At 45.2% G+C, this 71,114-nt stretch overlaps 8 protein-coding genes across 8 annotated transcripts in view; 2 read left to right on the forward strand and 6 right to left on the reverse strand.

The window, feature by feature from the left end:
* The window catches only part of mlpha (melanophilin a), a 6,381-nt gene extending 3,100 nt beyond the window's left edge, over nt 1–3,281 (forward strand). The window contains exons 7-15 of the mRNA XM_084574734.1: nt 161–260; nt 426–619; nt 702–782; nt 868–1,092; nt 1,462–1,632; nt 2,065–2,226; nt 2,334–2,390; nt 2,476–2,521; nt 2,881–3,281. Coding sequence (XP_084430860.1) covers nt 161–260; nt 426–619; nt 702–782; nt 868–1,092; nt 1,462–1,632; nt 2,065–2,226; nt 2,334–2,390; nt 2,476–2,521; nt 2,881–2,921 — 1,077 coding nt within the window. The 3' untranslated portion in view covers nt 2,922–3,281. The remainder of the gene's footprint in view (nt 1–160; nt 261–425; nt 620–701; nt 783–867; nt 1,093–1,461; nt 1,633–2,064; nt 2,227–2,333; nt 2,391–2,475; nt 2,522–2,880) is intronic.
* Nucleotides 3,282–5,636: 2,355 nt separating this feature from the next.
* lrrfip1b (leucine rich repeat (in FLII) interacting protein 1b) lies at nt 5,637–22,614 on the reverse strand. The gene is made up of 19 exons (XM_084574735.1): nt 21,788–22,614; nt 18,981–19,067; nt 17,699–17,716; nt 17,038–17,088; nt 16,465–16,509; nt 15,544–15,594; nt 15,395–15,472; nt 15,282–15,317; nt 15,044–15,169; nt 14,305–14,475; nt 14,132–14,224; nt 13,371–13,463; nt 11,725–11,817; nt 11,485–11,602; nt 7,938–7,987; nt 7,373–7,487; nt 6,967–7,046; nt 6,771–6,875; nt 5,637–6,659 (listed from the first exon to the last, which is right to left on the reverse strand). Exons 1-19 carry the CDS (start codon nt 21,875–21,877, stop codon nt 6,549–6,551), a joined length of 1,611 nt encoding a protein of 536 aa, XP_084430861.1. The 5' UTR covers nt 21,878–22,614; the 3' UTR covers nt 5,637–6,548.
* Nucleotides 22,615–23,709: 1,095 nt separating this feature from the next.
* Nucleotides 23,710–28,711, reverse strand: LOC311509487 (opsin-3-like). Its single transcript, XM_084574729.1, has 4 exons — nt 28,321–28,711; nt 26,958–27,283; nt 26,586–26,819; nt 23,710–24,229 (listed from the first exon to the last, which is right to left on the reverse strand). Exons 1-4 carry the CDS (start codon nt 28,685–28,687, stop codon nt 24,041–24,043), a joined length of 1,116 nt encoding a protein of 371 aa, XP_084430855.1. The 5' UTR covers nt 28,688–28,711; the 3' UTR covers nt 23,710–24,040.
* Nucleotides 28,712–30,478: 1,767 nt separating this feature from the next.
* Nucleotides 30,479–32,534, reverse strand: dph3 (diphthamide biosynthesis 3). The gene is made up of 3 exons (XM_084574732.1): nt 32,375–32,534; nt 31,941–32,015; nt 30,479–31,846 (listed from the first exon to the last, which is right to left on the reverse strand). The coding sequence occupies exons 1-3, from the start codon at nt 32,480–32,482 to the stop codon at nt 31,772–31,774; spliced, it is 258 nt and encodes an 85-aa protein (XP_084430858.1). The 5' UTR covers nt 32,483–32,534; the 3' UTR covers nt 30,479–31,771.
* An 806-nt stretch (nt 32,535–33,340) lies between these two features.
* On the forward strand, nt 33,341–34,065 carry LOC311509489 (putative claudin-24; the record flags this gene model as incomplete). Its single annotated transcript, XM_084574731.1, has 1 exon — nt 33,341–34,065. The coding sequence occupies one exon, from the start codon at nt 33,341–33,343 to the stop codon at nt 34,007–34,009; it is 669 nt and encodes a 222-aa protein (XP_084430857.1). The 3' UTR covers nt 34,010–34,065.
* A 1,749-nt stretch (nt 34,066–35,814) lies between these two features.
* Nucleotides 35,815–37,643, reverse strand: LOC311509591 (frizzled-7-like; the record flags this gene model as incomplete). Its single annotated transcript, XM_084574823.1, has 1 exon — nt 35,815–37,643. One exon carries the CDS (start codon nt 37,641–37,643, stop codon nt 36,057–36,059), a length of 1,587 nt encoding a protein of 528 aa, XP_084430949.1. The 3' UTR covers nt 35,815–36,056.
* A 1,164-nt stretch (nt 37,644–38,807) lies between these two features.
* cdk15 (cyclin-dependent kinase 15) lies at nt 38,808–46,738 on the reverse strand (the record flags this gene model as incomplete). Its single annotated transcript, XM_084574728.1, has 13 exons — nt 38,808–40,048; nt 40,751–40,893; nt 41,046–41,094; nt 41,831–41,894; nt 41,966–42,059; nt 42,141–42,261; nt 42,352–42,475; nt 43,719–43,817; nt 43,986–44,080; nt 44,166–44,245; nt 46,018–46,112; nt 46,188–46,334; nt 46,574–46,738. 13 exons carry the CDS (start codon nt 46,736–46,738, stop codon nt 39,936–39,938), a joined length of 1,389 nt encoding a protein of 462 aa, XP_084430854.1. The 3' UTR covers nt 38,808–39,935.
* Nucleotides 46,739–64,598: 17,860 nt separating this feature from the next.
* On the reverse strand, nt 64,599–70,422 carry LOC311509649 (uncharacterized protein). The gene is made up of 4 exons (XM_084574890.1): nt 70,291–70,422; nt 66,167–66,207; nt 65,555–65,878; nt 64,599–65,423 (listed from the first exon to the last, which is right to left on the reverse strand). The coding sequence occupies exons 1-4, from the start codon at nt 70,305–70,307 to the stop codon at nt 65,290–65,292; spliced, it is 516 nt and encodes a 171-aa protein (XP_084431016.1). The 5' UTR covers nt 70,308–70,422; the 3' UTR covers nt 64,599–65,289.
* Nucleotides 70,423–71,114: the final 692 nt, after the last annotated feature.

Below are 71,114 nucleotides of genomic sequence, written 5' to 3' on the forward strand. Positions count from 1 at the left end.
GTAAACTCCGCGTGACGCGTTCACTGACTCCCAGTCAACTCCGCGTGACGCGTTCAGTGACTCCCAGTAAACTCCGCGTGACGCGTTCAGTGACTCCCAGTAAACTCCGCGTGACGCGTTCAATGACTCCCAGTAAACTCTGTGTATTTTTGTTGTGCAGCAGATGCAGGACGATCGTTACAGGAATGACGTAGATTACGATTATTACAACCATCGGATGAACCGCAGGAAGAGTCTGGACCGCTACGCCATGAGACCTGGTTAGTGTGCCTCTATCTGTCCATCTCTACCCGTCTCTTCTTGCCTGTCCTCGTCTCTACTTGTCCATCTCTACCCGTCTCTTCTTGCCTGTCCTCGTCTCTACTTGTCCGTCTCTTCCCGTCTCTTCTTGCCTGTCCTCGTCTCTACTTGTCTGTCTCTACCAGATGACGGTGGAGAGAACCGGATGGTGCGGACTCGTTCTCTGTCCAAGATCAGCTCGTCGGTGGCTCGGCAGCAATACGTCGACACCTCTGACGAGGACGAGTACCCGAGATACGTCCCCACCTACCAACAACCTCCCCACCGTCGCAGAAACAGTCGAACCTCCTCTCAGGAGAACCTGGGACAAGCCCCACCCGTAAGAACAAACAGCCAATCAGTGAGTCCGTTTGATTTACAGTCGTCTGTCGTCAACGAACGTCATCTTCTCTGGGTTTCAGATCAACGAACTGAACAAACGGATGTCGGCCATCGAGAGTCTGCTGAGCCGCCTGGAGGAGAAGATGACACCCGGAGATGAGGTGAGGGGACATTTTTCACAGAAGAAGAAGAAGACAAAGACGTTGCAGCCGTCCTGTCTGATTCTGAGACGGTGTCGTCCTGCAGGCGTCGACTCCATCGGCTCAGAACGAAGAGGAGAAGCTGAGGAGGAAGCTGAGCGAGTTGGCGGGGAACCTGAGCGATAAGGGTCTGTCGTCAGACGACGAGCCCGGGAAGAAGTCCTTCTCTGTGGCTCGAGCCTCGGCCGCCGCCAGGCCTGGACCGACCCTCGCTCAGAAGGACAAAGAGCTGAGTTCGTCCAGCGACGAGATGCCCACCGAGGCCCAGAAGGTAGGAAGACCGTCTGAGAGGACAGGGGGGAACCGGGAGGTTTGACTCCATCCAAACAGAGTCGTTCCACCTCAGAAAAGACAAACATGATGAAGTCATGTCCCCTGGTTCTATGGTGTGTCCTCAGCATGGCTCAGCTTGTCCCCTCTAGGTTCAGATTCAGAGTTCAGTAACGATGTGGAGACGGTGGAGGACGTCATGTCGGTGTTGATGTGAAGGTCAGCGGCTGTCTGCCTGGACGCCTCATAGATCAGCTGATCGGCGGTTAGACGATGAAGCCATGGTGGCCGTTGGCGTCCAGCCGGCAGCTGCTGCAGGATGGGATGTTGTTTTCCAGCTGCTAACATCTGTCCTCTACATGGCTTTCAGAGATCGACTGCCGCCGCCCTCTGTGACCTCACCACTGAGGTCCTGAGAACCATTAACGCTACAGAAAACGCAATGGTCGAGTTCGGCCTCTCAGAGCCGACCGACAGATCCCACTTAGTCGGCACTGACGTAAAGCAGGCCGATGATGCTTTCAGGGAACTTGAGGAAAATGTAAGCTTCAATCATGAACTGCACGCCTCGTCCTCCACTAACCTCCTCGTGTCAAACTAAGCTGAACCCTCCTCCTCGTCTGAAGCATGACAGAAACCTCCCGGCTGCTGTTTGTCCACTCAGACAGGGCTGAATCTGAAAAACACACTGGAACCAGTTTCACTCCAGTTTCACTCCAGTTTCACTCCAGTTTCACTCTGACGTCGTCTTTGATTTCTGAGGAGGACGCTCCGTCGATTGAAGATCGATGAACTCATGAGGAATCATGTGATCAGTCACAGAATGAACGCATGAAAATATTCAGAGTGTTTTTCACTGATTCTCAGCCCTGTCTTCTTCATCATCATCATCATCATCATCATATTCATCATCATCATCATCATGTCTCACCCCGTCAGGTAACCCAGCTGTGTGTGTGTGTCACCTGTGCAGGTGTACATCACGGCTGGTAAGTCGTACGAACTGGAGACGAAGCTGCGCCGACTGGAGCAGAGCGCCAAGAACCGATTCGGAGGGACGACCGACTCGGAGCTGTCGGAGTTGGAGGATGTGGTGGCGCTGACCGCCGCCAGAGTCCAGAGCGCCGAGAGCGAGGTGGGTCACACACACACCTGGACACACACCTGGACACACACCTGGACACACACCTGGACACACACCTGGACACACACATTCATCATCACTGATCACGTTTCCTTCAGGTGTCTGATATCGAGAGTAAAATCGCTGCTCTGAACGCCGTCGGCTCCAAGAAAAAGGTCAGAGACGATTGATTCAGGTTTACTCATTTAATCTTTACATGAATTAATTAATCTTCAGGTTATTAACTGTGACTCTCTGCAGGTGTCTGGGTCTCATCAGAGGAAGAAGTCCACTCAGGATCTCCTCAGTAAGTATCTTTAACATGTGCTCCTCAGTCCTGGTCCTGGTCCTGGTCTTGGTCCTGGTCTTGGTCCTGGTCCTGGTCCTGGTCCTGGTCTTGGGTCCTTGGTCCTGGTCCTTGGGTCTTGGTCCTGGTCCTGGTCTTGGTCCTGGTCTTGGGTCCTGGGTCCTGGTGCTAGGTCCTGGTCCTGGTCTTGGGTCCTGGGTCCTGGGTCCTGGTCCTGGTCTTGGTCCTGGTCCTGGGTCTTGGGTCTTGGGTCTTGGGTCTTGGGTCCTGGTCCTGGTCCTGGTCCTGGTCCAGTCAGAGCGTGGTGAGCTTCAGTGTTGGATCAGTAGATGTGACATCGGTCTGTTTGTTGTTGACAGAGACGAACGGAGCTCAGTGGAAATCCAACAACATGTTCTGAGCTAATCGACCGGATGACATCACTTCCTGTTCGCTAAAGAAGGTCAAAGGTCACGGCTCCATTAACGTTTTCTCTTTGGAACAAACAAGAATCGATCGTTTGTCGTTTTCTTTTCTGACTTGAAACATTAACGATTATAAAATAATTACCAACAGGAAATAATAAAGGACATTTAGATTTAAAGATGAAGTAAAAACGTGTCCTTTTAGTTCTGGGTTCAGATTTTATTATAAATGTAATGAATCTGTGGTCAGTTCTGATCCAATCAATGAAGTTTAATCTGACGTTTGTTCTGTTTAATGATTGATTAATAGACACTAGATATTAATGAAGATTGTTTTTTTGATTTATTGACGACTGATCAATAAACTATGAAACAAGTCGCCTCTGATTAATTATTGGAGCTCATCTGCCGCAAAGGATCATGGGAAATAGCAGCAGTAGTTTATTTCCAGTTTGACATCACAGTTGGAGCCAAAGTAAAAACAATAATCATAATTATAAACATATTACTTGTCCAGAGTAAAAACTATTTATTCATTTGAATTAATTGAACAGTTCAGGTTCTTACTATCAAAATAATACTACTTCTACTTCTATGGCGCCATTATTGGAGCAAAACTATCTGCAAATGTGTAAAAAAATCTGTCTACGCGCACATTGATCTGTAAATATCTGGCCTCCGTAGCTATACAGCTCCATACCACCAGAGGGCGCTAGACTAGCACCCAGTGATATTAGCTACCGGCTACCTGGGCTACCTGGGCTGGCTGGTACCAGACTGTGGCTGGGACCAACAGTGGTCCTGATCCAGATGTAGTGGAGGCTGGATAAGTTCACACGCTGAGAAGTGATAAAACTCGCCGCACATTATTAACATAGACTGTTTAAAATGAGTAATCTACGAATGGATGAGGCGGAAGCAGACTCCTGTCAGCCAATCGATGGGACAAAATATTTCTAGTCGCCAGGTGAAATAGTAGCGCCGTCAAAGAAGAGCTGAAGTGGAAGCCCAGGAGGATGAACTTATTTTAATGAGAGAGCCCTGTTATGTTCCAGCACGACATCCAGCCTCCACTACATCTGGATCAGGACCACTGTTGGTCCCAGTCATCCAGTCTGGTACCAGCCAGCCCAGGTAGCCGGTAGCTGATATCATAGGGTGCTAGTCTAGCTGATATCATAGGGCGCTAGTCTAGCTGATATCATAGGGTGCTAGCCTAGCTGATATCATAGGGTGCTCGTCTAGTCTAGCTGATATCATAGGGTGCTAGTCTAGCTGATATCATAGGGTGCTAGTCTAGCTAATATCATAGGGTGCTAGTCTAGCTGATATCATAGGGTGCTAGTCTAGTCTAGCTAATATCATAGGGTGCTAGCCTGGCTAATATCATAGGGTGCTAGCCTGGCTAATATCATAGGGTGCTAGCCTGGCTAATATCATAGGGTGCTAGTCTAGCTGATATCATAGGGTGCTAGTCTAGTCTAGCTAATATCATAGGGTGCTAGTCTAGCTCATATCATAGGGTGCTAGTCTAGCTGATATCATAGGGTGCTAGTCTAGTCTAGCTAATATCATAGGGTGCTAGCCTGGCTAATATCATAGGGTGCTAGCCTGGCTAATATCATAGGGTGCTAGTCTAGCTAATATCATAGGGTGCTAGCCTAGCTAATATCATAGGGTGCTAGTCTAGCTGATATCATAGGGTGCTAGTCTAGCTAATATCATAGGGTGCTAGTCTAGCTAATATCATAGGGTGCTAGTCTAGCTGATATCATAGGGTGCTAGTCTAGTCTAGCTAATATCATAGGGTGCTAGCCTGGCTAATATCATAGGGTGCTAGCCTGGCTAATATCATAGGGTGCTAGCCTGGCTAATATCATAGGGTGCTAGTCTAGCTAATATCATAGGGTGCTAGCCTAGCTAATATCATAGGGTGCTAGTCTAGCTAATATCATAGGGTGCTAGCCTGGCTAATATCATAGGGTGCTAGTCTAGCTAATATCATAGGGTGCTAGCCTAGCTAATATCATAGGGTGCTAGCCTAGCTAATATCATAGGGTGCTAGTCTAGCGCCCTCTGGTGGTATGGAGCTGTATAGCTACGGAGACACACAGACAAATCTCCACACGGCAGAAGTGAAGCAGAAGTCACGTGTAAGAAGACATCCAGTGGAGAGGCCAGATATTTACAGATCAATGTGCGCGTTGACAGATTTTTTTTACACATTTGCAGATAGTTTTGCTCCAATAATGGCGCCATATACTTCCGGTAAAATGTTTTGAAGGCAATGACGCGTTTCCGGTGTTGTGGTTGAAATAAGCCTCTTGATTTGAATCAAACATTCACTAAAAGTTTCTCTTAAGATGTTTTAAACAGACGGAAAGCGCACTGAACAGGGCCGAACCGGACCCGACCCGAACCGACCCGACCGGGCCGAACCGGACCCACCGGTCTAGGACCGGGTCCAGTGGGTGTCTGAGTCAAAAACATCTTTTCAAGCTTCCGTCAATGAATAAAACCCTTAAATGAAACGAAGTCTGGTTCAACTAAAAGTCTCAGTCATGTTTTAATCAACAGCTCTTACCTGCGCAGGTGCGTCTTCTCCTGAAGCGCGTGAGGACAGGAACAAACAAAAACACGTCCGCCGCCATTTTGATTAAAATCACCGGAAGAGAGCTGAAGCTCAGGCAGGAAGTCAATTAAAGCTTAATTAATCTTCTAATTATGAATGAATTCATTAATTAACCCTGTTCATTCATTCATCCATTCATTTATGAATTCATTCATTAATCTTTTAATTCTTTTGTTCATTAACTTATAAATTCACTCATTCATCATTCATCCGTTTACAGTACTGACTGAGATGTCTCATTCATTTCCTGTCTCTCTTCAAACTGACCAATCAGACGACAGACTGATCCACAGATGTTCAGCAGAGTTACAACAACAACAGGGGAATGACGCCTTTATTCTGAAGGTCCGTCCATACAGGAAGTGACCATCAGCAGTGTATCCACCACAGACCATGAATGAAAGCATGAAAGAGAAGTGGGCGGTACCAAGTTGAACTGATCTCGGCCAATGGCAGTCACTGATCCGGTTGATTGACGTTTACCTGAATGAAGCACCGTCCTCCATTTTGGTTCCTACAATCAGAGCCACCAGGATGATAAGCTCCGCCCACCGGCCATGTTTGTATGAGGGTGAGCAGTTATCAGTCAGTAGCCCCCACTTTTATATACACATATCACACAGGCCACGCCCACTCCATTCACAGATGAGTGGGCGTGGTTAAGATCCCACCAGATTAAAATGATTGTAAGGAGGAGAAAAGCTAAGGCGCTAATGAGCTAACTACCCCCCCGTCCCGTCACAGAGGGAGGCAGACGAAGTCTTTGTTTGGACACACCTGAAGAGCAGGGGGGCGGGGCTTACCAGAGATGAATGTTTTAAATACACTGATTACTCTTATTTTGAAACGCTGGTCACTTTAAAGCTGCGGCGTGTTGCGTTCAGGTGCTCTCTGTGCTGCTGGAGCCTGAAGGTAAATGTGTCAGAAGTTATTGACCAGGTAACTCCGCCCACTGTGCATAAAAACAAGCGCTCCCTCAGGCGTCCCGGCGTCACTGCTGGGACAGCAGGGCGTTCCGGTTGGCCTTCATCTTCTCCAGACGTTTGGACAGGTGTCTGTTGGCAGCGTCCAGCTCCTCGATCCGGTCCAGAGCCGAGCGGAGCTGCAGGACGACACGAACCGCGACGGGACGTTAGCTTAGCATTGATATGTAGCATGCCTCTGTAATGTTCTTATGGGTTCTGTAAGGTGCACAATGTTCTCTAACGTTCACCTCCCTCTGCAGCTTCCTCTTCTCCACCTTCAGCTCGTCCTCCATCCTCTCAGCGTTCTCCGACGCAGACTTGTAGCGACTGACCTGTCCCTCCAGACGGACGACCTGAGGACGTCCACAACAACGGCGTGAGGACAATGCCCAACGGACAGCGTGTTCAGTGGACAATGTCTCAGTCTGTCCGTCCAACACTTACATTCTGTTCCAGGGCAGCTACTTCCTGTTCAGACCTCACCAGCTTGAACCTGAGGTCACTGAGCTGTCTGTTGGCGTCTCCTGGAGGAGACACACAGGAGTTAGGAGGAGGAGGAGGGGGAGGAGGAGGAGGAACAGGAGGAGGAGGAGGAGGAGGAACAGGAGGAGGAGGAGGGAGCTGTCTGTTGGCGTCTCCTGGAGGAGACACACAGGAGTTAGGAGGAGGAGGAGGGGGAGGGAGGGGGAGGAACAGGAGGAGAGGGAGCAGTAGGAGGAGGAACAGGAGGAGGAGGAGGAGGAGGAGGAGCAGGAGGAGAGGGAGCAGTAGGAGGAGGAACAGGAGGAGGAACAGGAGGAGGAGGAGCAGGAGGAGGAGGAACAGGAGGAGGAGGAGGAGGAAAACTGACTCTGCAGGTCCAGGAGATGAGCGTCTATCCCGTCCTCCTGGTCCTGGTCCTGGTCCTGGTCCTGGTTTGTCCCGTTCTTCTGTCTCTGCTCCAGCTCTGACTTGAGCCTCTTCACCTGTTCATCACCGATACAGACATGAATGAAGACATGAGGACATGAGGACATGAATGGAAACATGGAGACATGAATGAAGACATGAGGACATGAGAACATGAATGGAGACATGGAGACATGAAGACATGAATGAAGACAGGAGGACATGAAGACATGAAGACATGAATGAAGACAGGAGGACATGTAGACAGGAGAACATGAAGACAGGAGGACATGAAGGGAGACATGGAGACATGAAGACATGAAGACATGAAGACATGAATGAAGACAGGAGGACATGAAGACAGGAGGACATGAATGGAGACATGGAGACATGAAGACATGAAGACATGAATGAAGAGAGGAGGACATGAAGACAGGAGGACATGAAGACATGAATGAAGACAGGATGACATGTAGACAGGAGGACATGAAGACAGGAGGACATGAATGGAGGGTCGTGTGTCCTACCTGCTCCAGTAAACTCTGTCTCTCTTCAAACAACTTCTTCAGACGCAGCTCTGGAATGAGAAAAGACATCAGTCAACATTTCACCTTGAATGAATGGATGAACAGATGGATGAATGAATTCATTAATGTAGAAATGGATGAAAGAATGAATGAATGAATGAATCAATGAATTACATAATTTCCAGTCTGAATGCTGCTGACCTATCAGGAACCAGCTCTGAATTAGTGAATCAAGCCCTGAGGAACCAATCCACCGTAGAACCTGAAAGTCAACCAAACAACCATCAACCAACCAACCAACCATCAACCAACCAACCATCAACCAACCAACCATCAACCAAAAAACCATCAACCAACACTCAACCATCAATCAACCAAGCATCAACCATCAACCAACCAAACAACCATCTATCAACCAACCATCAACCATCAACCAACCAACCATCAACCAACACTCAACCATCAATCAACCAACCATCAACCATCAACCAACCAAACAACCATCTATCAACCAACCATCAACCATCAACCAACCAACCATCAACCATCAACCATCAACCAACCAAACAACCATCTATCAACCAACCATCAACCATCAACCAACCAACCAAACAACCATCAACCAACCAACCATCAACCAACCATCAACCAACCAACCATCAACCAAAAAACCATCAACCAACCAACACTCAACCAACCATCAACCAACCAACCAACACTCAACCATCAATCAACCAACCATCAACCAATCATCAACCAACCAACCAACCACCAACCAACCACCAACCAACCACCAACCAACCACCAACCAACCAACCATCAACCATCAACCAACCAACCATCAACCAACCAACCAACCATCAACCAACCAACCAACCAACCATCAACCAACCATCAACCAACCACAAACCAACCATCAACCAACCATCAACCAACCATCAACCAACCACCAACCAACCATCAACCAACCAACCAACAACCAACCATCAACCATCAACCAACCAACCAACCAACCATCAACCATCAACCAACCAACCAACCAACCAACCAACCATCAACCAACCATCAACCAACCACCAACCAAACAACCATCAACCAACCATCAACCAACCAAACAACCAACCATCAACCAAACAACCAACCAACCATCAACCAACCATCAACCAACCACCAACCAACCAACCAAAAAGGGACACATGATGCCAGAGTTCACAGATTTAGTTTTATTCTCATTTCATTCATTCATTGTTTATCAGTATTACTGTTTATTATTGATCATCAGTTATCATTTATCACTGTTGCGTCAATTATTAATTGTTTGTCATCATTTATTAATTGTTTATTAATCATTTATTGTTGTGAAGCTCCAGATGTTCAATGAGACATGTCCTCTATGAAACCTTGCAGTCATGTCTTCTGTCCATCCTGGTGTCCGTCAAGACTCTCGTCCGTCTTCTCAGGTGTCTCATGCCACAGGATGCTGCATCCTTCTCCTCTGGTTGTTGGACATCCTCCTCACCCACCTCCTCACAGCTGTCTATCTCTAAATGGCAACTGGTCCCTGTTGACGTGTCCACCGGTCTCTGTTCTCCTGGACTTGTTGCCGTTAGCTCTGGGACGACCATGGTCTTGATTTCTTCGGTGATGTCCAGGAGCCATCGGAATTTGGAGCTTTGTCCAATGGGACAGTTTGCCGGCAACACTTGTCTTTTCAGCTCCTTGGAGTCTTCGACACAAACTACCAGACAGCTTTGACTTTTGTCCATTACTCCGAGTGTCTTTGATGAGTCGTCCAAACACAGATCTGTCTCCCCCGCCGTGTCCTCCACAGGTTCAGTGAAGTAGGACTCAACAAAAACAATGTCCTCAGAGCAGCTGCCCATGGCTGTAACTTCCACCTGGGGGACATCTGGACCAGACTGGACATCTGGACCAGACTGGGCACTTGGACCAGATGGGACACCTTGACCAGATGGGACCCCTGGACCAGAATGGACACTTGGATCAGACGGTACATCTGGACCAGACAGGAGACTTGACCCAGATTTGAAACCCAGACTGGACTGGACATCTGGACCAGACAGGAGACTTGATCCAGACAGGACACCCAGACTGGACTGGACACCAGGACCAGACTGGACACTTGATAAAGACGGGACACTGGGACTAGAATGGACAGTCAGACCAGATGAGACATCTGGACCAGACTGCACACCTGAACCAGACAGGAGTTTTGACCCAGACAGGACACGTGGACCAGACTGGAGACCACCAGGACAAGACTGGACACTTGATCCAGACGGGACACCAGGACCAGAATGGACACTCGGACCAGACAGGAGACTTGACCCAGACAGGACACCTGGACCAGACTGGACACCTGGACCAGACAGGAGACTTGATCCAGATAGGACACCCAGACCGGACTGGACACCAGGACCAGAATGGACACTCGGACCAAATGAGACATCTGGACCGGACTGCACACCTGGACCAAACGAGACATCTGGACCCGACTGCACACCTGGACCAAACGAGACATCTGGACCCGACTGGACACCAAGACCAGACTGGACACCTAGAACAGATGGGACACCTGAGGGTGACTTGTGTCCTTGTGAAGTTGAATGTCCATTAGGACAGACGTTCACGCATTCATCATCTCCTAGGGTTTTAATTCCTGATTCCTCAGGAGACAGCCTGTCCTCTGCAGCAATGAGGCCAGTTGATTCTGTTCTGGTCTTTGGCAGATTGTCCAAATCTAAAATCCACATTTGAAAAGACTCTTCAGGAGACATGCTGAAGACCATGACATCCAGACCAGCGTCCAGCGGGACATGCTCGTAACGTCCTAGGCATTCAGAGGGAGTCTCCAGTTCTTTATGTGTTCTTGGTAGGCGGTCCACTGGAGGACATGACTCTTTTTTTGTGTTTTTTTGTTGGTCTCCAGAGCTGAGAGACTGGTTTAGTCCATCCTTGACGCCTGCAGATCTAATTTCCTGCCAGCAGGTTCCTGTTGTTCTTGAAGACATCTCATGGACGTTTAAATGTCCTCCAGTTTCCTCTTGACTGTAGAAATCCTGCTGCGATGGTTTTGGTTCCTGCCGTTTCTGTCGTCTGTTACCCAGGATGATGTCCTTCACGGGTTGAGGTGTGACCAGTCTGGATCTGAGGTGGTCACGTTTTCCTCGACAGGTGCTTCCGCCATCTACTGCAGACTCTTCAGGTTCTCCTTCCTGCTCGTCACCAGCAGCTCCTCGCTCTGATTGGACTTTGACTGGTTCCTCGTCGTGTCTGATCAAATCATGTTCCTTGTTTCTTCCTGAAAGTTCTTCAGTCGGTTCCGGCCGTCCTGAAAGACCACGAGGAGACATTGGACGACCAAGGGAATGGACTTGGAGACAGAGGAATTAGTTGATCAGAGAGGAATGAATGAAGAAACATCCCAGCCACTTCAGAGACACTCAGCCATGCATCTGAGGCGGTTACCATGGTAACGCTGGACACGAACTAAATCACTCATGCAAAGACAAACTTTCATTCCTACCGAGCACGCTCTCTTTGCACGGCATCTCCTCAGCCAATCGGGTGGCAGATTCAGCAATGACATCCTCCTCTGCCCCCCCCTCCTCCACATCTCCATTAGCGACGGCGATTCCATGTTTCTGTTTGGGAGGAAGTTCTCCGATCAGTCACTGACAAATACCCTGCAGCAGCTGATTCAGTTCAGACAGACGTCCCCAGAACGTCCCCCAGAATGTCCCCCAGAATGTCCTCATCTTGATACCTTCAGGACGTCTTTCAGTCGGACCACTTCATCTCTGAGCCGGTCACGGTCAATCCGGACAATATCAGAGATTTCTGTCTGACGCTGTAACACCTGAATGAGGAAGGAAGGAAGATGGGTAGGAAGGTAGGAAGGTAGAAAGGAAGGAAGGAAGGAAGGAAGATGGGTAGGTAGGTAGGAAGGTAGGAAGGAAGGAAGGAAGGAAGGAAGGAGGGAAGGAGGGAAGGTAGGTAGGTAGGAAGGTAGGTAGGTAGGTAGGTAGGAAGGAAGGAAGGAAGGAAGGAAGGAAGGAGTGAAGGTAGGTAGGTAGGAAGGTAGGTAGGTAGGAGGGAAGGTAGGTAGGTAGGAAGGTAGGAAGGAAGGAAGGGAGGAAGGAGAGAAGGAAGGTAGGTAGGAAGGTAGGTCGGAGGGAAGGTAGGTAGGTAGGAAGGTAGGTAGATAGGTAGGTAGGAAGGAAGGAAGGAAGGAAGGAAGGAAGGAGGGAAGGTAGGTAGGAGGGAAGGTAGGTAGGTAGGAAGGTAGGTAGGTAGGAAGGAAGGAAGGAGGGAAGGCAGGTAGGTAGGAAGGAGGGAAGGTAGGTAGGTAGGAAGGAAGGAAGGAGGGAAGGTAGGTAGGTAGGAAGGAAGGAAGGAAGGAGGGAAGGTAGGTTGGTAGGTAGGAAAGAAGGAAGGAAGGAAGGAAGATGGGTAGGTAGGTAGGAAGGTAGCAAGGTAGGAAGGTAGCAAGGAAGGAGGGAAGGTAGGTAGGTAGGAAGGTAGGTAGGAGGGAAGGCAGGTAGGTAGGAAGGAGGGAAGGTAGGTAGGTAGGAAGGAAGGAAGGAAGGAAGGAGGGAAGGTAGGTTGGTAGGTAGGAAAGAAGGAAGGAAGGAAGGAAGATGGGTAGGTAGGTAGGAAGGTAGCAAGGTAGGAAGGTAGCAAGGAAGGAGGGAAGGTAGGTAGGTAGGAAGGTAGGTAGGAAGGTAGGAAGGAAGGAAGGAAGGAAGGAAGGAGGGAAGGAGGGAAGGTAGGTAGGTAGGTAGGAAGGAAGGAAGGAAGGAAGGAGTGAAGGTAGGTAGGAAGGAAGGAAGATGGGTAGGTAGGTAGGAAGGTAGCAAGGCAGGAAGGTAGCAAGGAAGGAGGGAAGGTAGGTAGGTAGGAAGGTAGGTATGAAGGAAGGAGGGAAGGTAGATAGGTAGGAAGGTAGGTAGGAAGGAGGGAAGGTAGGTAGGTAGGTAGGTAGGTAGGACGGTAGGTAGGAAGGAAGGAAGGAGGGAAGGTAGGTAGGTTGGAAGGTAGGAAGGAAGATGGGTAGATGGGTAGGTAGGTAGGTAAGTAGGAAGGTAGGTAGGAAGGAAGGAGGGTAGGTAGGTAGGTAGGTGGGAAGGTAGGTAGGAAGGAAGACGGGAAGGAAGGTCGGAAGGTAGAAAGGAGGAAGGAAGGAAGGAAGGAAGCAAAGAAAGGAGGAAGGGAGAGAGGAAGTAGGAGTTAGTGGAGGAAGTGAAAGAGGAAACAGAAGCGTTGAATAATTTCTGAGGCTGAGTTGAACCAGCCACAGACCAGGGACCGGTTCTGGACCAGGGACCAGTTCTGGACCAGAGACCAGGTCTGGACCAGCTCTGGATCAGTTCTGCCTGTAAAAACCTTCCGACAGAGGGGTTGGGGTCCTACCTCCATCTTCTGATCCTTCCACTGAAGAACTTCTTGAAGGTCACACACCTCCTGATGATAACTGGTGGTCTTCACTCTCAGATCAGACACCTCCTGAGGACAGGGGACAGGAGGAGACAGGAGGGGACAGGAGGGGACAGGAGGGGACAGGAGTTTGTAGTAGGAGCTGATTTAAAGGGACATTAAATCTGAACATCTGTTACTGTCTGTACGGAACCAGTGTGTAGCAGTAGTTGTTTTGTGTGTTGTGTAATGGTTGCTGTGTAGTGGTTGTTGTATAGCGGTTGTTGTGTAACGGTTGTTGTGTAACGGTTGTTGTGTAATGGTTGTTGTGTAGTGGTTGTTGTGTAACGGTTGTTGTGTAACGGTTGTTGTGTAGCGGTTGTTGTGTAGCGGTTGTTGTGTAATGGTTGTTGTGTACTGGTTGTTGTGTAATGGTTGTTGTGTAGTGATTGTTGTGTAATGGTTGTTGTGTAGTGGTTGTTGTGAAGCGGTTGTTGTGAAGCGGTTGTTGTGTAGCGGTTGTTGTGTAATGGTTGTGTAACGGTTGTTGTGTAGCGGTTGTTGTGTAGCGGTTGTTGTATAGCGGTTGTTGTGTAGTGGTTGTTGTGTACTGGTTGTTGTGTAGTGGTTGTTGTGTAGTGGTTGTTGTGTAGCGGTTGTTGTGTAGTGGTTGTTGTGTAGTGGTTGTTGTGTAATGGTTGTTGTGTAGCGGTTGTTGTGTAGTGGTTGTTGTGTAGTGGTTGTTGTGTATGTCTGACCGCCAGCAGCTCGTCCGTCTGTCTCAGTGTCTCCTTCATGTCTCTGAACTCAAACCTGAGGACACTGTGAAGCTGACGCTCACGTTCAAGCTCCTGGAAACAGGAAACAGGAAACAGGATCAATACCTGAGAGGACCAGTCATGTGATCTCATCAATGTGGTGGTCATGTGACCTTGCTCCTGTCATCGCCGTGGCGCCGTGCCTCCCACAGCAGCTCCTCCATGTCGCTGAGCTCCTCCTTCAGCGTCTCCACCTGATACATCATAGTCGTCTTCTCGTTGTGGAGCTGAGCGTTAGAAACCATCGCCTTACGGTACCTCTCCTCGGCCTCCGCCAGAGAGTCCTGCCCACAGGAAGTCAGAGTGATCACATGACCAGCAGACAGGAAGTCAGAGTGATCACGTGACCAGCAGACAGGAAGTCAGAGTGGTCACGTGACCAGCAGACAGGAAGTCAGAGTGATCACGTGACCAGACAGGAAGTCAGGGTGATCACGTGACCAGCAGACAGGAAGTCAGAGTGGTCACGTGACCAGCAGACAGGAAGTCAGAGTGATCACGTGACCAGACAGGAAGTCGGAGTGATCACGTGACCAGCAGACAGGAAGTCGGAGTGATCACGTGACCAGACAGGAAGTCGGAGTGATCACGTGACCAGCAGACAGGAAGTCAGGGTGATCACGTGACCAGCAGACAGGAAGTCAGAGTGATCACGTGACCAGACAGGAAGTCGGAGTGATCACGTGACCAGACAGGAAGTCGGAGTGATCACGTGACCAGACAGGAAGTCGGAGTGATCACGTGACCAGCAGACAGGAAGTCAGGGTGATCACGTGACCAGACAGGAAGTCGGAGTGATCACGTGACATGATATGATGACTGATCAGCGATGACATCATGAGCAACGTTCACCTTGATTTCTCTGATTGACGCCTCGGTTTCCACAGAGAAAGACGTGTCACAGCTTCCTCTTCGAGATGAAGCTCCGCCCAGAGACGCCAGCGTGGCGGCAGACAGGGTGGACGCCGTCCTCGAGGTCTGAGGACATTCATGACTTTAATTAATTTACTGATTAGTGATTATTGTGATTGTTTCCGTCTCAAAGCCTCATTCATCGAATCATTACTGATGACACAGGAAGTAAACTTACTTTATCCAGGAAGTCTCTGTCCGTCCTCTCCTCCACCTGAACCCACAAACACAACCTGTAATCAGCTGGCTGATGCCGTTACCATGGAGACAATCAGTACAATCAGAGCTCACCACTGGGCTCGCACGAGCTGAACTGGCCCTGGAGGAGGCCCGAGAGCCGGAGCCCAGGAAGCTGCTGTAGTCTGAAGGCTGGGGGGGGGGACACCTGGTGGTGAGGTTAGGGATCACTACTAGATGCTGTTAGACGTGTGGAGACTCACCCTGAAGCTGCCTCGACTCCCCACAGACATCCTCTCCTCGTCGTCTGACATCTACCCACATGAAAAACAACAAAGAAGAGCAGATCTGATCAGGATCACCACGTGGAGTCAGGTTGGATTTATGTCTAAACTTCACACAGTGTGATAAACCTGAACGTTACCTGAACGTTATCTGAATGTCACCTGAATGTCACCTCAACGTCACCTCAACGTCACCTGAATGTCACCTGAATGTCACCTCAACGTCACCTCAACGTCACCTGAACGTTATCTGAATGTCACCTGAATGTCACCTCAACGTCACCTCAACGTCACCTGAATGTCACCTGAATGTCACCTCAACGTCACCTCAACGTCACCTGAACGTTATCTGAATGTCACCTGAATGTCACCTCAACATCACCTCAACGTCACCTCAACATCACCTGAACGTCACCTGAACGTCACCTCAACGTCACCTCAACATCACCTGAACGTCACCTGAACGTCACCTCAACGTTACCTGAACGTTATCTGAACATCACCTGAACATCACCTGAACGTAACCTGAACGTCACCTGAATGTCACCAGAACATCACCTGAACGTCATCTGAATGTCACCTGAACGTTATCTGAACGTTATCTTGTGGTCACCTGAACATCACCTGAACGTCACCTGAACGTCACCTGAACTTTATCTGAATGTCACCTCAATGTCACCTCAACGTCACCTGAACGTCACCTGAACGTTACCTGAACCTTATCTCATCGTCACCTCAGCGTTACCTCAACGTTATCTCGTGGTCACCTGAACGTCGCCTGATTTAGCGTTTGTCAGATTGTAGTTGTAGTTGATTTGGTGCCACCTGTGGTCAGGGCTGGTAAGTGCAGGTGTGTCACTAAGGTGAAAAGAAAGAACGTAAACAAAGGCAGATACAGACCGAAGTATTTCTCCGTGAGTGGCGAGAATACCGCTCACTGTCCTCCTGAAAGGCCACGAAGAAGAAAGAGGTTAAAGAGCTAAAAGTGGAGAAGAAGAAGAAGACGAGGTCAAGGAGACTCCTGACAGACACAGGGCAGGGAGTCAAAGTAGAAGCCTGTCAGACACGCTGAGGGGTTAAATGCTCATTCACAAACAAAAGCAGTCACAAGAACCAAAAGAAAGAATGAAGAGTCTGGTCTGAATATAAACTATGAATTAAACACTGATGATGTAAAGATGTCAAGAGAATTCAAATCAAGTATGACATCATATTAAAACAGGAAGTAACATGCAGTCATACGGGACGATCAGCTGATCAGACACGATCAGCTGATCGTCAGGAATAAACAGGCTGATATTCCATGTGTCTGTCTGAGCACGTGCAGAACAACAACAACAACAACAACAACAACAGCTGACACCTGGAAACCTCGACCCTGGGAGGACTGGTTTGAACTTTGACCTCCAGCTGTCAATCACCTTTAACATAAACAAACAGAGGTTTCCATGTGTCAGCAGCTCATCATCCTACCATCCACTGCTCAATGTGACCCCACTTATTATTATCCACTCCATGGTACTTCTGCACGGGGGGGGGGGCAGAGGGAGGGGGCGGGGGTAGGGGTTAGAGAGGTAGAGGGAGGGGCCAGAGGGAGGGGGGCAGAGGGAGGGGGCGGGGGTAGGGGCCAGAGGGAGGGGGCAGGGGTAGGGGCGGGGTTAGAGAGGTAGAGGGAGGGGCCAGAGGGAGGGGGGCAGAGGGAGAGAGGCAGAGGGAGGGGGCGGGGGTAGGGGCCAGAGGGAGGGGGCGGGGTTAGAGAGGTAGAGGGAGGGGCCAGAGGGAGGGGGGCAGAGGGAGAGAGGCAGAGGGAGGGGGCGGGGGTAGGGGCCAGAGGGAGGGGGGCAGAGGGAGGGGGGCAGAGGGAGGGGGCGGGGTTAGAGAGGTAGAGGGAGGGGCCAGAGGGGGGGGGCAGAGGGAGAGAGGCAGAGGGAGGGGGCGGGGGTAGGGGCCAGAGGGAGGGGGGCAGAGGGAGACGTTAAAATTATCAAAATTTCACAGATTAATTAAACCAAGGAGTTAATGTGGAACAGAGATTAAGGTGGAACAGAATAGTTAAGATGGAACACGGGAGTTAAGGTGGAACAGAGGAGTTAAGATGGAACACGGGAGTTAAGGGGGAATAGAAAAGTTGTACCTTGTGGCTGTGAAAGAGCTGCAGGAGGAGGAGGGACAGGAGAAAGCAGAGGTCAGAGGTCACAGGTCGGTTGGCAAAGACAACGTCAAGGTTTGAACCGTTGAAGTCGGCCCATCCATCGGCCCCGACCTCCTCCCTCCATTTAACAGAAAACATTTCTACTGCAAATTAAACATCTGAACAAATCAATAATTGAATTAATTCAATCGGTTTAATCAAACTCGCCATGACTACCTCCGTGTGTGGCACCTTCACAATAAAAGCTGAAGGGTTTCAGTTAAACCAGTGGAGGGCTTTTATTTTGAAACATGAAGCGTAAAAGAAGGCTTGGGACTAAAATAAATTCTAATTGTTGATCAAATAAAAATGGAAGACAAGCTGCAGCAGAGATCTCTGACAAACAAACAGATAATAAATAAATAAAACAAAGCAAGAGACAAATAAAAATAAATAAAATAAAATAATAAACACAGGTTTAAAACCGTCGTCTTCAGGTTTCTCCTTTTTCCTGTTGATACCAGAAGACAATGAAACGTCTCTGTAGAGTTCAGACTAACGAAGCTTTTAGAGCTCATCATCATCATCATCATCATCATCACATTTAACTCTGAACGAATCATCAGCTGATCACAATAAAGTTTAGAAATGTTTCTCTGAGACTCACCAGTCGACCGAGGACGATTCAGACTGAAGTCAGAGACGACTGATTAACTCACTCAGTCTGACCTTTGACCTCACGCACGCACACACACACACACACACACACACACACACACACACACACACACACACACACTGACCTTTGACCTCACACACAGTTTATTTGATTTGTTCTCTCAGTTTATTTCAGTTTAATCAGAGTTTCAATAAAAACTGAAGACGTTCCATTACTGCAACAAACACATCTTCGTTTACCTGTCCTAATTTACCTGTCCTAATTTACCTGTCCTCATTTACTTGTCTTCATTTACCTGTCCTAATTTACCTGTCCTCATTTACTTGTCTTCATTTACCTGTCCTCGTTTACCTGTCCTAATTTACCTGTCCTCATTTACTTGTCTTCATTTACCTGTCCTCGTTTACCTGTCCTAATTTACCTGTCCTCGTTTACTTGTCTTCACTTACCTGTCCTAATTTACCTGTCCTCATTTACCTGTCTTCATTATTATTGTTTATTGATCAGGTGGAGTATAGACTGCTGAGTGCAGTGATTGGTTTGTTTCTAATCAATGTGTGGATCAGCTGATCACAGGGCAGATTTTCAAAATAAAAGCATGCTAACCTCCTTCTGTTGTCGCTCCAGCTCCTTCATCCGGATCTCTCTGGCCTCGGCCCTCGCCGCTCGCTTTGCTGCCAGCCGAGCTTCAGCCTGTCGACACATTGATTAGTGATTACCAGTAGATCAGTATTGATTCATCAATAACCAGCAACCAGTCATCAATAACCAGCAACCAGTCATCAATAATCAATAACCAGTCATCATTAACCAGTAATCAGTCATCACTAACAATAACCAGTCACCAATAACCAGTAACCAGTCATCAATAACCAGTCATCACTAACAATAATCAGTCATCAATAACCAGTCATCAATAACCAGCAACCAGTCATCAATAATCAATAACCAGTAACCAGTCATCACAAACAATAATCAGTCATCATTAACCAGTAACCAGTCATCACTAACCAGTCATCACTAACAATAATCAGTCATCAATAACCAGTCACCAATAACCAGTAACCATTCATCAATAACAAGTCATCACTAACAATAATCAGTCATCAATAACCAGTCATCAATAACCAGCAACCAGTCATCAATAATCAATAACCAGTAACCAGTCATCACAAACAATAATCAGTCATCATTAACCAGTAACCAGTCATCACTAACGATAACCAGTCACCAATAACCAGCAATCAGTCATCAATAACCAGTTATCAGTCATCAATAACCAGTAATCAATAATCAATAACCAGCAACCAGTCATCAATAATCAATAACCAGTAACCAGTCATCAATAACCAGTAATCAGTCATCATTAACCAGTCATCAATAACCAGCAACCAGTCATCAATAATCAATAACCAGTAACCAGTCATCACTAACAATAACCAGTCACCAATAACCAGTAACCAGTCATCAATAACCAGTCATCACTAACGATAATCAGTCATCAATAACCAATAATCAGTCATCAGTAACCAATAATGAATAACCAGTCATCAAGAATGAATAACCAGTCATCAATAATCAATAACAAGTCATCAATAGCCAGTCATCAATAATCAGTAACCAGGCACCAATAACCAGTCATCAATAATCAATAACAAGTCATCAATAGCCAGTCATCAATAATCAGTAACCAGGCACCAATAACCAGTCATCAATAATCAATAACAAGTCATCAATAGCCAGTCATCAATAATCAATAACCAATAACCAGTCATCAATAACCAGTCATCAATAGCCAGTCATCAATAACCAGTCATCAATAGCCAGTCATCAATAATTAGTAACCAGTCATCAGTCACCAATAACCAGTCATCAATAACCAGTAACCAGTCATCAATAATCAATAACCAGTCATCAATGACCAATAACAGTCATCAATAATCAATAACCAGTCATCAATAACCAGTCAGCAATAATCAATAACCAGTCAGCAATAATCAATAACCAGTCATCAATAATCAATAATCAATAACCAGTCATCAATAATCAATAATGAATAACCAGTCATCAGTAATCAATAACCAGTCATCAATAATCAATAATCAATAACCAGTCATCAATAACCAGTCATCAATAACCAGTAACCAGTCATCAATAACCAGTCATCAATCATCACTAATCAATAACCAGTCATCAATAACCAGTCATCAATAACCAGTCATCAATCATCAACAATCAATAACCAGTCATCAATAACCAGTCATCAATAATCAATAACCAGTCATCAATAACCAGTTACCAGTCATCAATAATCAATAACCAGTCATCAATAATCAATAACCAGTCATCAATAATCAATAATCAATAACCAGTCATCAATAATCAATAACCAGTAACCAGTCATCAATAATCAATAACCAGTAACCAGTCATCAATAATCAATAACCAGTCATCAATAATCAATAACCAGTAACCAGTCATCAATAACCAGTCATCAATAATCAATAACCAGTCATCAATAATCAATAACCAATAACCAGTCATCAATAACCAATAACCAGTCATCAATAATCAATAACCAGTCATCAATAATCAATAACCAGTCATCAATAATCAATAACCAATAACCAGTCATCAAGAACCAAATAGCAGTCATCAATAATCAATAACCAGTCATCAATAATCAATAATCAATAACCAGTCATCAATAATCAATAACCAATAACCAGTCATCAATAACCAATAACCAGTCATCAATAATTAATAACCAGTCATCAATAATCAATAACCAGTAACCAGTCATCAATAACCAATAACCAGTCATCAATAATCAATAACCAGTAACCAGTCATCAATAATCAATAACCAGTAACCAGTCATCAATAACCAGTCATCAATAACCAGTTACCAGTCATCAATAATCAATAACCAGTCATCAATAATCAATAACCAGTCATCAATAATCAATAACCAGTAACCAGTCATCAATAATCAATAACCAGTAACCAGTCATCAATAATCAATAACCAGTCATCAATAATCAATAACCAGTCATCAATAATCAATAACCAGTAACCAGTCATCAATAACCAGTAACCAGTCATCAATAATCAATAACCAGTAACCAGTCATCAATAACCAGTAACCAGTCATCAATAACCAGTCATCAATAATCAATAACCAGTAACCAGTCATCAATAATCAATAACCAGTCATCAATAATCAATAACCAGTCATCAATAACCAGTCATCAATAATCAATAACCAGTCATCAATAACCAGTCATCAATAATCAATAACCAGTCATCAATAACCAGTCATCAATAACCAGTCATCAATAACCAGTAACCAGTCATCAATAATCAATAACCAGTCATCAATAATCAATAACCGATGATCGGAAGCTTCTTCACCTCTCGTGCGATCTGGTTGAGGGCATCGTCCTCTGCGGTCATCTTCTCCCGGTTCGGGATCCTCTTCCGGCCCGGTCCCTGAGTGCCCATGGTTTTGGAAGATGTCACCGTGGCCGAATTATTCACGAAGGTCTCGTTCAGCTCGGGACAAGCGGCTCCGGTGCTCCGGCCTCAGAAACTCCCAATAAACGTATTTGTATTTAAAAACTGATAATCCTGACGTTTTCAGTTTCTCTCGGTTCTGTATCCCGCTCCGGTCCGTCAGGATAAATGTATCCGGTGCCGAATCCTCCGTAGAGGGTTCCTTCAAACCGACAGAGTACCGACTGTGTCGTTAAAGCGGTCAAATATCAGATAAACCCATTCCGGTTCATAAACCGGAGTTTTTCTAACGCTCGTCTGCGGTGAGCTTCTCCTTGATCATGACACCGCACTCAGCGTCGGTCTGAGTTTCGCCGACGGCCGAAACATCCGCAGAGGTTTTCTCTAGTCCACAAAAAGAGACCAGAGTTGAACACCCAACCACGGCCCGGACAAACCGGGAGACGTTAAAACGGAGGTTGTGTTGAAGGAGTTCGGTTAGAGGATGTCCTGTGGCTTTAGCTAGTCGGAGTTAGCCCGCGGGGGACCGGAGCATCAGACCCGGACCACAGACGAACCGCGGCCGTTTCCACCGGACCGTGGAGTAAACACCGGTCAGGGTGTCCGGTGAGCCGCAGGTGAACTGCGCCGTGATCGCATCCCGACAACACAGACCGCAGTGTGACGGAGGGAGGAGGCTTTTATTGTGGAGGGTCAATATTATGCACTCATCATTTGAGTCCATAGAGGGACGCCGGAAGTTCCGATACAAAATAAAACCGGAAGTGCTTTAATGTATTCAATATTAAATGTATTTTTTAATGCGTCAAACAGAAACTATACTGAGGAAGAGGAGGAGGAGGAAGAGGACATGAATTATCTTATCTTTTATTTTGAAAGAGATTACTTTCCAGCTTTTACTGTAGAAATGTTTTTTATGTTTTCATCATAAATAACCACATAATTAATTATTCGTTATGTTTATTTTATACATATAATAAATAATAGTAAACACATTTATTTATGTTTAGAGACCCCACCCCCTCTGGTCTGTCTGTCATATGGAGACACCTGGAGACTCCTGTAGACACCTGGAGACTCCTGGATACTCCTATAGACACCTGGAGACTCCTGTAGACACCTGGAGACTCCTATAGACACCTGGATACTCCTGTAGACACCTTGAGACTCCTGTAGACACCTGGAGACACGTGGAGACTATTGGAGACATGTGGAGATTAGAGACACGTGGAGATTAGAGACACCTGGAGAAACCTGGAGACACCTGCAGACACCTGGATACTCCTGTAGACACCTGGAGACACCTGGATACTCCTATAGACACCTGGATACTCCTGGATACTCCTATAGACACCTGGAGACACCTGGATACTCCTATAGACACCTGGAGACACCTGGATACTCCTATAGACACCTGGATACTCCTATAGACACCTGGATACTCCTGTAGACACCTGTAGACACCTGTAGACACCTGGAGACACCTGGAGATTCTTGGAGATTCCTGGAGACTCCTGGAGACACGTGGAGACTAGAGACACGTGGAGACTCTTGGAGACATGCGGAGATTAGAGACACCTGGAGATTAGAGACACCTGGAGAAACCTGGAGACACCTGCAGACACCTGTAGACACCTGGAGACACGTGGAGATTCCTGGAGACTCCTGGAGACTCCTGTAGACACCTGGAGATTCCTGGAGAAACCTGGAGACACCTGGAGACACGTGGAGATTCCTGGAGACTCCTGGAGACTCCTGTAGACACCTGGAGACACCTGGATACTCCTGTAGACACCTGGATACTCCTGTAGACACCTGGAGACACCTGTAGACATGTGGAGATTCCTGGAGACTCCTGCAGACTCCTGGAGACACGTGGAGACTAGAGACACGTGGAGACTCTTGGAGACACGTGGAGACTAGAGACACGTGGAGATTAGAGACACCTGGAGATTAGAGACACCTGGAGACACCTGTAGAACCGAGTCAGGACTGTGGGTGGGATCAATAATGAGGCGTCAGTCAGAGCAGATCACAGCATTATCCTTTAATAAACCACTGCTCACTCAATGCTACATGCTATTGTATAACAGTTTCCATGGGGCGGGGCTTATTAATGGGCGTGTCCCCATGCTGACAACCTATTGGACGTCAGGAGCAGATCTCTGGCAGCTCGGCCGGATCAGTTCTGTCAGACGCTGCGTCGTCTGTGCGTGGCCTGGTGCCGTCCGGCCCGCGACGGTTCAGCTGCACCATGGTGGTCTTTGAGGGCATGGACGTCTGCCCCCCCTCCATCAGGGGGCGCTCACAGCCAAACAGGATCAGGAAGCACCGGTAGAACTGACAACACAAAGACAACAACATCACTCTGATTGGCTGATCAGCTCACAGAAACAGAACCAGAACCAGAACTAGAACTAGAACCGGAACCAGAACAATATAAAGAGTCAATTTACTGATCACACGACTGAGGAAAGGCTAGCTCTGTGCTATGCTTTGTAGCTCCCCCTGGCTTCCTCCTAGCTAACAGTGGCTGTCTTCCAAGCTTAGCCTCCTAGCAATAGTGGCTGTCTTCCTAGCTTCTTAGCCTCCTAGCTAACAGCGGCTGTCTTCCTATTGTCTTAGCCTCCTAGCTAACAGCGGCTGTCTTCCTAGCTTCCTAGCTTCCTAGCTAACAGCGGCTGTCTTCCTAGCTTTTTAGACTCCTAGCTAACAGCGGCTGTCTTCCTATTTTCTTAGCCTCCTAGCTAACAGCGGCTGTCTTCCTAGCTTCCTAGCTTCCTAGCTAACAGCGGCTGTCTTCCTAGCTTCTTAGCCTCCTAGCTAACAGCGGCTGTCTTCCTATTTTCTTAGCCTCCTAGCTAACAGCGGCTGTCTTCCTAGCTTCCTAGCTAACAGCGGCTGTCTTCCTAGCTTCTTAGCCTCCTAGCTAACAGCGTCTGTCTTCCTAGCTTCTTAGCCTCCTAGCTAACAGCGGCTGTCTTCCTAGCTTCCTAGCTTCCTAGCTAACAGCGGCTGTCTTCCTAGCTTCTTAGCCTCCTAGCTAACAGCGGCTGTCTTCCTATTTTCTTAGCCTCCTAGCTAACAGCGGCTGTCTTCCTAGCTTCCTAGCTAACAGCGGCTGTCTTCCTAGCTTCCTAGCTTCCTAGCTAACAGCGGCTGTCTTCCTAGCTTCTTAGCCTCCTAGCTAACAGCGGCTGTCTTCCTAGCTTCTTAGCCTCCTAGCTAACAGCAGCTGTCTTCCTATTTTCTTAGCCTCCTAGCTAACAGCGGCTGTCTTCCTAGCTTCCTAGCTAACAGCGGCTGTCTTCCTAGCTTCTTAGCCTCCTAGCTAACAGCGTCTGTCTTCCTAGCTTCTTAGCCTCCTAGCTAACAGCGGCTGTCTTCCTAGCTTCCTAGCTTCCTAGCTAACGACGGCTGTCTTCCTAGCTTCTTAGCCTCCTAGCTAACAGCGGCTGTCTTCCTATTTTCTTAGCCTCCTAGCTAACAGCGGCTGTCTTCCTAGCTTCCTAGCTAACAGCGGCTGTCTTCCAAGCTTCCTAGCTTCCTAGCTAACAGCGGCTGTCTTCCTAGCTTCTTAGCCTCCTAGCTAACAGCGGCTGTCTTCCTAGCTTCTTAGCCTCCTAGCTAACAGCGGCTGTCTTCCTAGCTTCCTAGCTTCCTAGCTAACAGCGGCTGTCTTCCTAGCTTCTTAGCCTCCTAGCTAACAGCGGCTGTCTTCCTAGCTTCTTAGCCTCCTAGCTAACAGCGGCTGTCTTCCTAGCTTCTTAGCCTCCTGCCCGTATAGCAGCTGGTGGTTGTAGTCTTTGTGGTGCGTTCAGGTGCAGGTTTTTGGTCCAGATATCTCTCTGATGTTGTCAGAGTCTCTCGTTGATGATGTCGTCTGTCTGTATTCAGGCATTGTGATGATGTCACAATGCCATGAGGTCAGTGTGTTCCAGGTAAAGATTTAACCCACGACAACAAGCTGACCCTGGTCTGAGGGTTGTTGACTCTGGATGTTTGGACTGAACACGTTTGTGGAGAAACCTTCTCAGGACGTATCAGGTGTATGTTCAGGTGTGTGTATCAGGTGTGTGTATCAGGTGTGTGTATCAGGTGTATGTTCAGGTGTGTGTATCAGGTGTATGTTCAGGTGTATGTTCAGGTGCGTGTACCAGGTGTATCAGGTGCATGTTCAGGTGTATCAAGTGCGTGTACCAGGTGTACCAGGTGCGTGTACCAGTTGTATCAGGTGCATGTTCAGGTGTATCAGGTGCGTGTACCAGGTGTATCAGGTGCGTGTACCAGGTGTACCAGGTGCGTGTACCAGGTGCGTGTACCAGTTGTATCAGGTGCATGTTCAGGTGTGTGTATCAGGTGCATGTTCAGGTGTGTGTATCAGGTGCATGTTCAGGTGTGTGTATCAGGTGCATGTTCAGGTGTGTGTATCAGGTGCATGTTCAGGTGTGTGTATCAGGTGCATGTTCAGGTGTATCAGGTGCATGTTCAGGTGTGTCAGGTGCATGTTCAGGTGTGTGTATCAGGTGCATGTTCAGGTGTGTGTTCAGGTGCGTGTACCAGGTGTATCAGGTGCGTGTACCAGGTGTATCAGGTGCGTGTATCAGGTGCATGTTCAGGTGTGTGTATCAGGTGCGTGTACCAGGTGTATCAGGTGCATGTTCAGGTGCGTGTACCAGGTGTGCTCAGCCCTCACTTGTTTGTTCATCAGGATGTAGATGAGGGGGTTGATGACGGTGCTGCTCTTGGCGAGGATGGACGGGACGACGCTAGCCACGGGGCTAATGAGTCCCGGACGGCCAAAGGTGGCCATCATGGCGACAACGCCGTACGGCATCCAGCAGAGCAGGTAACACATCACCGTGGTAACGACCATAAACAAGATGTGGATCTCTCTGCGCCGCGATGCCGAGCGTCTAATATGACCCACCTGAGACGAGACGATAAATAAAACCCCCGTTAAACGTCTCTTTCAGTGAATGGACTCTGGTCTGAAGAACATTCATCATGGAACGGCTGGCAGGGCGCTGGACTATCTCTGATTGGCTGAGCTGGTCACATGACCCACCTGTTTGACAGCGTACAGCAGGCGGCCGTAGCAGTACATCATGACGAGGACAGGCAGTCCGAGGCAGAACACGAACAGGCAGATGATATAGGAGTGGGACCGGGTCGACCTCTCGGTCCACGTCACCGAGCAGCTCGTACCCGCACCTTCCAAACCATAGCTGCTCCAGCCCAGTAGGGGGGGCACCGTCCACAGCAGTGAGTACAGCCACGACCCCCCCACCGCCAGGAGGGGCTTTCTGAAGTCTGCCGACCGCTTGTTGTACACCATCAGGGTGCTGTAGCGGTCGTAGGATAGGACGGACAGCGAGACCAGGGACACGATGCCTGAGAACAGAGCTGACGTTAAAACAGCAGAAAAGTGAATGGAGTCTGGCCTGAAATGTGATAGAGTTAGCTCGTTGCTAACTCCCCCACATACAGAAAAACGTAACGTCCACATGTAAACACGTCAACAACACGGCAACAACACAGCAACAACATTTCAACTGCACATCAACAAACACGCCAACAAACATGTCAACAGACAAACACGCCAACAAACATGTCAACAGACAAACACGCCAACAAACAAACATGTCAACAAACAAACATGTCAACAAACATATCAACAAACATGTCAACAAACATATCAACGGACAAACATGTCAACAAACATGTCAACGGACAAACATGTCAACAAACATGTCAACAAACATGTCAACGGACAAACATGTCAACAAACATGTCAACAAACATGTCAACAAACATGTCAACGGACAAACATGTCAACAAACATGTCAACAAACATGTCAACAGACAAACACGCCAACAAACACGCCAACAAACAAACATGTCAACAGACAAACACGCCAACAGACAAACACGCCAACAAACAAACATGTCAACAAACAAACATGTCAACAAACATATCAACAAACATGTCAACAAACATATCAACAAACATATCAACGGACAAACATGTCAACAAACATGTCAACAAACATGTCAACGGACAAACATGTCAACAAACATGTCAACAAACATGTCAACAGACAAACATGTCAACAAACATGTCAACAAACATGTCAACGGACAAACATGTCAACAAACATGTCAACAAACATGTCAACAGACAAACACGCCAACAAACACGCCAACAAACAAACATGTCAACAGACATGTCAACAAACATGTCAACAAACATGTCAACAGACAAACATGTCAACATCGTCTGAGGGGATCTCTTAAACGTGGCTTTTCCTTAAATGCTGATAAATTTGAACAGAGTCTGGTTGGAGCCTGTCCACAGTGAAGACCGGTCTTGTTCAATGAGCTTCTAATTAAGTTTGATATAAAGTCAGAACCGAACCGACCCGACTCACCGAAGCAGGAGTTGATGAAGCCGTACCACATGCAGCCGCGTCGGCCGTACAGCCAGCGGGTGCGCAGGCTGGAGGCGAAGCTGAGCGTCGTGCCGCACACGCAGACGAGCATGTCGCTGACGCTGATGTTGAGGAGCAGCATGTTGACCGGAGTCCGCAGCGTCTTGAAGCGGCAGAACAGAACCAGAACCAACAGGTTGTTGAGGAAGCCGAACACCATGATGGAACCCAGAAACACCGACACCACGCGGTGGCCGCCGAGCGACAGGCGCTCCAGCGGCGCGTCGCTCCAGTCGTCGCTCCAGTCGTCGCTCCGGTTGGCGCTCAGGTTGGCGCTCAGGTTGATGTCGCTGACCTCCGAGAACATCTGACCGCCCGCGCGCTGCTGCACCTGTCCTGCTTGACGTGACCCGGGCGGTGCGGTGCGGTGCGGTGCGCTGCCGCGGAGCGTCAAACTCCGCAGCTTCACCTGAAGTTGCTTCGCGTCCCTCCGTTGAACTCCATCCTCCACCGCGGGACACGAGCCGGAGTTCAGCTGTAAAAGTGATTAAAGTGTCGTAAACAATCCGGTCTGCGGGAGGTCCTGGCGGTCCGACACGGCGAAGACCCGGAGGACACTCGGAGGACACTCGGAGGACACTCGGAGGAGACTCGGAGGAGACTCGGAGGAGAACCGGAACCGGCGGAGGAACCGACCAGGGCTCCGCGGAGCAATGAGAGAGCGGCGGAAGCGGAGACGCTTTAAATACCACGACACACCGTAAGAAGTGACGACACTCTGAGAAGAGGAGGACACGGGGACAGAGAGAGACAGACAGATAGAGAGACAGAGACACGGAGAGAGAGACACGGAGAGACAGACAGAGAGAGACAGAGACAGACAGAGACAGACAGAGACAGAGAGAGACACACAGAGAGAGACAGACAGAGAGAGAGAGACAGAGAGACAGAGACAGACAGAGAGAGACACACAGAGAGAGACACACAGAGAGAGACAGAGGAACAGAGAGAGACAGATAGAGAGAGACAGAGAGACAGAGACAGACAGAGACAGAGAGAGAGACACAGAGAGACAGAGAGAGACAGAGAGACAGAGAGAGAGACACAGAGAGACAGAGAGAGACAGAGAGAGACAGAGAGACAGAGAGAGACAGAGAGACAGAGGAACAGAGAGACAGAGGGACAGACAGACAGACAGAGACAGACAGACAGGGACAGAGAAAGACAGAGGGACAGAGAGACAACTTCTTATCCGTGGGTTCAGACTGACTGAACTTTGAGGACACTAAAGACACCGTCCTGGTGTTGACTGCGTCCTCAGAGACATCCAGGTCCTGACAGTCCAGCCTGAGGGCAGCACTAACAGCTAACAGCTGTTACATCCTGAACCCTGAGGACGAACTAACAGCTGCTCCAGATGTTGGACACAGATGTCTCCGTCTCCACGGAGATGTAAGCAGGGTCTTCATCATCTTCATCGTCATCATTTACAGGAGACACCACAGGACAGACCCCTGATGAAGACGTCTTCAGACCCCCCCCATGCTGAGGAACATCTGGCCGCCTGTGATCCCAGATGTTCCTCCTGGACGTGTGCGGTGCGTTCAGGGACGCGTCCGCCCGCCGGGCGTCTGTGGACACAGCAGGACTTTCAGAATAAAAGCTTCAGGGATGAGACGTGTGAAGGTCAGATGGACATCAGCGTCCTCAGGGCTTCTTCATCATCATCATCATCATCTGCTCCAGCTGAGGCGTCGCTCTGAACAGGAAGTGTGAAAGCTGTTTTTAAAGTGAGACGTCCCTGAAGGCAGCACCAACCTTCATCCACTGTGACCCCTCAGCTCGTCTGACAGGCTTCAGTCCTGATGATCAGTTATCATTGGTTAATAATAACGACTGTTTGTAATTAATGATCAGCTGTAAACGTCCGTCTCTCAGGACATCAGCTGTCCACCAGCGGGACGCTCTCATTTGTCCCTGGTGTCACATCTACGCCTGCAGACAGGACTCAGGGACGCGCCTCGCTCCCAGCAGGACGTCTGACACTTTTATTTTGGCGAGTCAGACTCACAGAGCGGCAGCAGGACACATCTCTCAGGTGATGGACAAGAAATGAGGTCATGGTAACGACAGGGACCTTTGACCTCAACAGACCTCATCATCAGGACCCCACGGTTACTCCTCCAGGGTGACCCTTCAGATTAAAGGCTACAAAGCTAAGCTAAGCTAAGCTAAAATAAGCTAAGCTACAGAGGACTCAGTAGCTAAGCTAAGCTAAGCTAAGCTACAGAGTACTCAGTGGCTAAGCTAAGCTACAGAGGACTCAGTAGCTAAGCTAAGCTAAGCTAAGCTAAGCTAAGCTACAGAGGACTCAGTAGCTATGCTAAGCTAAGCTACAGAGGGCTCAGTAGCTAAGCTAAACTAAGCTAAGCGAAGCTATGCTAAGCTACAGAGGACTCAGTAGCTAAGCTAAACTAAGCTAAGCGAAGCTATGCTAAGCTACAGAGGACTCAGTAGCTAAGCTAAGCTAAGCTAAGCTAAGCTACAGAGGACTCAGTGGCTAAGATAAGCTACAGAGGACTCAGTAGCTAAGCTAAGCTAAGCTAAACTAAGCTAAGCTAAGCTAAGCTACAGAGGACTCAGTCATTTCTGTTGATTTATTTCATTCAGTTTCTGGGGTTTTATTTTTTAATTCAGTTACAAGAACAAACATTAAAACCTGGTTGTCATAGCAACGCTCTGGTCCATCTGTGTTGTCCCTCCTGAGGACAGCAGGACACCTTCTCTGTCTTTGAGACGTAGGACGAGTCCAAATGCACCTGGACGTCTCAGACCACCACCAGCTCACCTAGGTACTCATAAAAACCTGTCCTCCTGGACCAAGAGACATCCACCTGGACCAAGAGACATCCACCTGGACCGGGAGACAGGCTCTTGGATCCGCAGACGTCCTCCTGGACCAAGAGACGTCCTCCTGGACCTGCAGACCTACTCCTGGACCAAGAGACGTCCTCCTGGACCTGCAGACCTCCTCCTGGACCTGTAGACCTCCTCCTGGACCAAGAGAACTCCTCCTGGACCCGCAGACCTACTCCTGGACCTGTAGACCTCCTCCTGGACCAAGAGAACTCCTCCTGGACCCGCAGACCTACTCCTGGACCTGTAGACCTCCTCCTGGACCAAGAGAACTCCTCCTGGACCCGCAGACCTACTCCTGGACCAAGAGACGTCCTCCTGGACCCGCAGACCTCCTCCTGGACCTCCTCCTGGACCTGCAGACCTCCTCCTGGACCTGTAGACCTCCTCCTGGACCAAGAGAACTCCTCCTGGACCTGTAGACGTCCTCCTGGACCTGGAGAACTCCTCCTGGACCTGGAGACGTCCTCCTGGACCCGGAGACGTCCTCCTGGAGACGTGTGAAGACAGACAGGCGTCTGGCCGGTGCAGGTCATCAGCACTGGCTCAGCTCCAGTCTGGACTCGGAGGACGGCGGGGCAGCGACCACTTCTCCAGAAACAAACAGGTCCTGAAACACAACACACTCTTCCATCAGCTGATCACCACGTCTCCATGGCAACGAGCTGCTCCTGATCAACGCGCTGATTGGTTGGCGCTGGTACCTTGTCATAAATGACTTTAACGATGAGCGAGCAGCTCGGACACGTCGCCACCTCCTCCCCGTTCTCCAGGTCCTCCTAGAAAAAACAACCAGACTCCATTCAGAAATATGGACAATTAACGTCCTCCACGGTTTAAGTTAGAACCATGAACTGAGAGTATTTAACCCAACAAAAAGCCTGACAACAATATAAGTGATCAGCTGATCGAGCCGAATGAGTCCGAAAACTTTGATCTTTCGTCGAAACTAATGAAACATTTCTGAACACAACGTTAAAATGTTCCTGAAGGATACGATCTAAAATAAGCTAATATGTAACAGGAGTCTGGTTTACAGAAAGCGTTCAACAGACATGTTTTAAAGGGACACTGGTGACAGTTTTTAGAGTTAGCCGTTAGCTTCTGAGAGCTAGCCGTTAGCCATTAGCTTCTTCACCTTCGTTATGGCGAAGCGGTCCCCGCAGGGACACGGGAAGTAGAACGTCTCCGTGTCCTCGTCGTATTCAAAGTCCTCGATCTCCACCTCGTCGTGAAAAACCGACATTTTTACCGAGAACAGCGAACGAACGCCGAAACACGCCGCCAGCTCTGCGCAGGCGCAGCGCCGATTGATCACGTCGCTGCTGTCTCAGGTCTGTGACGTAACACACTGTGATTTTAGAGCAAGAAATAAAACTTGAAATGAACAGAAGTAAAACTAACTAAATAAATTATATATATATATAACGTTCAGTTTTAATAAAGGAGGCTTTTATTCTGTGACCAGCCGGTACTTCCTGCTGACGTCCAGCAGGTGGCGGCGTTTCATCAGAAGTATTTAAATTGGACCTGTTGAGGAGAATAAACTCATAATCAAACAATAAATCATATGTTAACTATATTTATACATGTGTGTTTAGACGGAGACTGAGTCTTGAGCTCTGATGAATTTAAATGAATTCGACTTGTTTCATTTATGCCGCTGCGACAGGATGAAATATTAAAATACTGTTTGTTTTAAATGGAGTCTGGTGTGAAGTGAGACTCTGAAGCTCAAACTGTGTTTCATGAAGATGTAGCTGAACTCTGACGTTGCTGTGGAAACCACAGTGTTTCCTGTTTTCTCTCTGTCCATCAGCTCAACAAAGGCCCAGTAGAACACGTAGAACCGGCTGGTAACACAGCGGGGGGGGGGGGGGGGGGGGGGGCAAAGCAGGGAAGCAGAGCGATGGCGTTAACTTCAAACGCCTTTCAGACAGAGACGTGGGCATCGATAACATCCTGTCTGCGGCCCAACGACTTCCTCACAGCGATGCCGTTGTTTCCAGTCGACCAATGACTGCCTCCCCTATGACTGGGGTGGGTGTGTGTGGGGGGGGGCAGACTGGATCCTGGACCCCGTCCTGCCAGACCCTCTGAGAGCATGGGGCCGAGCGTGGGCGCTCTGGAGCTGCTGGGGGTGGCGTTCTCTGCCGGGGCCTGGCTCTGCTCCCTGGCCACCACCCTGATGTCCACCTGGCTCACCCTGTCCACAGACCTCCTCCCCAGCGAGAGCTACGAGCTGGGGCTGTGGGAGACCTGCGTGGTGCAGGACCTGGGCTCTCTGATGTGCCGGCCCTACGACAGCCTGCTGGGACTACCGCCGGACATCAAGCTGGCCCGGATCCTGATGTGTGCGGCGCTGGGGTCCGGTCTGCTGGGGCTGCTGCTGGCCGTCCCCGGTCTGAGGCTGGTGAACGGCTGCTGCGTCCAGCTGGAGGACCTCCGCTGCAAGAGGGTTCTGAAGATGGCGGGGGGAGCGCTGTGCGTGGCGGCGGGGGTCCTGGGACTCACCCCCGTGTCCTACATCGCCCACCTGACGGTCCTGCGGTTCTTTGACGAGTCTGTGCCGGACGTGGTCCCACGCTGGGACTTTGGGGACGCTCTGTTCTGTGGCTGGACGGCCGGCGTCCTCCACCTGGTGGGGGGAACTCTGCTGCTGACTTCCTGTCTGCGTCTCCACAGACAAGACTGTAACGTCCCTGTTCACATCCCTCTGGTCGCCGTAGCAACAGGACGGCGCCCAGCAAGGACCCGGACTGTGTACGTCTGAGGGACGCCGTCCCAGTGAAAACGTTCAAAGCTTTAGAATCTAAACCTAAAGGTCAAAGGTCAAAGGTCAAATAAATGTTGAATGTTGAACTTTCCTTCAATCGTCCTGATCATGGAGAGATGCTGTTTGTTTGTTTGTTTGTTTGTTTGTTTGTTTGTTTGTTTGCTGCTATTAGTTGATAATAAAGCTGAGACTGAAGCCGTGAGACGTGTGTCTGTTGAAAACTGATATTAATGAGATACTGATGAGATACTGATGAGATGTTAATGAGATACTGATGAGATATTAATGAGATACTGATGAGATATTAATGAGATATTAATTAGATACTGATGAGATATTAATGACATACTGATGAGATATTAATGAGATGTTAATGAGATACTGATGAGATATTAATGAGATATTAATGATATGTTAATAAGATACTGATGAGATACTGATGAGATGTTATGAGATACTAATGAGATGTTAATGAGATACTGATGAGATATTAATGAGATATTAGTGAGATATTGAGATATTAATGAGATAATAGTGCGATACCGATGAGATATTAATGAGATACTGATGAGATGAGATACTAATGAGATGTTGATGAGATACTGATGAGATATTAATGAAATGTTAATGAGATACTGATGAGACATTAATGAGATAATAGTGAGATACTGATGATACTAATGAGATACTGATGAGATATTAATGAGATATTAATGAGATATTGATGAGACACTAAGGAGATAGTGAAGAAATGTTGACTAGATAATGAGATGTTGACGAGATATTAATGAGATACTGATGAGGTATTAATGAGATATTAATAAGATACTGATGAGATATTAATGAGATATTAGTGAGATATGAGATATTAATAAGATACTGATGAGATATTAATGAGATATTAGTGAGATATCGAGATATCAATGAGATAATAGTGAGATACTGATGATACTAATGAGATACTAAGGAGATAGTGATAGATATGAATGAGACACTGATGAGATATTAGTGAGATACTGATGAGATATTAATGAGATAATAGTGAGATACTGATGATACTGATGAGACACTGATGAGATATTAATGAGACACTGATGAGATATTAGTGAGACACTGATGAGATATTAATGAGACACTGATGAGATATTAGTGAGATACTGATGAGATATTAATGAGATATTAATGAGACACTGATGAGATATTAGTGAGACACTGATGAGATATTAATGAGATACTGATGAGATACCAATGAGATACCAATGAGCTGATTGGTTGTTGGTAGTGTGTGGAGGACGTGTCCAGGAAGAGACCGTGTCCTGATGCGTCTTCGTGACGTCTGATTGGTCGACTGCAGCTTAAAGACGATGCTGTTGTTCTGCTTCCACAATAGCATCATTATCAGCTGAGACAGCCATCGCCACGGCGACCACGCCGCGTGACCTTGACAACAGGTCACATGGTCTGGTTGCCATAATAAAGGCAGGAAGATCTGCGTGTGTGCTGCCCTCAGTCCAGACTGTCAGGCAACAGCTCACAGAGAAGATCAGAAACACAGCCCTCCCTCCCCCCTCCCCTCTCCACTACACCCCCCCACCTCCTGCCACGCTTTAATTACTCTTTTCCTCTTTGAGACAATGGAGCCCTGATCTGGAAGAACGTCGCTTGAGGGCGGAGTCCGGCCTCGTGTGGCGCTGACAGGAAGTGGACCCTCATCTTGCATTGTTTCACAGTGGCTTTCATCACGGAGCCAAGCAGGGCAACGCTGGCAACGCTGGCAATGTTGGCAACGTTGCAGACAAAAACACCAGTCAGACTGTCCCACAGAACACAGGAAGAGGTCCATGTTCTTCTTCTTCTCTCCTCAAACTAACGCAGCGTATAAATCTCTATAGAACTCATCAGTTCATTCTCTCTGAGGATAAAGTCAGGTCGAAGCTGTCGCCATGGAGATGGACAGATGGACAAAGTAATTACTGAGAACTAACAATGAGATTCATGACAGGATCAGTTCGTATGATAAATTATGGCGTCACCTGAACGTCTCCTACACCGTCGTCTCTCGTTGGCCGTTGCTGCTCAGTCTTCTGTAAAAGTCGAGCCACGACTGCAGCGTCTTCCTCGACCAGATCCAGGATCCCGACGTGACGCCGGCGGCCAGCGTCATCGAGTACTTGACCACGAACACGGTGATGTCTGGAGCCGCTGGTGGGGAGTTTGAGGTCGGACACGGAACGCCGAAGCTCTGGCAGGTCTGGAGGTGCCAGGTCCTCTCCCACTGCATCCGGGACGCTTGCTCGTAGAAGCAGCAAGCCACGACGCCGGCGGCTGGCGCCACGTTCAGAACTCCGACCAGGGCGAGCCGCGTCATCAGCTGCTCCAGCTTCCGGGTGTCGGTGCCATCCAGCTTCATGACAGAGTGGATTCTAAAGAGCGACACCGAGCTGGCCAACAGCAAGGACGTCCCGACCAAGAGGTAGAACGCCAGCGGCGCCAGGACATAGCCTCGCAGCGCACTCACGTCAGAGATCCCCACGTAGCAGACGCCAGTGAGCAGGTCACCGTCCACACATCCCGCCGCCAGGACAACGCTGGTTTGGACCGCCGGCAGCGCCCATGCCACCAGGTGGAAGAACTGAGCCTTGGCCTCAATCGCCTCTTGACCCCACTTCCTCCCTGCGGACAGGAACCAGGCAAGGGACAGGACGACCCACCAGGCGGAGCCGGCCATGCCAAAGAAGTAGAGGATGATGAAGAGAACGGTGCAGCCGGAGCCGGTGGCGCCCTGGGCCACCATCTTGTAGCCGTCACCCTTGAACTGGTCCACACACGCCACGCTGTCCTCCAGCAGGACACCTGCACTGTAGGCCACTGCCACCATGAAGCAGCAGCCCGACTGGAAGAGGACAGGTCTCTTTGGGTACCGGAACCGCCTCGGGTCCAACAGATGAGTGAGGACGGTGAAAAGGCTGCTGACACCGGACAGAGCAGCCCAGACGACTACCCAGACCCGACAGAACCTCCGCTCCTCCTCATTGAAGAACATCAGTCCATTGGGCTGGGAGGCCTCGCAGGGGGCGCCACAGTCCTTCGCCCCCAGGAGGCGGTAGTTCAGGTAGGGGGGCACCTGGAGCTGTGGGGGGCAGGTGAAGGGTTGAAGGCTCCGGACATCATCGTCGCCGGTCGTGTTCTGACCCACGCAGATTTCTCCTGCACCGTGGACTGGGAAGTTCTGGCAGAGGAGCCTCTCGGGCCACTGGAAACCAAACCGATTCATGAGGCCCTCGCACCCCTGCCGGGCCCCTTCACACAGAGACCTGCAGGGCGGGATGGCCCTGTCTAGGACTGTGCAGACCGGGGCGTACACCGAGCACAGAAAGAGAAGCAGGTCGGCGGAGCACTGGACTTTAACCAGCGGGTAGAAGTGGTGAACCTCGGGCCCGGCAGCGTCCTGGCTTGCATGGCCCAACAGGTTGGGCATGATGGTCTGGTTGTAGGCCACGTCCCAACACAGCGGGATGGAGACAGGCTGACACCGGCCGTGGCCCGGGACAGAAACCTTCTTCTGGTTCTGACCGGAGCCCTGTTGGACCAGAACCAGGCACAACCAGAACCAACAGCCTCTCAGCACCATGACAACCACCACAGAATCCACAGAGAGTCAGAATGAGAGGATGCTCACACCGACTTGTTTCACCGAGACCAAAGTGACTGAAGGCATCTTCACTCCTCCTCCTCCTCCTCTTCACTCCTCCTCCTCCTCCTCTTCTTCACTCCTCCTCCTCCTCCTCTTCTTCACTCCTCCTCCTCCTCCTCTTCTTCACTCCTCCTCCTCCTCCTCTTCTTCGCTCCTCCTCCTCCAGAGATGATGATGCTATGAGTTCCCCAGCAGCTTGATCCTCCAATTTAAAGTTTTCTTCTCTCTGATGATTGGTCCCTGTGGGTGAAAGGGGCGGGGCCTCAGTGAATGATCTGATTCTCTTTAGATTGTGACATTAATGAAGAATCTAACTATTTATTGATTTTAGTTTTAAATATATTTTATTTAACACAAGAATTAGTCCAACAATCACTAAAGTCATTAAATCGATGGAGAAGCTCCTGCCGGTCGGTTGAGTAGATGAGGTTTTAGTGACAGTAGATAAGATGAATCTCATCATGTGTTGATGAAATGAAAAAAACATCCTCAAAAGATCATAAAACAAAATCAGAGCAAAAGTATTCATCAGTCCTGATCCAGGACCAGAACTCGACACCGACTGCCACCCCCCCATCCTCCCCCATCCTCCCCCGTGTTAAACAAACGGAGACAAAGAGAAGGAAACGTGGTTCTAATGATCAAACGAAACAGAACGAAACTAAATAAAAGTTAAGATAAGAAAAATTAAATAATAAATAGACCTGTCCAGGGTGGATGAATGGATGAATGAATGAATGATACATTTTAAAAAGTCATGAACATGAATCACATGAAGGTAAAATATATATAAAGAAATAAATCTAGAAATAAACTAGAGAAAAGTGAATCTGACCAAGAAACAGACATGAAGACATGTTAGCTCTGCTAAGCTAGCGTCATTTCCTCTGAAAGTACAAGCTAAAGGCTAGCCATGCTAAGCTAGCTACCTGAACTACACGGAGGCAGAGGTGACTTACTTCCTTCCTGCAGGTGTGTCCAGGTGTGCAGACGAGTTACCGGCGTGAAGCGAACATGTCGTTAGCTCAACGTCGAGGAAGTGACACGAAAAGTTTGTGAGAGAACAAAGAAAAAGATGAAGACTGAGCGTCGACTCTTCAGAGGATTGATTTATTCATGAACAGTTAAATATTCTTCTTCATCAATCAGACGTCTGCTGTCAATCACACGCTCAACATCATTTACACACCAAAAAGTTCTATTCCCCAGAAACAACAATAACCGCAAGCTAGCATCACTTCACTTTTGATTTAGCATAGCATTAGCTACATTAGCTCTGGAGTCGGGCGGCAATAACGGTCGACGTATAGAGAAAGGTTGAAGACAGTTCTGTAACGTTAGCATGCCGAGCTAACCCATCCACCGGCCACTGTGGAAATCTTAGCTCGTTGTTTACGAGCCTTTTGTAAACAAACGAGAGAAACGGAAGGAACATGTGATTAGCATGTCCAGCTAACTGTGCTAACTTTACTGAGACACGTCTGAGTCTTTAGTGATTTCAGACTGTCAGTTAGTGGAAGCCAGCGGGGAGCTTCAGCTTCATCCATTATTCATGAGCACACAAACACATTCATCAAACACATGCTAACGAATGCTAACGAATGCTAACAGAAGCCTACAGGGACATGCACATCAAATCAGATTTACACACAACAACAACATTTTAATATGACACCAAACAACCTTCACTTAGCTTAGCATGTAGCTTCATGATATTTGAACAAGAAACAGTTTTATGTAGCTAGCTGTAATGCTACAAGCTAATGCTGCTGAGTAAGTATTGATCTTGCTGGTTGATTGGCGGCATGTCCACCTCTGGAGAACTGAAGTGGGCGGTGCCAAGGTGACTGATTTGGACCAATGGGAGCCACTGATCCAGTTGATTGACATGTGACTCAAACACAGAGTTCCACCAAATGTTTCTCTGAAGGAAAACCCGTCCAGCACTTTGGTTCCTACCACCAGACCCAGCATGATGATAGCTCTGTTAGCATGCAACTTGTTTCTGTGCTAAGAGACTGGTTAATTAGCTGTTCATCTGGCTAATTGGCTAATGCTACCTTCTCCCTGTTGTAGGATGGAGCATGGATGATGATTATTATCATTTTTGATAAAAGTTACTTGAGGTCATTTAAACTTGCTGGATTTCTTCTACGTTCACATTTCTGTGTTTGATAAAGTTTATTTTTTCTCAACACGTCATCAGTTAAAGTCTGAGCCGAGCGTTGATCACCAGCATTTAGCCGCTGGCAGCAGCGACGGTTTGATCCTTCGTCCAGGGTTAAAAATGTCTCTGATCTCCGTCTCCAGACGAACGCCGGGAACCTTGAAGATAGACACGGCTGAAAAACACAGAAGAAGAAGTTCTGACTGGGCTGGCCTTTTATTGGGTTCTACCAACATAGAGCATGTTAGCATGTTTATTGTAAATTATATTATGCTATAGTTCCTGTTTATAGTCTACTCACATTTAACGAACAAATCCATCTGTATAATATGTTCATAGTACCTCACTCAATCATTATGTATATCCTGCTCATTCACCTGTAGATATGGTCTCACCTGTACATAGGTTCTGATCTGTAAATATTGTCCATATGCTGTAAAAACAACCTGTACCATTCTTATTTACCGTAATATTTATGCCACTTACTGCCTATTGCACTTCTGGTTAGATGCTAAACTGCATTTCGTTGCTCTGTACATGTACATGTGTAATGACAATAAAGTTGAATCTAATCTAATATTTAAGGCTCTGTAAGATGTATTTGTTTTAGCATGTTAGCATGTTTAGGGCTCTGTAAGATGCAGTAGTGTTAACACTAACACAGCATAACACAACATGCTAACTAGCATGTTAGCATGTTTAAGGCTCTGTAAGATGTATTTGTTTTAGCATGTTAGCATGTTTAAGGCTCTGTAAGATGTATTTGTTTTAGCATGTTAGCATGTTTAGGGCTCTGTAAGATGCAGAAGTCTTAGCATGTTTAAGTTTCTGTAGGATATAGCCATGTTAGCAGGTTAGCATGTAGCTTTGCTCTTACTGTCTCTGAGGTGCATGATGGGAGGAGGAAGTGTGCTGAAGTATGGGTGCTGTAGAGACTCCTGAGCTGAGATCCGTTCTGCAGGCACCACCGTTAGCATCCTCTGGACCAGATCCTCGGTCTTGTAGGGAAGCTGGTTCAACCTGAATGACACCGACAGACCGAATAACCCGGTCGATATGTCAACATGTTAGCATCTACACACAATGGCATAGCATTTGTAACTGTGTAAGCATTTAGCTTGCTATTAGCATCAGTATTAGCACTAGTAGCACGTGTATGAGCATTAGCTCACCTTTTCCAAACTGTCCTGAGTGGCTTTGGCTCCGAGTGAAGAAACCACTCTGAAGGCAGAAAGAAAACAACCATTCGCTAATGTTAGCTTGCTAATATGCTAAGCTATCACACGCCTCCAAGGCAGAAGTTGCAGAGAAACCAATCACACTCTCTGGTTTCACTTGACCTCTGAGGAAACGGTGAGGTCTGCCCCTGATGGAAACTCTGAGTCACTGCAGAGAAATGACTTCAGCTACATTTGAATGACTGGAAACACGGAAACGTTCAACACGCAAAACAACAGTAAACTACAGTAAACTACAACAGTAAACTACAGTAAACAACAACAGTAAACAACAACAACAGTAAACAACAGTAAACTACAGTAAACTACAGTAGACAACAACAGTAAACAACAACAACAGTAAACAACAGTAAACTACAGTAAACTACAGTAGACAACAACAGTAAACTACAGTAAACGACAACAGTAAACTACAACAGTAAACAACAACAGTCAACTACAGTAAACAACAACAACAAACTACAGTAAATAACAGTAAACAACAGTAAATAACAGTAAACAACAGTAAACTACAGTAAACAACAACAGTAAACAACTACAGTAAACTACAGTAAACAACAACAACAACAAACTACAGTAAATAACAGTAAACAACAACAGTAAACTACAGTAAATAACAGTAAACTACAGTAAACTTAAGAGATTGCTGCAGACTGCATTAAGGAAAATAAATCACAAACCAATCAAAGCTGATTCAAGTCGTGTTCAGGTGGACTCACCTGGTCTGTGATTGGGCAGCAGACTGACTCCAGGCCAGGTGTCCTCAGAGGGGACGCCCAGGACCTACAGGGACACGTCCAGGTCATAATAATGTCTCTGATGTCTCTGGTGTGTCCTGTGGTGCAGACACTCACCGCCCAGATCTTCTGCAGCTGCTCGGTCTCATCGGTCACACCGGGGAACGCTGGCGCCCCCTGCAGCATCTCTATGAAGATGCAGCCAGCGCCCCTGATTCAAACACACCAAACTTTATTGATCCGCCCCATCCCAGCAGATTTTCAACAAACTTTATTGAGCGTCAGCACCGACCACACGTCCAGAGCGGTGGAGTAATCTGTGGAGCCCAGGAGAACGTCGGGGGGGCGGTACCACAGCGTCACCACCTCCGAGGAGAACGTCTGACAGGGGATTGACTTGGACCGAGCCAGACCTGAACCAGAACCAGAACCAGAAGCATTTACAGTCTAAGCTGGAATGTCCTCCTGTTCCTAAGTGAATGATGGACAACGAGTGATCCCACCGAAGTCGGCCAGTTTGAGTTCTCCCAGGTAACTGATGAGGAGGTTCTGAGGCTTCAGGTCTCGGTGGAGGATCCTACGGCTGTGGATGTAGCAGAGCCCTCGCAACAGCTGGAACATGAAGATCTGAAACACACAGTCAGTCCAGAGGCTGATTGATTAGACTAGAACATAGACTAGAACATACCCTGGAACATTGACGAGAACATAGACTAGAATGTACATTAGAACAATGACTAGAACACACTGGACCACACAGTAGAACAATGACTAGAACATACACACTATAACATAGACTAGAACATACCCTGGAACACTGACTAGAACATAGACTAGAACATACCCTGGAACATTGACGAGAACATAGACTAGAATGTACATTAGAACAATGACTAGAACGCACTGGACCACACAGTAGAACAATGACTAGAACATACACACTATAACATAGACTAGAACATACCCTGGAACACTGACTAGAACATAGACTAGAACATACCCTGGAACATTGACTAGAACATAGACTAGAACGTACATTAGAACAATGACTAGAACACACTGGACCACACAGTAGAACAATGACTAGAACATACACACTATAACATAGACTAGAACATACCCTGGAACACTGACTAGAACATACCCTGGAACATTGACTAGAACATACCCTGGAACATTGACTAGAACATAGAGTAGAACATACCCTGGAACACTGACGAGAACATAGACTAGAACGTACATTAGAACAATGACTAGAACGCACTGGACCACACATTAGAACAATAACTAGAACATACACACTTTAACACAGACTAGAACATACACTAGAACAATGACTAGAACATACACGAGAACACTCAATGGAATATAGACTAGAAAAAAGACTAGAACACACATCAAAACAATGACTAGAACGCACTGGAACACACAGTAGAACATTCACTAGAATATTGACTACAACATTCACTAGAACACTGACTAGAACATAAACTAGAACATTGACTAGAACATAGACTAGAACATTGACTAGAACATAGACTAGAACATACCCTGGAACATAGACTAGAACATACCCTGGAACATAGACTAGAACATAGACTAGAACATTGACTAGAACGCACACTAGAACATAGACTAGAACATACTGGACCACACTAGAACATACATGAGAACACTCACTGGATTATAGACTAGAAAAAAGGCTAGACCATAGACTAGAACACACATTAGAACACACACTAGAACGCACACTAGAACACACACTAAAACACTGACTAGAACATAAACTAGAACAATGACTAGAACATACACGGGAACATACACTAGAACACTGACTAGAACATAAACTAGAACATAAACTAGAACATACACGGGAACATTGACTAGAACAATGACTAGAACATACCCGCACGTTGTGGGAGTGAAGACCTCCAGGATGCTGTGTCATATACTGGGCCAGGTCTGTCTGCTGGAGGAGGAGGAAGAGGAGGAGGAGGAGGAGGAGGAGGAGGAGGAAGAGGAGGAAGAAGAGGAGGAAGAAGAGGAGGAAGATTTACAGTCAGGTCAAAGACGTCTCGTCTCAACGTTGAATTCCTGTCTGGGGTCAAAGGTCACAGTGTTATCATGTTAATCTCACCATGTATTCAAAGACCAGAGTCAGAGTCTCTCTGGTGTGGACGATGTCATGAAGGACGACGATGTTGGCGTGTTTCAGACGTTTGAGGAGAGAGGCTGCACACACACACACACACACACATTAACACACATTAACACACATTAACACACACGGAGGACTGTGATTGGTCGGAGGTGTGACCTTCTCTGATGGCCGTGAACGGGACGCCTTCCTCCGTCTTCATCTGAATCACCTTCAGAGCAACGAGCTGCCCGTTGATCCTGCACAGAAGAAGAAACACTGACAGTGAACACATGAATGAATGGATGAGTGAATGAATGAATCAGTGAATCAATGGATGAGTGAATGAGTGAATCAATGAATGAGTGAATGAATGAATCAATCAATGAATCAATGGATGAGTGAATGAATGAATCAATGAATGAGTGAATCAATGAATGAATGAATGAATCAATGAATGAATCAATGAATGAATCAATGAATGGATGAATGAATGAATGAATCAATGAATGAATCAATGAATGGATGAATGAGTGAATGAATGAATGAATGGATGAGTGAATGAATGAATGAATGAATGAGTCAATGAACGAATGGATGAATGAATGAATGAGTGAATGAATGGAAGAGTGAATGAGTGAAAGAATCAATGAATGAATCAATCAATGAATCAATGAATCAATGAAACAATGAATGAATCAATGGATGAATGAATCAATGAATCAATGAATGAATGAATGAATGAATGGATGAGTGAATGAATCAATGACTGAATGAATGAATGAATGGATGAGTGAATGAATGAATGAATTAATCAATGAATGAATGAATCAATCAATGAATGAATGAATCAATGAATCAATGAATCAATGAATGAATGAATGAATGAATGAATGAGTGAATGAATGAATGAGTGAATCAATGAATGAATCAATGGATGAATGAATGAATCAATAAATGAATGAATCAATGAATGAATGAATGAATGAATGGATGAGTGAATGAATGAATGAATGAATGAATGAATCAATGAATGAATCAATGAATGAATGAATCAATGAATCAATGAATGAATCAATGAATCAATGAGTGAATGAATCAATGAATGGATGAATGAATGAATGAATGAATCAATTAATCAATGAATGAATCAATGAATCAATGAATGAATGAATGAATGGATGAATGGATGAGTGAATGAATGAATCAATGAATGAATTAATTAATCAATGGATCAATGAATGAATGAATCAATGAATCAATGAATGAATCAATGAATCAATGAATGAGTGAAAGAATCAATGAATGAATGGATCAATGAATGAATCAATGAATGAATGAATGAATCAATGGATCAATGAATGAATGAATCAATGAATCAATGAATGAATCAATGAATCAATGAATGAGTGAAAGAATCAATGAATGAATGGATCAATGAATGAATCAATGGATCAATGGATCAATGAATGAATGAATCAATGAATCAATTAATGAATCAATCAATGAATCAATGAATTAATGAATCAATGAATCAATGAATCAATGGATCAATGAATGAATGAATCAATGAATCAATTAATGAATCAATCAATGAATCAATGAATGAATGAATCAATGAATCAATGAATGGATGAATGAATGAATCAATGAATCAATGAATCAATGAATGAATGAATCAATTAATCAATGAATCAATCAATGAATCAATGAATGAATGGATGAGTGAATGAATGGATGAGTGAATGAATGAATGAATGAATGAATGATTCAATGACTCAATGAATCAATGAATGAATCAATGAATCAATCAATGAATCAATGAATGAATGAATGAGTGAAAGAATCAATGAATGAATCAATGACTCAATGGATCAATGAATGAATCAATGGATCAATGGATCAATGAATGAATGAATCAATGAATCAATTAATGAATCAATCAATGAATCAATGAATGAATGAATCAATGAATCAATGGATCAATGGATCAATGAATGAATCAATGAATCAATGAATGAATGAATCTGACCTGCTGATCCCTTTGTAGACCGAGGCGAACGCTCCTTCCCCCAGTTTCTCCAGACTCAGGTACGACTGAGCGGCTCCAAACTCCAGACCTGGTTTCTGAGCAGAACACACACGTGTTACACGTCTGGTCATGTGACGTTCGACCACGCATCATGTGACACATCAGCTGACCCAGGTGAAGGCGTCATGGCCGCTCGTCCCTCTCAGCGGGTCGCTGTTGCTGCGTCCTCTCTGGACCCGCAGCCGTCGGACCTGAAGAGTGTGGAACCAGTGAGGCCGGGAGTCCGAGGGGGGCGAGCCAGACCGGTCCGGATCCAGCTGGGACGGAGACAGAGTTGGATCAGCCGTAGGCAGCCGGGAGGGGACACCTTAAATCTCTAATACCACCTTAAAACAGTTCGGTTTTAGTCCTGTTTTTAGAAGAATGGACTGTGGTCCCTGATACACTGTAAAAAATTAAACCAATGTCCAGAGTACGCTGTAAAAGAGTCCAGTTTTTATCCAGAAACATTTAGCTTAACTTTTTAAAGCGGCTCAGTTCATCTGAAATGTTTTACCTCAGCCGACGGGAGGGAAGAGGAACTTCTACTCTTTCTGAAGCCGACCTCCTCCTCCACCACCTCCACCTCCACCTCACCTTCCTTCCTCCCTTCCTCCTCCTCCTCCTCGTCCTCATCCTTGCCACAGCAGCACCTCCTCAGCCACCGGGACACATCCTCCATCTTTTCTTCTTCTCTCCCTTCTCGCTCTTCTTCTCTGGTCTCATATGACTCACATGGTCCAAGACAAGTCAACAGGGTCCCATGACAGCCCCCCCCCCCCCCACACCCCCAGTCTGTAGAACAACAGTGTCCATTCATGTGTGTGTGTGTGTGTGTGTGTGTGTGCTGCCCTCCGGTGGTCTCCGGCCGTCACTGCAACTTCCACTGACTCACACCCAGAGGACAGACGTTTGGACTTCCTGTTGACTCCATGACACAGCAGTGACCCTGGTTTGGATAGAGACACATGACCAATGAGACGCCTCCGTCTGTCAAAGACAAGGGACATTAGAGGATGGAGGGATGTGTGGGCAGAGGTGGGGGTGGGGGGGGCAGAGAAGACTCCCAGGGACACTTCGGTCCTTTACTCTGAAATAAGTTTTCACTTCCCTCCTTTTTCTTATTGTCCATCCTGACTGAACGTTCACGATGGACGTCCTCTGTTAATGAATGTATTTGTTGTGTCAGATCAGTTTTTTGAGAACCAGTCTACAGGGTCGTAGCATCATTTGGGGGCTCGTCCAGTTTAGTCTTTTGGATTTGAACGGCTTGGTGGCAGTAGGCCAGTCCTTTAAAGACCTGGGGCTGGGTGATATCTCTGTTGTTTTGTAACCTTGGTACGAAGACTGTTGATGCTGGCAGGTTGACATGTGTCTGAATCATTCATGAGGGACTGGACTTGATTTGTTGGAGCTCTGTGAAGAGTTGAAGTGCAGCTCTGTTGATGGTCTTAAATGGAGACCATGTGGATGAAGTTCTCCTCTCCACCTCCCAGTAACGTGGTCCAGTCAGAGTCTGCTTCAACCTCTGGAGCATCAGGACACAACTCAGCAGATGGAGCAGCTATCTGAAGATGGCCTCCACCTGTAGAGAGGAGGAGAAAGAAGAGAGGAGGTGAAGGAGTGTTTCCAGAGTCTCCCTTCATCATCACATCCAGTAGAAAGAGCAGCAGGGACTTCAGTCCTGTTCAGAGCAGCAGTGGAGCAGCTGTGGAGCTCAGCCAGCCTCTAGTTTCTGTTGTTGGTCTCATCTCTGACGTTCTCTCAGCTGAAACAGACTTTATAGACAGAGTGATCTTCTTCAGAGTTAGTTTCAGATGAGATGGTCCGTTATTGATCCACAGTGGATAGAACAGTAGCACACAGGATCAGAGCAGACATTAAGTGCGTACAGTACCAAAGTATTAAGTATGGCTGAGTAGCAGCGCTGTCAAGAAGGCTCAGTACTCTAGTTAAATCTAGGAGCTACAGTTAGCCTGTACACCTATCAGTAGCGCTGCTCATTCATTTGACTTGCAGCTATCCTGTGTAGTTGTAGATCTCAGTAACAGTGGACATTCACTGGTTAGTTCAAAGTTCCACTTGTAGATTGTGTTGATCTTCTGTTTAGTGGCAACATGTTGCAGTAGAGCAGCAGTAGTTGCTCTTCTAGTAGTTATTGTGTATGTAGCACAGTGGGACCAGGACAAACAGGATCTGACACCTCTGCATGTTTTCATCAACATCTTGTGGAAGTGACAATAAACAGGACTTGAATGGACTTGAATGTGCTGTAGAAGAAGTCAAACTAGTGGACTATGAATGAAATCCTCCAACACTGAGCTGTAACTACACCATGCACAGAAAGATAATCCTGGTGTGAGCAGGCTGTGGTTATTCAGCTGGATGTCACTGCTCACAGTTCAACATCAGGCTGCTGCTCAAGGCTTATGAAGCTTGAATATAGTCCTGGACTCTTAACCTTTTTGTCCAGTGTCCTGGTGTCTTGGAGTGACGTCTTTAACTCACAACACTTAGAGATGGTCCTCTCACCTCTGAGCTCTGCTCTGGTTCAGAGTGGTTGTAGAGGGACGGACTCCCTCCTGTCTGTCCTCACTCTGGTCCATGCTGCTGAATTCACATCAGCTCACACTTTGTCCTTCACCTGCAGAGGAAACACACATCATTCATCTGAACATCCACTGAAACCATCTCAGCTGCTCCTCTTCTCTGCTTGAAGCTTCTACTATCAGTCCACTAGATGGAGCCATGGAGGACACACATGATGCCTTCACTGACACTCAGTCTGTCTCCATGTGTATTTAATGAAGCTGATGTCCACATAAAGACACAGACAGTCAGAGCTCAGGCCTCAGTTATCAGAAACAAGCACTGCTGCTTATTAATGATTAACCTCCTTCATCCAGACGACTCTGAGCTCCGACTCAGGGAAACAGACTGTGGAGCTACAACTAGAGACAGAACACACCTTCACCTCTTCACCATCAAAATATCCTGCTGCTCTTTTAACACTTCACTCATCACTTCATGTCATGATTAATGTTCGGTGAAGCTTTGCTCCAGTACATTACAGTAAATCTGACAGCAGCTGTTTCACAGTAGAGAACGGTAGGACGTGCAGCTGAAGGTCTGTGGGATGAAGTAGGGACATTTAAACTTCCTGCTGTGGTCAGAAACAAACAGGAAACGTGAAGTAACCACAGTGTTGGTGCAGAGCCCCCTCAGTCTGAACTGATCTGACTATCCTCGGGAGTCATTTATTATGGTATCTCCTGTTAGTCGTTTTTTTTTTTACAGTGCATCTCCTCGTCAGTTTTTAAATAATGCATCTCATACTATTAATTATTTATTGTGTATCCTGTTGTCATAGTTTCTCTGTGCCCATTAAACTGACATCATGCAGTTTATTGCTTCACCACGAATCTCCAACACTGTAAAACATGTTAACAAGGAGATACACTGTAAAACATGGCAATGGTGAGATGCACCGTACACTGTGACAATAATGGAGTTTTATAGCAAAATTTCCTTGGACCTATTTTATACAGTGTATCTCATTTTATACAGTGTATCTTATAGAGTCCTTCCTCATTTCTACAACATTGATTTAATGTTTAATCTAAACGCTCTAGTGCTTTGTTATGCTACGCTGATGCGCGGTTATGCTTCACTCCCCGCTGCTGCAGGACGTGTTTAAACATACGGGAAGTCAAGTTAGAACCTTGATCACTTTGTACTAACTTGTTGAACAAATGGAGATGAACTGAGTTAACACTTTAACTGCAGACTTCACTGAAATAGAACCCAAGGGAAATGCTGCAGGGTATCTTGTGGTCTGGCACACTCACACTGGGGCGCCGAAAAGGGGGGGTAAAGGAGACGGATTCTAGGGGCCCATGATTGAGGGGGGCCCAGAGAGGCCCCTAATGATGATGAAATTATAATACAGAAAAAAATAATGACACTAAGTTATTAACTAACATATAATCACAAATGTTTTATTTTCAATGTCCTGGTAACAATAACTTTATTTGTTTTGGCAACATCAACGCCTGCAGGGCCCCCCTTCCCCCCCTCTATTTATGTAAAATGGTTCAGTCCGACTGGATCAGCTGCAGGTAGCGCACCGGCGGTTTGTCACACAGCGCCACAGCGGGCAAGCCTGCCAGTTACTGTTGCTGGTGGTGAGAGAGCGTTCAGTAAACTAAAAATGATTCAAAAAAAAAAACTATTTGAGGTCCACAATGTCTCAGGAAAGACTTTGCAGTCTTGCCATGCTGTCATTTGAGAGTCAGTTGGCTAGAAAGCTGGACTTCAAAGACCTGATAAGTGATTTTGCACGTGAGAAGGCTCGGCATTGGGCTTTTGGTGAGAAAAGTTGAGCAAGGACCAGTGATTGAAAGGTTGCAAAAGGAAGCTTGACTCAGTCGGCAACGTTATATATTTGCCATTCTTTCATATATTAAGTTCTTCTTAAATGATGAGAAATCATATATGGCCATTTTGTATTTTAATGGTGTTTTTGTTTTTGCTGAGATTTTTTTCTCTCCACTGATTATAATTGCTATTTTTTCATGGAAGAGTTTATTTCCAATTTAAGAATCAGTGTTGCAGCAAATAAATGAATCAAAATGAATTCCATTGTATTCAGAGTGCTCAGTTCTTCCCCTACTGTACATGTCAACTGTCATGTTGTTCTTCTTTCACAAATATGGTAACGATAGTCAAAAATACCATTAAAATGCATAATTGTATGTAAAATAGCATCAAAAAATTTCACCGCTGTGTTTGGGGGGCCCTGTAAAGATTCTTTTCATGGGGCCCAAAATCCCTAGCGGCGCCCCTGCACTCACAACCAGACTTGCTTGCTCGTATGTTCCAGCTCCAGTTTCATTCTTTCAAGTTGCTTCTCACTATTTAATTTCTCTTGTTCAAACTGCACGGCCAACCGTTCCTTCTGTTGCTCAAAAGTTAGATGAGCTGTCTGAACAACTATTGGTGACATAGGAGCCACTCAGAGCTCTTCCTCCTTTAACCCACAGTTTTCAAACAAAGATGATGACACCACTTGCTTAACCTCCTCCTTACACTTCTGCTCTGCAGCTTTAATTCCATAATTTTTTAGCTATTTGGATCAGCTCATCCTTTTTACAGCTATTTACAAATGCCACCGTAGGCACATCAAAAAACCCTGATAAAGAATCTATAATTACCAATCCACCGATACAGACGGTAATGTGTTCCAGACACTCACTAAGGTCAAACAAAGACCTGCAGAGAACTTCTCCCTATCCACGGTCGGTAGCTTGAGCACAAACCCAGTGGGCCTATAAAGTAACCTGGGAACAGGCAACCCTACAAGAACACCCAAAAGAAATGCCCCAGAGAGATGTCCAAACTAACACCAACTGCTCCCCACAACACTATAAAAAATAAACTGACACAACTCAAATGAGAAGTATCCTAGAACCTAAAGGAGAAATCTCTGCACCCAGAGTATCGCGACAGTAACACTTACCTGAATGGCAAAGGACAATCCCACATCAGGTCAAACTATTTATACTCAAGGACATGTGTTGGATCTCAAACCAAAACAACAAACCAAAGCTCTTTGCCCTGACAACAAAACATCAAATAAATCATCACTGGCAACCAACAACCTCGACCAAACCAGCAGAGCAAGCAACATGTGGCAACCGCCACCACAGGAACAAACAAACTTTTTAACCAAACCAACTTTGATGGACAAGTCCCCATTTGTCATGACACAACAACAGGGAGACACACCAATACTTTATTATGTCATCATGTTAAATCTAATTAATGTGCCAAATGAAGAATAACAATGTGAGATGTAGACGTCAGTAAAGTCAGCGGTGTATGACGAGCACGAGTAAAGAGTATGTGTGTAAATGTTGTAGAGTTCAAGAGACATTCAGGCAACGTAAAAGTATACAACCAAACAGGAAAGTGAAGTGCCTGGGACGAAGAGCAGAGAGAGACTGATTAGACAGGTAGGACTATGTAACCTGGGCGCACCACAGGTGATCCACATCACACAATCAGCAACCTGCAGGAGAGACAAACAGGTGTTACTCCCAAAGAAGACACCAGGGGTCGTCACGTTGCACAATATATCTCCTGGTATCCATATTTAAGAGAATAGCTCATACGTTAACTTCTTTATAGTATATCTCCTGGTAGCAAGTGTATCTCCTACCAGTCAGTTTTTAAATAATGTAACTCATACTATTCTTTTTTATAGCGTATCCTGTTGTCATTTTTTATAGTGTATCTCCTGAATAGTAATAGTAGGAGATACAATAGTAAATGATAACAAGGATAGACTTGTAAAAATGATTCGTAGAAATTGTCAAAAGTATGTACTGGGAGATATACTGTAAAAAATAGGTACTCAGAGACATACTTTTTTGCTATAAATCTCAGTATACAGTATTTTGTTTTTACAGTGTATCTCATCGTTGCCACGTTTTACGTATAATACTAAATATATATAAATCAACAGCAATAATAAACGTATTCACACAAACAAGAGAAAACTTTTAAAGAAACGAAATGAGTGAGGAGTTGCACTCCCGACGTTCTCCTCTGTCTTTCTAGTGTCTGTGTTATGTTCTGCATGTAGAGTCTTGTCTTCCATCAGAACCTTCATCTCTTCACCGTGAAAATATTCTGCTGCTCTTTAAACACTTGACTCATCTCTGATTAATGTTCAGTGAACTTTACTCCAGCACTGCACAGAAATCTGACTACTGCTAGTACTACTACTACTGTTAATACTGCTACTGTTAATACTACTGTTAATACTACAACTACTACTGTTAATACTGCTACTGTTAATACTACTGTTAGTACTACTACTACTACTACTGTCAATACTACAACTACTACTGTTAATACTGCTACTGTTAATACTACTACTACTACTACTACTACTGTTAATACTACTGTTAGCACTACTGTTAATACTACTACTGTTAATAGTACTGTTAGTACTACTGTTAGTACGACTGTTAATACTACTGTTAATACTACTGCTACTAGCACTACTGTTAATACTACTGTTAGTACTACTACTACTACTACTGTTAATACTACTACTACTACTACTGTTAATACTACAACTACTACGGTTAAAACTACTGTTAGTACTAGTACTACTACTACTACTGTTAATACTGCTACTGTTAATACTACTGTTAATACTACAACTACTACTGTTAATACTGCTACTGTTAATACTACTGTTAGTACTACTACTACTACTACTGTCAATACTACAACTACTACTGTTAATACTGCTACTGTTAATACTACTACTACTACTACTACTACTGTTAATACTACTGTTAGCACTACTGTTAATACTACTACTGTTAATAGTACTGTTAGTACTACTGTTAGTACGACTGTTAATACTACTGTTAATACTACTGCTACTAGCACTACTGTTAATACTACTGTTAGTACTACAACTACTACTGTTAATACTGCTACTGTTAATACTACTGTTAGTACTACTACTACTACTACTGTCAATACTACAACTACTACTGTTAATACTGCTACTGTTAATACTACTACTACTACTACTACTACTGTTAATACTACTGTTAGCACTACTGTTAATACTACTACTGTTAATAGTACTGTTAGTACTACTGTTAGTACGACTGTTAATACTACTGTTAATACTACTGCTACTAGCACTACTGTTAATACTACTGTTAGTACTACTACTACTACTACTGTTAATACTACTACTACTACTACTGTTAATACTACAACTACTACGGTTAAAACTACTGTTAGTACTAGTACTACTACTACTACTGTTAATACTGCTACTGTTAATACTACTGTTAATACTACAACTACTACTGTTAATACTGCTACTGTTAATACTACTGTTAGTACTACTACTACTACTACTGTCAATACTACAACTACTACTGTTAATACTGCTACTGTTAATACTACTACTACTACTACTACTACTGTTAATACTACTGTTAGCACTACTGTTAATACTACTACTGTTAATAGTACTGTTAGTACTACTGTTAGTACGACTGTTAATACTACTGTTAATACTACTGCTACTAGCACTACTGTTAATACTACTGTTAGTACTACAACTACTACTGTTAATACTGCTACTGTTAATACTACTGTTAGTACTACTACTACTACTACTGTCAATACTACAACTACTACTGTTAATACTGCTACTGTTAATACTACTACTACTACTACTACTACTGTTAATACTACTGTTAGCACTACTGTTAATACTACTACTGTTAATAGTACTGTTAGTACTACTGTTAGTACGACTGTTAATACTACTGTTAATACTACTGCTACTAGCACTACTGTTAATACTACTGTTAGTACTACTACTACTACTACTGTTAATACTACTACTACTACTACTGTTAATACTACAACTACTACGGTTAAAACTACTGTTAGTACTAGTACTACTACTACTACTGTTAATACTACTGTTAGTACTACTACTACTACTACTGTTAATACTACTACTACTACTGTTAATATTACTGTTAGTACTACTACTACTGCTACTGTTAATACTACTGTTAGTACTACTACTACTACTGTTAATACTACAACTACTACTGTTAATACTGCTGTTAGTACTACTACTACTACTACTGTTAATACTACTGTTAATACTACTGCTACTAGCACTACTGTTAATACTACTGTTAGCACTACCACTACTACTACTGTTAATACTACTACTACTGTTAATACTACTGTTAGTACTACTACTACTACTACTGTTAATACTACTGCTACGAGCACTACTTTTAATACTACTACTACTGTTAATACTACTGTTAGTAGCACTGCTGGGGAACATTAAACGTTGCCCACATGGGCGTTGGAGTCTCCCTACATGGAGCCCCTTCCAGGACTCTCCCCGGAGCCTCCAAGAAGGCTGGATACTCTGAACTGTTGTCTGGTGCATAAACACAGACAACACTCAGAGCATTCCCACAGTTATTTGGAACTGCATGGAGGAGACCCTCTTATTGGAGGTGACCCTCTCGTTTGAGGAGACCCTCGTGTTTGAGGAGACCCTCTCGTTGGAGGCGACCCTCTCGTTGGAGGCGACCCTCTCGTTTGAGGAGACCTCTCGTTGGAAGCGACCCTCGTGTTTGAGGAGACCCTCTCGTTGGAGGCGACCCTCTCGTTGGAGGCGACCCTCTCGTTTGAGGAGACCTCTCGTTTGAGGAGACCTCTCGTTGGAAGCGACCCTCGTGTTTGAGGAGACCCTCTCGTTGGAAGCGACCCTCGTGTTTGAGGAGACACTCTCGTTGGAGGCGACCCTCTCGTTTGAGGAGACCCTCTCGTTGGAGGCGACCCTCTCGTTTGAGGAGACCCTCTCGTTGGAGGCGACCCTCTCGTTTGAGGAGACCCTCTCGTTGGAGGCGACCCTCTCGTTTGAGGAGATCCTCTCGTTTGAGGAGACCCTCTCGTTTGAGGAGACCCTCTCGTTGGAGGCGACCCTCTCGTTGGAGGAGACCCTCTTGTTTGAGGAGACCCTCTTGTTGGAGGCAACCCTCTCGTTTGATGCAACCCTCTTGTTGGAGGCGACCCTCTTGTTCATCGGGGAGACCTCCAGCACTCCAACTATATCCAGTTGGTATCACTCCACCTCTAGCATCAGCTCGAGTTCTTTCCCCACCAGCGAAGTGACTTTCCACATGCCTAGAACGAGTACGTGTCTCTAAGGATCAGGTACTTGCCTGCCGGCCATCGTACCAAACCCCGACACCTCCTCCTGCAGGTGGTGTGTCCACATGGGGTGGCTCCATGTGGTTTCTTCAGACTGAGCCCAGCCCGGCGCCTCCACAGGTCTGGCTCTAGGAGTACCAGTTTCCCTATTCCAGGCAAGGTGCTGCAGCTCTTATGGGGCCGTTTCATCAAGGTCTATGACTCGCTCTTTGTCTGGCTCCTCCCCTGAGACCACTTTACCTTGGGAGACTCATACATTGCTCCAAGGACCACAGGAACTGTCATAAAACTGTTACTACTAGTACTTCTACTACTACACCATGTTGTTGCTGCTGTTACACATAGTAATACACACAGTACTACTAGTACTAGGATAAAATACTGATACTGTTATAAAACTATAAACTACTACTTCTACCACTACTGCTGCTGCTGTAACATTGATTTGAGAAAGTTGGAGACTCTGTCTATTAGAGAAGACAGGCAGCGTCTGGACAGCAGATGAACACATGATCATCGATCAGCAGATGAACACATGATCATCTATCAGTAGATGAACACATGATCATCTATCAGCAGATGAACACATGAGAGATCAAATTTAGACTGAAATGTTAAAGCCTTGAGCTGAAGAGGAAGTGGTTTCACAGAAATTCTCCTGAACTTCATTTCTGAGGTGAACGTCTCTGAAGTCACTAAAAACCACAGAAATAACAACTGCTGATCTAATGCACACCTATTCAGAGTTCTGTGTGGTTTCCTCTCTATTCTTCGCCGTCTTCAGTCTTCTTCAGTCTTCACACCTGGAAACCTCGGTTGTCTCTGTCTCTGAGCATCGCTGAGGTTTTCAGACGTGATGCTGACTCTTTATCTGACTCAGAACTCAAACAGTGAGTTGAAGACTTGGAGATCAGCTGGAGCAGGGGTGGGCAATTATTTTTCTCAAGGGGCCACATGAGAAATCGTAAATATCTTGGAGGGCCGTCAATAGGCTGAACTCAAACCTCCGCCTGCAACATTGGTATGTTTTATTTTGTGCTGGTGTTTTTAGTAAAGCGATGATCAAGAAAGCAATTAGTCATACTTAAAGCTTGAAATGCTTTACAATGAACACATTCTATTATTCAGATTCAGATTGAGATTCAGAAAACTTTATTTGTCCCCAGGGGGCAATTTAAGTTATAAAGTGCAGTTAATTAAATCTTTAATGAAATCTGTACCAATGAACTTTTAAAATATAAACAAAATGTATTTAGTTATTTGACTGTTAATCTATTAGTATGATTTGTTTTTTAAATGACCATATATAATATTTATATTGGCTAATACTACTGTATATTAAATAAATGATCATTCATTCGACTCAATCGATCCTAAACCACACATGTCAAACTCAAGGTCCATAATTGTATGCGGCCCGCAAGATAATATTTTCGATGTATCCAGTGGTGGACAGTAACGAAGTAAATTTACTTGAGTACTGTACTTAAGTACAGTTTTTGAGTATGTGGGTTATCCGGCTCATTTTTGGCTGTGATACATGATATAAGTGTAAGTAAACTAGCCAACAAGTTGTTTATCCATCAATGTTACAAAACTGAATGTTACAATAAATGTTTAGGTATTGGTAAATATACTTCATGATGTGTTCAAATGTAACTACAATATGTAGAAATTGCATTTGTTGATGAATGCAGCTGAGTCTGTGTTCTGAGGCTTCTTGCCTTTATTTGTTTATTTTTGAGCTATAAACATATCTGTAGCTGAATCGCATCAGTGGATTGTATAATGACAATAAAGATACTTTCCTTTCCTGTATTTCCTGAGATACTTTTTAAATACTTTTACTTAAGTATTTTTTTAAGCACATACTTTAGTACTTTACTTAAGTAATATTTTGACTTAGCTACTTTTACTTGTATTGGAGTAATATTTGACAAGGAGTATCTGTACTTTTACTCAAGTAGTGAAGGTGTGTACTCTGTCCACCTCTGGATGTATCAGAATCAGAACTGACCCGCATTTATTTTGCGTGCGTCAAGCAGGAACGTCAATCAGCTCCTCCTCCCACCTTTATTGACAAACTTGTCAGAGTCTCATGGTTGCCTTGGCAACCGCTCAGCGTATCGGTACGGCAGCGCGGCGCTCTGAAGTTCATACGGTGGACCAATAATACTAAAATATGTTAACGGAGATTCTGACACAAAGTAACGATGTACCGGTTAGCAACGTCACTATGTCTTTGTAACCAGTTAGCAGACCAGTTAGCAGACAACGGGCTAAAGCTTACTGTTCCACGGTAGCACACACGGCAGACAGAAAACTTACTATAAATGACAACATCACTGCAGCAGCTAAACACCAGTCTGTTAACATACACGCTAACATACAGACACACTGAAAGTGTCCGATAGCCAAATAACAGTGTGTTTAACACGGCATTAGCATGCTAACTTAGGACACCACGCAAAAAAAAAAAAAAAAAGTTCTGTCGAAAACAAATGACAAGCTTTACGCGGGCCGGTCAGAGTCAGCCAAAGGGCCGTATACGGCCCGCGGGCCGTGTCATGCCCAGGTCTGAGCTGGAGGGAACTTTATTAATTACACAACACGCTTCAAGAAATGCTTCTGTCTTCACAAGAAACACAACAACTCAAAATAGAACAGGAAGTTGTTGTGAAAGAGACTGGAAGCAATGAGCAACACGAGGACAAGGATCTGCCTCCAACCAGCTCAGATTCAACACACAGTAGATCAGAGATCAGTCCAGAAACACCTGAGCAGCAGGACGTCCCACCCAGGAACCATCCACCTGTCCGGGTGTGTCAGTCAGGAACCAGGAACCATCCACCTGTCCGGGTGTGTCAGTCAGGAGCCAGGAACCGTCCACTTGTCCAGGTGTGTCAGTCAGGAACCAGGAACCGTCCACCTGTCCGGGTGTGTCAGTCAGGAGGCAGGAACCGTCCACCTGTCCAGGTGTGTCAGTCAGGAGCCAGGAACCAGGAACCGTCCACATGTCCAGGTGTGTCAGTCAGGAGCCAGGAACCAGGAACCGTCCACCTGTCCAGGTGTGTCAGTCAGGAACCAGGAACCATCCACCTGTCCGGGTGTGTCAGTCAGGAACCGGGAACCGTCCACCTGTCCGGGTGTGTCAGTCAGGAACCAGGAACCGTCCACTTGTCCAGGTGTGTCAGTCAGGAACCAGGAACCGTCCACCTGTCCGGGTGTGTCAGTCAGGAACCAGGAACCGTCCACCTGTCCGGGTGTGTCAGTCAGGAACCAGGAACCGTCCACCTGTCCGGGTGTGTCAGTCAGGAACCAGGAACCGTCCACTTGTCCAGGTGTGTCAGTCAGGAACCAGGAACCGTCCACCTGTCCGGGTGTGTCAGGAACTAGGAAGCTGAACTTTGTAGTAAACACAATCAGGGGGAGGTGGATCTCTGCACTGGGGGAGCTGGATCTCGTCGTACTAGGACACAATACAGAGTACTGAGTACTGAAACAATGCTAGCCGCTAACAATAACGCAATAGCGTTGGTACTGGTTTAGTACAGTAACAAGTAAAAGCAGTAGAAGACACAGTAGCAGCTAGCAGCATTAGCTACAGCATAGCTACAGGTAGCAGTTGTAGCAGCGTTAGCATTAGCATTAGCAGCCATTCCATTATAAGAGGAGGTCTGATCACCTGCACAGTCTCCTCCCTATTAGAGTCCTCATCCATCGGACCTGGACATTGGTTCTCCTGGACTTTGTTGAGTTTCCTCTTCAGAGACACAACGGTCCAAGTCAAACCTGAGGACAGAGTCACAGCTGGAGTTAAACTTGATCATGTGTTGATGATAATAGTTATAAATAATGAAGACACTCACCTACGACGACTACAACCAAGACCAGGTTCAGACCCAATGAGCTGTATGTGACCACACCACCCAGGTTTATTCTGCTGGAGTTTGTAACGTCTGGAAGAAATAAAGAGTGAATTCAAACATGACGATGATTTCACAGCTGGTCAGTTTTCTGTTTGCTGACATTAACAAAGAGTCTAGTTACAGGAAATCTGTCAACAAGGAAACCACTCATACAACATTTAATAGGTGACAGGGGAACATGAAGTCATCCTGGTGGTGGTTTCAGACCCGTTAATCTCTTCTGTCTCCATGAACAGATAAATATTAACGGGAGCTTCAGACACAAATGAACAAGTAGAAGCTGATATTTAGCAGGAGGTAACGGACACGTGTAATTGGTTCTGAAACAACATTATTCAGAAATGAAGTCGTACTGATGAGACTGAAACATGTTTCAATGACGGTGAATAAAAGCTTGTTTTCTAAATGAAGGCAGCACATTAAAGTTGGAACGAACCATCAGATCAAAGCTGTTAAAGGTTTGTTAGAGACTGAGCTACGTACCTGAGACCAGGAGGAAGGTGTCCTCAACATTAATGCTGTTATTTATTCTCCTGCCACAGTAGTAAAGCCTGACGTCCTCTGATGACATTTTTGTAATCACAAGTATGTTTCCTTTAATTAAATATTTGGTTTTAAACTCAGGGAGGTTGTAGGAAACTTTCTCTGTAGGAAAATAAGTACGACCGATAGATAATCTGAACTGATGGAGGATTTCCATGGACCAGTGAATATCCGTATCCTTGATGGAGCAGTTTAAAGAGACGTCTTGACCCAGCTTCCCTCTGACCTCCGTCACGTTCTGGACCTCTGCACCGGTCAGAACCAGCGGTAGAACCAGCAGCATCATCACCAGGAGATCCATGATCAGGTTCAGACGTCTACCAAGCAGCACAGCTCTGAAGAGACTGAAGACAAGAGCTCTCCACTTCCTGTTTTACAAGGTGATTGTGACAAACCACATCAGGCATCATCAGTATTCACAGGACGCCCAGAGAGCAGAACTGAAACCCGTCACCTTCAGCCTTCACTCTGAGACACTGTTTGGCTTCAGCAGGATTTCAGGAGTTTTCTTCACACTGACAGAAATATTTTCCTGGAGAGGCAGGAAGTAGTAAAGATAGAAACAACTAGAACAGAAACTCAAAGCAGAGCTGTTGGTGACGTAACTGAATCTACCACCAGCAGAAAAAGTGTCGGCAGTAACAGAAGTTCCAGATAAACGTCTTCACAGAAAGTTTCAGAAAACAATAAAGTTAAAATGATTCATTCTCTTCACGTCTGAACCATCTTGTGTCTCAGAGATGTTACTGCAGACAAATCAAATGCACCTTTAATTCTACCACAGCGCCTCCATCTGGTTCCAAAGAGTACTGCAGAACATAACTATTGTGACACAGAGTAAAACTACAACTAATACTAGTACTTTTACTACTACAGTCTACCATCACTAACAGACCAACAGCTGGTTTACCTGCACAGACTACAGGGGGAGTAAAAGAGTAATAGAGTACTGCAGGTACCCGTAACCCAGAGGTGTAAAGATCATAATTCCACCACAGCGCCTCCAGCTGGTTCAAAAGAGTACTGCAGAACATTGCAGAACATAACTGTTGTAACACAGAGTGAACGACAATTGAAATGACTTCTACTACAAACACATACACCTGCTACTAGGCTGGTAACTAGAGTACTAATACTCTACAGTTTGTCCTCCACATGTTTGTTCATCCTGGTCTTCTAAACTATCACTAATGCTACTGCTGCTGGTTCTACTGTCAGCAGACATACTGAGGACAACTGTCTGCTCTTGACCTCCAGCTAGAGGACATTTCAAACACTGGACAGTAAACTGGACCTCAGAGATGAACATGTTTTATTAGAACTCAGTTCTGACTTTAAGGGACAACAAGAAGTAAAGAGGCGAGACATGACGTCTGTTCAGTGTCGACTGGTTTGTCCAGGTCTTCAGGGACGTCTCTTTCGGTGGCATGGAACCACCTCGTACTGAAACACAACATGAACACTGAGTAAATGTCTGATGAAACTCCTGAGAGAACTGTAAACAGCGTGAGAATGAAGAACAACAGTAACATCAACAAAACCCACAGATACCACACATGTCAACACACAGATCTAAATATGAAACCTGCCAGACACTTCACACAACTGTTACACATATTCTATTTCTGTTGAAGTTACTTAGACTAACGTCTGATGTATAAGTTCCTGGTAACTCCTGATGGTAGCTCAGTGATGCTTACCTTCAGTAAAGGCACCAGTAGCATCAGCTGAAGCAGTTTTAATGACTCTTGGTCACATGAGCATTGATACTGTAACACGTCTTATTGGAAAGTGCAGCCAGCTGAGTTAGCTAACTTAAAGAACCATTAGCATTACTGACAGTAGCATTAGCAACAACAATCACTAGTAGCAGCGTTAGTACTGGTTTAGTAGCAGTAACAAGGAAAAGCAGTAGAAGACACAGTAGCAGCTAGCAGCATTAGCTACAGCATAGCTACAGGTAGCAGTTGTAGCAGCATTAGGATTAGCATTAGCATTAGCAGCCATTCCATTATAAGAGGAGGTCTGATCACCTGCACAGTCTCCTCCCTATTAGAGTTCTCGTAGATCGGACCTGGACATTGGTTCTCCTGGACTTTGTTGAGTTTCCTCTTCAGAGACACAACGGTCCAAATCAAACCTGAGAACAGAGTCACAGCTGGAGTTAAACTTGATCATGTGTTGATAATAATAGTTAGAAATAATGAAGACACTCACCTATGACGACTACAACCAAGACCAGGTTCAGACCCAATGAGCTGTATGTGACCACACCACCCAGGTTTATTCTGCTGGAGTTTGTAACGTCTGGAAGAAATAAAGAGTGAATTAAAACATGACGATGATTTCACAGCTGGTCAGTTTTCTGTTTGCTGACATTAACAAAGAGTCTAGTTACAGGAAATCTGTCAACAAGGAAACCACTCATACAACATTTAATAGGTGACAGGGGAACATGAAGTCATCCTGGTGGTGGTTTCAGACCCGTTAATCTCTTCTGTCTCCATGAACAGATAAATATTAACGGGAGCTTCAGACACAAATGAACAAGTAGAAGCTGATATTTAGCAGGAGGTAACGGACATGTGTAACTGGTTCTGAAACAACATTATTCAGAAATGAAGTCGTACTGATGAGACTGAAACATGTTTCAATGACGGTGAATAAAAGCTTGTTTTCTAAATGAAGGCAGCACATTAAAGTTGGAACGAACCATCAGATCAAAGCTGTTAAAGGTTTGTTAGAGACTGAGCTACGTACCTGAGACCAGGAGGAAGGTGTCCTCAACATTAATGATGTTATTTATTCTCCTGCCACAGTAGTAAAGCCTGACGTCCTCTGATGACATGTTTGTAATCACAAGTATGTTTCCTTTAATTAAATATTTGGTTTTAAACTCAGGGAGGTTGTAGGAAACTTTCTCTGTAGGAAAATAAGTACGACCGATAGATAATCTGAACTGATGGAGGATTTCCATGGACCAGTGAATATCCGTATCCTTGATGGAGCAGTTTAAAGAGACGTCTTGACCCAGCTTCCCTCTGACCTCCGTCACGTTCTGGACCTCTGCACCGGTCAGAACCAGCGGTAGAACCAGCAGCATCATCACCAGGAGATCCATGATCAGGTTCAGACGTCTACCAAGCAGCACAGCTCTGAAGAGACTGAAGACAAGAGCTCTCCACTTCCTGTTTTACAAGGTGATCGTGACAAACCACATCAACCATCATCAGTATTCACAGGACGCCCAGAGAGCAGAACTGAAACCTGTCACCTTCAGCCTTCACTCTGAGACACTGTTTGACCACCTGTCAGCTCCTGTACCATGAAGCAGGGAGCATCATCCTGTTGAAAGAGGTCTCCCAGCATCACACTGTCTCCACCAGTTTGTCTTCCTTCCATAATGCATGCTGGTGTTATTTGTAAATTCTCATACTCAGGATGATGAATAGAGTCAGGAGAGAAAGAAAGACAGGAAGGAGCTCATGATAGTGTTTACAGGAGTAACTGTGTTCACCCAACAGGTATTCTTTGAGGTATCCCGGATTACGGGTAACTGCGGTACATAACAGTACTGCAGTTACCCGTAATCTGGGACTATAAAGACCTGAGGCCAGGGTGAGATGAGGAGGAAGGTGTCCTCCACATTAATGACGTCACTGTTTGTCCTGTCGTCCAATGATGTTTTAAATCACAAGTCAGTTTCCCTGAAGTATTTAATATCTGGTTATATCTGAACTGATGGTGGACATCTGTATGGATGTGTTGCTAGGACAACCAAGGGTTTCAGAGAAAGACAGATTCAAATGAAACCATTACTAGTCTGATCTGGCGAACCGTGTCTTCAGAACAACGTTTCCATGGATACACTGGGCCGCAGCATTAGCTCGGTCTTTAGCTTCAGTCTGAGACATGTTGTGAGGAGATAATTCTGAACTGTCTTTGGACCTGGCATCAGAGGAAAGAGGACGTTTTTTCCTTCTTCATACATTCACTCCTTCCTTCATTAACGTGGATTCTCCTTTAAAGGCTCAGCACTGAAGACGTGACTGGTGACCAGGACCATGTTCTGATTCACACTATTACTCATTAAACTGGGTCCATTAACGCTGAAGCTGCTCGACCTGAGGACGTCTTAAAAGATTACAAAGATCTGTAGACTAGGAACTGATTAACCAGTAAACTATGGTTGATAAGGAGAAAGAGGAGGAGGAAGAGGAGGAGGAGGAGGAGGAAGAGGAGGCTCCCTCCAGAGTAGTAACTCTCCAGACAGACTCTGAACACAGACGTCAGATTCTTTATTTCACTAAAACACTAAATATCCTTCAATGATGCATAATGTGACCTTCATGTTGTAGCAGATAAATATTCAGGATAACAAACATAAATAAAGTATAAATGTGTTTAAACAGCTGCCAGAGAATAAATGAAAACACTCTGAATTAAAACTGAACAAGGTTTTAACTTTTCTTAAAGTTAAATAAATAAATGATGTTCAAAGTTATTCAGAATAAGATGTTACACATCAGACCTGGTATCAGCTGCTGTCTCTGATGGATCAGAACCTTCAACAGATGCTTCGGTTCTCAGAGTCTCCTTTAGTTCGGTTCTCAGAGTCTCCTTTAGTTCGGTTCTCAGAGTCTCATCACTGATTCATGTGATCATTTCTACTAGTGGTTGAGTGAATGAGTTAAACTCCTCTTCCTCAGATCGGCCCTGTTGAGGAGGTGGTCTTTGATGTGACCCAGACCACCTCCTCATTATAGGAGGGTCAGGTGTGAATGGACTGATCAGGACAGATGTTGACACCAGGTCTCTTCAAATAAACAATACATATATTTATATTTATATATTTATATATATGGTGGTGGTGGCGTTTTGCTCATCGCCATGGTAACTAGTGTGTAATCTGGTCTGTGGTCACGGTGAAGAAGATGAAACAAACAGAGTCCTCAGAGGAACACAAGACGTTCTACTGTCGGTTAAAGAGGAGCACCAACAGAGGAGCAGAGAGGAGAACCAGGAGGAGGGAGTCCTTAACTGCTGAGCCACGTTCTAAACTACGTTCTGTTGGAGGAACAGTCTGAGGTTCTTCAACACGTTGACCTGCAACACAACACACGTCAGTCAGAGATGAGCTTCATGGTGACGGCGCCCCCTGTGGACAGGACCTCAGGGAGTCCAGCAGGGGGCGCCGTTACACAATCTGATGAATAATGAATGAAGTCTGGTTTGACCTGAGACTCTGACGGTGATGTCCTTCTTGTCCACGTCCAAGATGTCACACTGGTAGGAGCCATCGTCCTCCTGCTGCAGCTTCTTCATGATGACGGAGAAGTTCCCCTTCTTGTACTCATCAGAGAAGCTGGACACTCGACCTTTGAACCTCTGGTTCTGGGACATGTCTTCTACATTGTCAACGATGTTGAGAACAACTTTGTCGTCTTTGTCCCTCCAGAAGACGGAGACCTTTTCAGGCAGACTGCTGACGTCTCCGTGGACACAGGGCAGCAGGACGTCGTCTCCAATGAAACCTGTCACCTCTTGACGTTGGCAGGACACTGTGAGAGGACGGGTCAGGAGTTAGACATCTACAGGAACAGCTGTTAATCCATTCATGAAAACACAGGAAGAGACTCAGCGTGTCCCCCAACGCCGGTTCTTCCTGGTCTGTTGAAGGTGGACCTGATTCTCTGGTGGAGAACACACAGAGGAACGTAGGGAACCACTCCACAACAAAACAGGAAGTGAATGTGTCGCACATCACAGTTTAAATAAAGTTCAGTGAAGAGTTTAACCTTTGACCTCCAGAGACACTGAAGCAGGAGCTGATCCACCTTAAAACTCACCTGTGTATAAGCAGCCAATCAGAACGGACCAGGCGGAGAGTCTACGGAAAAACAAACACATGAATGAGACACAACACAATGAAACCAGAATGAAACCGGAATGAAACTGGAATGAAACCAGAATGAAACCTGAATGAAACCTGATTGACACCAGATTGAAACTGGAATGAAACCAGAATGAAACCGGAATGAAACCAGAATGAAACCAGAATGAAACCAGAATGAAACCAGAATGAAACCTGAATGAAACCGGAATGAAACTGGAATGAAACCAGAATGAAACCTGAATGAAACCTGATTGACACCAGATTGAAACTGGAATGAAACCAGAATGAAACCGGAATGACACCACAATGAAACCAGAATGAAACCTGAATGAAACCTGATTGACACCACAATGAAACCAGAATGAAACTGGAATGAAACCAGATTGACAACACAATGAAACTGGCCCCTTTCCTCCAGTGATGTTCCTGCTTCATCAAGACACCCAGCTCCATGGCAACGGGTTTCACTTCCAACATGACCTCAGTGCACAAAGCAAGGATATATAAATATATAAACCTACACATCTATAAATATATAAATATATAAATATATACATCTACACATCTATAAATATATAAATATATACATCTACACATCTATAAATATATAAATATATACATCTACACATCTATAAATATATAAATATATACATCTGTACATCTATAAATATATAAACCTACACATCTATAAATATATAAATATATACATCTACACATCTATAAATATATAAATATATACATCTGTACATCTATAAATATATAAACCTACACATCTATAAATATATAAATATATAAACTAGGGATGGCTCGATCCGATACTTAGGATCGGTATCGGTCCGATATTGGTCAAAATTTCAGGATCGAACATTGAAAACAATAACTATAGCCGTCCGATCCGATACCTCAGCCCAGATGCTCAACTTAACTTAACGCGAGATGCCGTAAACAGAACCTGTGACAGTGAATTAGTCACAGGTTACTTTGCAGCAAGGAAGAGAAAAGTAAATCAGCCGAATGCAACTTGTGCAACGTGAGTGTCTCAAGGGGTGGGAGCACTGGACGCAAGTGTTTGTGACAGTTATTTAAAGTCAGCAGTCACTTAAAGCAGCTATATGTCCTATAGCAGGGGGCCCATTACATCGACCGTGATCGACCGGTGCGGGTAGATCGCGTGCCATGGAAAAAAAAATAAAATGTTTTAGATGTTAGTCTGGCTTAACAACTAACTGTCGCACCTCCAAAACAAACAGCAAGACAAACGTTCATCTTTATTTATTTTACTTTATATTTGCAACATGCCCTCAGTTCAGCGGCACACATCCACAGCCACGCACAACTTCAACAACAACTCAACACTACCGTCTTTCTTAAAGAGACAGCGCTATTGTTCTAAAGGTGCAGTGCACCAGTTTTTCTTGATAAAGATAAAAACAGAGATGGATAGAGCTTTTAACACTGTAGCACCAATTAATATGACTAAGGATACACAGGTAGATCACTTTGACTTGGTCGTTGTAAAAGCAGCTCGCAAGCCAAAGAAGTGTGGACACCCCTGTCCTATAGTCTTCAATGGGACATTGGAACTAAGTCCATTCTATATCTAGTTTGATATGAGTGTTTTACACACAGTTCAACCCCAGAGGTTACATGTGAAAGAAGAAACATTCAAGTTTAAATAAAGAGCTTATGGCTTGAGGCACATCGTGGGCTGTTTTATTTCTTCCCTTAGGGGAGCAGAATATTTGTTGCACAGTTTGACCATGGTGTTATTAGATGTCCATATTAAAGGTGCAGTAGGCAGGATTGCGAAGATCCAGGACTTAGCCAAAAAATTTGAACATCGACAACTTCTCAGTCCCGCCCCACTTTCCGCTAAAGCCCAAAACGGTCTCCCAAGCCCCTCCCCCACAAGGGAGAGCTGTGCACGATAGAGCGCGTGCATATCGGCCCTGGAATACTGTGCACGAGCAGAGAACCGAGAGAGAGCGAGTAAACAAACTAGCATGGAACACACCGACGTAGTTTTTATAATACCCTTCGTTATTGCTAAATAATTTGACCTAAAGTACAACGATACAGTCGTTGTACTTTAGGTCAAAATATTTAGCAATAGTCAACTTTAGGACAAAACCAAGGTTAGGATGTTTCTGAAAGTAGCCTACATCGGTGATGTTTGCTATCAATAACAGTTAGAAGCATTCATTGTGGCGTTTTATTCCACAGTTTAGATTTATCAGTTTGCTCTGTGGTAGATATATGACCGCTACCTGTTGATGTGGTTAGACGTTTGAGAGTGAAGCTGAGGCTCAGGCCTCAGACGAGGATTACGTCCCGGCTCCTTCTACACGCCCACGGACAAGCGGTGCGAGGTGGTGGAGGGAGGGGAGGGCGCTATGAAATGCGTGTCCATGAGCAGTGATTGACACTCTGTTAGATACACCCCTGGACGTGATTGGTGCATCTGGATGTGGAGCGGTGGATGTCTTGCAAATCGCGCTACAGGCTCTAGGTGGGGCCAGAGGAGCCGAATTTACTAAATGACCTGCTTTATGCAATTATACTTGAACATAGGGTCAGTTTCAGCAAATATGACAGAGAGTTAGTTTTATAAAAGTTGCCTACTGCACCTTTAAATCAAAAGTACATCTATACAAACTATATGTATCATAAACAACTTAACAGAGGAGAAAAGAAGGTATCGGACTAGGGTTGCCAACCGTCCCTTGAAAAACGGATTGAGCTGAAAAGGGACGCACTTTGTCCCGTATTACTGTGAGAGTCAAAAAATAGAAAAATAAATGCCAATGGAAAATGAATAACAGGACGCTTTATATGAAAATTTACGGTAAACTTGTTCCCAGGCCCTGTCCTTCTCTGTGACCAATGAGCTGACAGCACATTCACACACGAGTATGACGATACAGAATACGCTCCTCCCATTGGTTGAGGTACTGTCGCTCGCGGAGAAGATAGCGGAAGACAACAAAGCAGCATGGGTGACAGTGACACAGACGCCGACACTGATTTAAGGGGCAGTACACCAAGTTCAAGCAACAATGCGATTTGTACTCCAAGAAAAAAGCAGAAAAGAATGCAGAAATACAGAGAGGATTGGGAAAAAGATAACACCTGGGTGGAAAAAGATAACACCTGGGTGGAAAAGTTCGCGATAACCTCTATAAAGCGCACTGCACAGTGTGCCGGCGCACTTTTTCCATAGCTCATGGGTTAGGGTTATTTTGTATTAAAGGGAATTGCTGGATAATAATTAGTTTTCCATGTGTTCATGTCACTCAAAAATATGCATCTAATTCAATTCAGGTTTGAGTCAAATAGTTAAAAAATGCCCTGATGAAGGCCAATATGGCCGCAACGCGTAGGCTCATGTGCTTTTAATCAGTCCTTGCCATGTTAAATTAAAGGCTTTTTTTGATACTTCTTCAACTTCAGAGTGCCTCTGTATTTTCTTTTTTTGAGTTAAAAAAATAGTTTGACTCACAAAAAAAGGGGCTAAAAAGATTCACCACGCCAGGAAGGGTGAAGGCAATCGGGTCGGCCGGACCTGAGGTGTCCCTTATTTTTTTTTCAGGAAGTTGGCAACCCTATATCGGACTGATATCGGTATCAGCAGATACTCCAAGTTACAGTATCGGTATCGGACATGAAAGAGTTGGATCGAGCCATCCCTAATATGTATACGTATATTTATATGTGTGTGTTATATATATTTATATTTAAAATATTAAAGTCACAACTTGTTTGTAAACAGCACCCTAACCCTGTTAACATGAAATCACGTGACTTACTGTAAACCCAGCAGAGCTAGCTAAAGTTGGCTAGCTGTTAGCTAAAGTTGGCTAGCTATAAACAGAACTGGACCTGGTTCTGGTTCTGATTCTGGTTCTGGTTCTGGTCGTTTCATGACTGCTTCAGTTTTACAGACAGACTTCACAGAGTTTAGTTTCCAGAACATCTAAACTAACAAACTAACTTCGGCTAGTTAGCATCTAGCTAACTGAGCTAACTGTGATGACTTTTTGGGCAGTTTGACCCATTTCCGCATTTTAACAAACTGACCTCATGAAACCACACATCCCGGTTCTCCCGGTTCTCCCGGTTCTCCTGGGATAAACTAAATTTAGCTTTTATTCCTACTGTTTAGGAAAGTTCAGCCACAACGCAGACGACACCGGAAGTGGGCAGGGCAAGTACCACTTCCGGGTTGAAACCAGTTTTTCCGGTTTTACTTATTGTTATAATAATTAAGTTAATGTTTCTATTGTGTGTCTGAAGAATGAGAAACTTTATTCTATGTTTGTACCAGAGTCCAGATGAATCTCAGAGGATTTAGTGTCGAACCCGTGTGAAAGGCATCTTCATCCTCTTCCTCCTCTTCATCGCTATAAACTGCGTGTCCTCACTGCGCCTGCGTGAAAATAAAACCGTTGAAACCAGTTTAGTGTTCTCCTTGTTTATTACTAACACATCATTTAGAGCTAGAATGAGTAAATATAAATATAAATATAAATATAAATATAAATATAAATATAAATAAATATAAATAAATATAAATATAAATATAAATATAAATATAAATAAATATAAATATAAATATAAATATAAATATAAATATAAATATATATAAATATAAATAAATATAAATATAAATATAAATATAAATATAAATAAATATAAATAAATATAAATATAAATATAAATATAAATAAATATAAATAAATATAAATATAAATATAAATATAAATATAAATATAAATAAATATAAATAAATATAAATAAATATAAATAAAAATAAAAATAAATGTAAATATAAATAAATATAAATATAAATAAATATAAATATAAATATAAATATAAATAAATATAAATAAATATAAATATAA

The sequence above is a fragment of the Chelon labrosus genome, assembly GCF_963514085.1.
Source record: "Chelon labrosus genome assembly, chromosome: 24".
NCBI classification, from domain to species: domain Eukaryota; kingdom Metazoa; phylum Chordata; class Actinopteri; order Mugiliformes; family Mugilidae; genus Chelon; species Chelon labrosus.

Coding starts and splice junctions, on each gene's coding strand:
- LOC311509487 (XM_084574729.1), bottom strand. CDS start 28,687: ATGTTCTCGGAGGTCAGCGACATCAACCTGAGCGCCAACCTGAGCGCC. Junction 27,284..28,320: donor CTTCATCAACTCCTGCTTCG/GTGAGTCGGGTC, acceptor CTCTGTTCTCAG/GCATCGTGTCCCTGGTCTCG. Junction 26,820..26,957: donor TGCTGTACGCTGTCAAACAG/GTGGGTCATGTG, acceptor GTCTCGTCTCAG/GTGGGTCATATTAGACGCTC.
- lrrfip1b (XM_084574735.1), bottom strand. CDS start 21,877: ATGGGCACTCAGGGACCGGGCCGGAAGAGGATCCCGAACCGGGAGAAG. Junction 16,510..17,037: donor GTCACATTGAGCAGTGGATG/GTAGGATGATGA, acceptor GTGGCCTTTCAG/GAGGACAGTGAGCGGTATTC. Junction 15,318..15,394: donor CAGCTCGTGCGAGCCCAGTG/GTGAGCTCTGAT, acceptor TTGTGGGTTCAG/GTGGAGGAGAGGACGGACAG.
- LOC311509649 (XM_084574890.1), bottom strand. Junction 65,879..66,166: donor GATTGGCTGCTTATACACAG/GTGAGTTTTAAG, acceptor GTCCTCTCACAG/TGTCCTGCCAACGTCAAGAG. Junction 65,424..65,554: donor CATCACCGTCAGAGTCTCAG/GTCAAACCAGAC, acceptor GTTGTGTTGCAG/GTCAACGTGTTGAAGAACCT.
- dph3 (XM_084574732.1), bottom strand. CDS start 32,482: ATGTCGGTTTTTCACGACGAGGTGGAGATCGAGGACTTTGAATACGAC. Junction 32,016..32,374: donor ACCGCTTCGCCATAACGAAG/GTGAAGAAGCTA, acceptor TGTTTTTTCTAG/GAGGACCTGGAGAACGGGGA. Junction 31,847..31,940: donor TTAAAGTCATTTATGACAAG/GTACCAGCGCCA, acceptor GTTGTGTTTCAG/GACCTGTTTGTTTCTGGAGA.